We start from the raw sequence: 69139 nt of genomic DNA, 5'->3' as shown, positions 1-69139 counted from the left end.
AGCATAAATGTAGTACTGATAACAATTAAATATAAAATAAACATTTAAAAAAAAAAAAAACTCAAAGAATATTTTTCTTTTACTATTTGGTATGGTATTAAATAAACGAGTTGTTTAAAAAAATAAAAGACGTTTCACCAGTTCTCGGTTCACTTTCCTGCTCCTAATCATCTACTGAGTAGCCAATGAATCTTTTGGAACCATGCCCAGTTGAGGGCGAAGGTCTGATGAGCCATTTTATGCAGTGTGAAGAATCTCCACCCCAAAGTTTCTGGATGATGTGGCTCCGGTTACGCTGCAGAGGTCATACAAAGATGGTTAAATAAGTCATCTACATGCACCCTGCATAAAGCATAAAAAAATATGTGTGTTTGAAAAGTGCACCAAGTATGCTTACCCTGATATTGTCCTTGGCTTGCTGGCAGGATCTGAGAGTACCTCTCTTCACTGCTTTCCGCCCCTGAAATCATAGTAACACAAGGAATGAAAAGTCTATACATTGACCATGTAAGATTATGCGGAAAGGTGATGCTCAGAATACTTACTTCTTTGTCAATAAGTGCAGTGTAGATCTGGGCCTGATTCTGGTCACAGGCAATCGCGCGCTGAAGTGTGTAGATGACGTGGTCATATGAGTGATGTTCATCGTTGTAGAGCACACAGAAGTAGGTGTCTTCCTTCACTCTAAAAACAACATTAAACAACGTTAATCTATTTTGGACTTTCCAGCTGGCAGGTTTAGTAACTGCAGATCTCACTTTGGCTTCAGCTCCTCTGATAGTTCATTGGTATCTTCCCAAACCAGCATGTCTGTTGTGTACCGCAGCAGCAGGTGGAATAGCGTCTGAGCCCTTTCCCGAAGGCCTGGATCCATCACACACTCATCCTATGATACACACAACCAGCAAATGACACAGTCACAGAGTCACTTAGTTTTTAGCTGTTCACAGAATTTAACTTGAAAAAAAAAAAAATCAATTTATTAATTCACCCAAAAAGGAGATATTTAATGAAATTCAAGGCTGACGTTTCCATATAATGAAAGTAATGGGGACTGGAGCTGTTCAAGCACCGAAACTGATGGTGTAATAATAATAATAAAATAATAATAATTAATATTACTCTTAACTCTTAAATCCTAATAATAACACCAATACTACTATTTTTGTGCTCAAACGACGGATATATAGGCGATATTGCCATTTTCAAATTCGGCTTGGCCCCGATAAGTTTTTCTGCTTGGCTGATGTGTTGAGGCGGGACTTTTATTTGACGGCGTGCCAGTACTTTTATTTTGCGCGCCCGTGTTACTTCTCCTTGTTTGCTGTCGTTGTTAAAACAGTTTTGTTCTAATACAGGATCGAAGTCTGTCTCCTAATAATCAATAAATGTGGAAAATTGTAATGTCACATGATTATACTTTATATATATTTATATCCTTTATTTTTGTTATAGAGCTAGACAGCTCCAGTCCCCATTCACTTTCACTATATGGAAAAGAGCAGCTTGGATATTCTGCTAAACATCGCCTTTTGTGTTCCACAGAAGAAGAAAAAAATAATGTAACACTTTATTACAAGGGCACCTTAAAATAAAGTGTAACCAAAAATAAAAGTCAAAAGGGGCTGAAACAACAAATGATGTGAGGATTATAAAGGAGTAATTAATTCCCAAAATGAAAATTCTTTAAATGGCTTTTTTATTATTAGTATTATTTTAGGGATAGCAGGCTTGCATAGAGAAGATCACAAAAACACATGAACTCACTGCTGTTTATTCTCATACGTATATTTGCCTGTTATCTGGCAGGAATCAAGCCCCGCGCCTACTGCAGTAAATTTTTAAACATCCTCTCATCACCAGAAGATCATGATCTGTAACATCTCCTAAAATGCAGTCACGCCAAAAAATAGTAAATTAGCGCCCGAAAGAGCTCTCACAGCTCAGATAATTTTTGACTGAACAAGCACCAAACAACAACCAAAACAAAACACACAATTTATTGCAGGCCCTTGAGCAGGATATGATGCTTGCTGATTTGGTTTAAATGTCCATCTGTAGTGTTCATTTTTGTGTATGTTTAGATCTGCGCCAGAGGTGTCAAACACAAAAAGGCACCTGCTGTTTTCTCCAAACAAAGTGGCCATGAGTGAGTGTGGATCTGAGCCTGATCTTTATCGGCGGTGGATCTATTGAGTTATCGGCCACCATCTGCGCCGCGGAAGCCAAAATGTAGGCATACAGCAAGAAATCAGTCATGAATACATACAGTCGATAACATACATCCTTGCTTTTAAGTGAGACACTGGGATTTGTGGGATGATTTATTATGCCATTAAGCACAACAATTCTACAAGTGATAGTCTTTCACTTTCATTCTAGTTATTTAAATTCATTTCCTTGTACAATAAAACCCTCTAACTAGCGCTTTTTTACTTTCTTTGTCTACTCGCCGCTTTTATTCCAGCTGGTTTTTTGCATCACAAAGTCACTTTCCCACACACCCTGTTTTCCCACAGAGAAGGAGGGTTTGGGTTGAAGCAAACGCACGGACAGGAAACGGCTCCTCTGACCCCAAGGCAGGAAGTTAGTTCAACAATAGTGTTCATGGAAAAAAAAAAATCAACATCGATAAGATTCCAGAAAGAGCCGGCTATACCGCTTCCATAGTGAAATCAAGCGCAGAAGGGTCATGTTAGGGAGCAGCAGGGTCCAGTCTTCCAGGCTTCCAAGTCTCCACGGTCAGCAGAAACCTCCTCCTGCTGAGGCATGCATCTGCAGTACTTAATGGAGATAATTATAATTTCTAAATAACAATAATAATAAATAAATACTATATAATAATACAAATAATAAGCACTTGCGATGGAAGTAATTTAAAATAAATTTAATAATAAAAATATAGAAAAATAAGCCAAAACTTGTAGAGAAGAACAGGTTGAGATTTGGGGGAAAAATAGTAATTAAAATAATAATTATACTATTATTAAGTACTGAGTGCATTTACCTTGTAACGGCTGACTTTTTGTGCACACCCTCTTCTGGAAGCATTCTATGCAAAGTACACAGGTGGGATCTATTGCACAATCCTCTCTTGGAAATACATATAAAGACACATCAAAATTAAGCTTGACAGTGCCACAGGCAACCCATGTACCTACACCTATACAACTAACAGAGCTTCCTTATGAATTCAGCATGAGAGCTTCTCATAGAAGTATGGTTTTGAATGTGCTGGATATAGACTTGTAGTCAATAAAAAAAAATAACTAATAATAATAAAAAGATTACCTAAATAAATCAAATAAGATTTGGACACACCTACTCTTCTTTGTATTGCTATTTTCACACCAGATACATAATAATAGTTAAGTCATTAAAGTCCTTAGAAATTAAATTATATGATAAATAAAATTTTAAAAAAATAAATAAATAAATAAATAAATAAATAAATAAATATATATATATATATATATATATATATATATATATATATATATATATATATATATATATATATATATATATATATATATATATATATACTATATATATATATATAACCTAAATGATAAAACTTTACATTTTAATAATATTTATTTATTTGTTTATACATTCATTCATCATTTATTTATTTATTTGTTTGTTTTGACCATATGTTTTTAATATAAAATGTCGTCTCAACTGACAAGGCTGTCAATGAACAATGTGCAATGAAGTGCTGGCTTATCAATCAGCCACATTTGATGTGCTCTTTAGAAACTCTTCTGTATCAGAGTTGATTATGACTCTAGTTTATTATCAAAGGGGCTCAGGTCACAACCTGCAGAGGTAGATCATTTCGCCTCTCTCTTTTTTTTTTTTAGAGACCGATCACCACACTGCTTAACTCAGGCTGATGAGCTGCAGCTGTATTGCTGTAGCTTCTCCAGCCCAACAACACTGGGGGTCCTCCCAAAAAATGAAGCATTCCAGAGGATACAGGAGGCGTTCCTCAACCTTTTGCCTCCTCCCTCCCCTTGTTGGCGTCTCCATGCCTCAGGCGGCCCCAGTAAATAAGGGGGACCTGCTCCCCCAAATAGCTGAGTATGGCAGCCTCTATGTTTGAAGCCCCCTGCCATTTCTGGGGCAAAAAAGAAATTATATATAAATTATATAACACACTAACCAAATACATTAAAGGTTCATATGAAATATGGAATCATTTTTTGTACCTTTGCTTACTTTCAAGTGCTTTTTAAGGTGCTTTTTGTTTGTGTAAGAAAACTTTTAGTTCCCCGCTCATTGCAACTGCACTGAAATGATAAACTAGTAACCTAATCAAAATTGATTTTTTTTTTTGTTTGTTTTGTTTTCCATGAAGCTAAGCTATACAAATTAAATAATCATACACATTATTTGAACCTGCACTTCAGATCAAAAACCTGGCAACTACTCTGAAGATTTATTTATTTATTTATTTATTGGAAAACAATTGGAGCTCCTGCATTCCTGAGCCTGATCTTTTTGATGATCGCTACCCCTCCAATTCCTTTTATTTTGTGAAAATTTTGATTACTGTTAAGGGCGAGGGAAATATATATATATATATATATATATATATATATATATATATATATATATATATATATATATATATATATAAATTACTATTATTATTTTTTGTTATATTTTTTAAATCTTTTACATTCATAAATTTTAATATTAATATAAAGCATTTTAAGATATATTATATTATTATTTTTATTAAAAGGATTAATAAGTAGTGAGCAACTATTATGCATGCAAAATTCTTTTGGTGGTTAAACATTAATATACAAAAATGCCAAATCACTGTGAAAAACATGCTATGTCGGGTCAATATTCAGATTCTAAAGCATCTAAAAACATTTCAGAGCTCCTACTACTGAAGCTATTAGGAGTCTTTTTATGTTTTTGGCAGTGCACAAAATGAAATGCGTATACTAAGTGTGATATGCAATGATTTGCATAAATCAAAACAAAGAAATTTCAGAGCTTCTTAATGCACAGAGGGAAACCATCTAAATAAATGGCCTTTTTGACCCTATAGCTGCGGCATAACTGATACCATGGTACATACCTGTTCATGCTGTAAATAGATGGACATACATTTCCAATTATCACTATCAGATTTCACTTCAGAGAGGTGGAGAACTATTTTAAGGGTTGTGAAAAGTCATGAGGAATGTACATGCTTCATCCTGTTGATGTCTCTGAAAATTTTTAAAATCTAGCACTAATACTAATACTAGCGTTTCAAATCTTGCTCACCTTTCACAATCAAAAACTTTATAAAATTGTAAGATGTTAAAATGAAGAAAGAAAAAAAAGAAGCATAGGTAATAATTAATGGTCTTAAAAACAAAATTTGGTTATACAAGACTACCTTCTATAATAGTCATACTAAATATTACTGCCAATTCTGAATCATTACTTAAAACATGTACAAAAGAGGCTGCATTAAAAGGTGGAAAGAAAAAAAAAATGCATAAAGCGACATCTGGTGAATGTTGAGTCTCTCAAAGAGGCAATGAAAAAAGAAAAGAAAGATGGACGATTTTGCAGTTTCCGTAAACAAACCACAACTTTCAAAAGGCATCAGCTCGAAAAACATCCATTAAAAAATGGTTTTTATCTGCAGTAACTTTGTGAGAAAAACACAGCGTACTTACTTTAAAATGCTTAAAAAAAAAATTGGCGCGATTGATGTAGAAGTAAAATGCAGTTTAAAGCGGTGTTAAATCTCGCTCGTGTTTACATTTCCAGAGGTTAACAATCATGGAAAAATGTAGAAGCTTACCAATAATGTGTTCACAGTAAATCGTAGATTACAACCTATAAATTGAAAGGACTATACAACGCATGTTCTGCATAAAACCTTCACCTTCCCCTGCTTAATCATAATATATTGCAGTGCGCATATGTATGCGCCCGTCAGTGACCATGCGATGACCACGATGGAAGTTTATCTGTGAAGGGGTTTAAAAGCCAAATAATTACCGTGTCTGTACAATGTACACCACATTCTGCGACTCCAGCAATGTCCAAATGCAGAAGCGTTAACTACAGCAACACAACTAGGAGGATTTTGCAACAGTTTAAAAGTCTTGTTCGAGGATTGAAATAATGAAAATTACAGATTGTCGGGCCAAATTTGTAAAAGATTTGCATAGACATAAACATTTACATAACACAATAAGGTAACAGGCGATAACGAGGAGGCGTTATAGCCCAATTATATAAAACCAAATAAGTTTAAGTTACGAAGCGAGACTTTCATCATTTGAATCTTCTTTAATCAAAGGCCATTATTATTATTTTAATTCAGAACCGGTTTCATCCCACTGAGCAAAAGTACGTCCAATCAAAATCAAATCAACTACTAATCCCACTGAGCAAAAGTACGTCCAATCGACGTCTTTTCAACGTCTTTGTCGGACGTTGAAATTACGTCCCCTGAAGCGCCAGAATGAAAGTTTTTATGACGTATTTTTTCGACGTCTTTTGGACGTCCAATATCGATGTCTACAGGACGTCTATAGAAGGTTAAAATTGCGTTCAGATGTGGTCATTTCTGGACGTATTTTTCAGCATAAGAGCTTCATAGAAGTATGGTTTGGAATGTGGTGATATAGACGTGTAGTCGATTTAAAAAAAAAAAAAAAAAAAAAAAAAGGATGCCTAAATAAATAAATCAAATAGATTGGACCTAAATGATCAAACTTTAAATTTAATAAATTATTTATTTGTTTAACATTCATTCATGGCATTTATTATTTGTTTGTTTACCATATACTTTGAATAAACAAAATGGGCATTCTCAATGACAAGGCTTGTACAAGAACAATGTGCCAATTGAGATGCTGGCTTATCAATCAGCTAGTGTGTGCCTTTGAAACTTGTATAGGAGGTGATGGTGACTCATATATTATCAAAGGGGCTCAGGTATAACCTGCAGGAGTAGACCGTCCGCCCTCTTTAAAGACAGTCCACCGCTGAGCTGATGAGTGCCGCTGTATGCGTACCTCTCATGCCCAACACTGGGGTCCTCCCCAAAAATGAAGCCTTCCAGAGGATACATGGAGGCGTTCCTCAACCTTTTGCTCCTCCCCATCCCTTGATTGTGGCCTCCGCCTCCAGGCAGTAAAAAGGGGGACCTTGCTCCCCAAATAGTGAGTATGGCAAGCCTCTGCTGTTTGAAGCCTCCTGACTTATTTTTCCGGGCGGCAAAAAAGAAAGAAGCTCAGAATTATATAAAAAACAAAAAAATAAAAAAACACAATTTATTTTAAAAACCAAAAAAAAAAAAAAATTTTTTTTCCAAAAAAAAAATTTACAACACACTAACCAAATAACATTAAGGAGCGTCATATGCAAATATGGAATCCATTTTTGTAAATTTTGTTTACTTTTTTCAATGCTTTAAGGTGCCTTCTTTCGTTTGGCTCAAGAAAACTTTAGTTCCCCGTTCACCCCTCCTTGCACCTGCCCAGCAAATGCATAAACTAGATAACCTCCATCAAAAGTGACTTTTTTTTGTTGTTTGTTTTCCATGAAGCAGCCAATAAAAAATTAAAATAATCATAAACATTTTGAACCCTGCATTTCAAGATTCAAACCTTATGCGCAACTACTCTGAAGATTTATTTATTTATTGGAAACAATATAGAATCCTAGCGTGCTGAGCCCCTGATCTTTTCAGTGATTCGCTACCCCTCCCAAGTTCCTTTATTTTTCTTGCTGAAAATTTTGATTGCTACTGCTAACGCGGCGCGGTGGGGGAATGGGGAAATATATATATATATATATATCTATATATATATATATATATATATATAATTATATATTATCTATATATATAGATTATATATAAATACTATTATGCATGTTATATTTTTTAAACCTTACATTCATTAATTTAATACTAATATAGCCATGTCTTTACGATATATTTAATATATTATTATTATTAAAAGAAAATTAATAACGTGAGGCAACAATGCATGCATGTAAATTTTCGCGTGCCACGTTAAACATTAATATACACAAATGCACCAATCACTGTGCAAAAAAGGATATGCTTTGCACGTCACTATTCAGGATTTTCTAAGCAGTCTAAACCCATTTCACAAGCCTCCATACTAATGAAGATATTAGAGTACTTTTATGTTTGTCGATGCACAAACTCAATGTACACTAAGTGCCAATAGTAAATGATTTGCATTAATCTTTTCGACCAAGAAAATTTCAGGCGCTTCTTAATGCCACAGAGAAAACCATCCTAATAAAATAGGCCTTTTGTGACCCCTATAGCCAGGCATAACTGCCTACGCAGCGTGCATACCTGTTCATTGACCAATAAATCAGATGGACATACATTTCACCAGCACTATCAGATTTCACTCAGAGAGCAGGTCTTTTCTCTGTTGCTGGCGAACTATTTTAAGCGAATGAAAAGTATTGAGCGAAGTACATATTCATACCCTCGTGATGTACTTTATCTGTGAAAATGCTAAATCTAGCACTGAATACTAATACTAGCGTTTAAAACTTGCCCCTCATCTTTCCACAATCAAAACTTTTCAAAATTGTAAGATGTAAAATGAAGACACGCCACAAAAGAGGAAGCATAAATCATTAATGATTAACACACTAAATTTTAGGACTATATAAAAGACTACATTCTGTAATAGACGCATAAATAAATATATACTGCCTCTCTGAGTCTGTAGAATTAAAATATATGCTACAAAGAGGGGCCTGCATTAAATGTAGATGGAAAGAAAAAAAATGCCAATAAAGCGCAATCTGTGGTGAAATGGTGAGTCTCTCAAAGCAGGCAATGAAAAAAGAAAATGAACGATGGACGATTTTGGAGTCATTCCGTAAACAAACGCCAACTTTCAAAAGCATCAGCCCGCGAAAACATACCATTAAAAAATATGATGTTCTTATCTGCAGTCACTTTGAAGAGAAGAAACACAGCCGTACTTAATACTTTAAACTGCCTATTAAAATGCCGCGCTGAGCTAGACTTCTAAATCCACAAAGTTTAAAGCGCCGGTGTTTAAATACGGCTCGTGTTAACATCGTCATATGATTGACACAATCATTGTAAACATGTAGAAATCTTACCAATGTGTTTCATCATTCAATCGTAGTAGATTACATTAGCAATGAAAGGCAATACCCCCGCATGCTTCTCGCATAAACCTTCCCCTGCCTTAAATCATAATATATTGCCAGGCGCATATGTATTGCGACCGTCGACCTGCGCCCTGCACACACCGACTGAATTTATATGTGAAGTGGTTTTAAAGCCAAATAATATACAGTAGCTTAACTGCTACACACATTCTGGCGAATCGCCCATGATCCAAATAGCCGTAAAGCGCCAATACCGCAACACAACTAGGACGCGATTTTGCAAACAGTTGTTTAAAAGTCTTTTAAGATGGATTGAAACTTAATGAAATTACAGTATTGGCGGCCAAATTGTTGTAAAGCATTTCAATAATAGACATAAAAAAATTACATAACACCAATAAGTAAAAGGCTATAAGAGAGATCTGTGAGTTATAGCCAATTATATAAAACCAAATAAAGTTTATAAGTTAACTGCAATCGAGTGACCTTCATCATTTGAATCTTTCTTTAAATACCGTCAGCAGTTCGGGAATTTTTTATTCGGGAAGTAAATGGACAAAAGAGCAGCAATTACATCACTTCAACTACTAATACGGAAACAATATTAACTAAGATTAAATAAGTAATAGCGAATTGAGTGAGAAGAGAGAGAGAGAGAAGAGAGAGAGTGAGATGAGAGAGACCGAGATGGAGCTAGAGAGAGAGAGAGAGAGTCCTTAGCAACTTAGAATTAACTCTGATTAACTTTCAATTTATAAATAATTAATAATCACGTTTTAGGACAATGTGAGCATTTTTTCCCACTTCTTAAAATGAGCAAGTTAGTTCCTGAAGAGTAACAGTGACGAGCGGAAGCTGTGATTTATAATTTTATTTTTAAATCTAAAACAATTTTTTAGATTTATTTTTAGCCTGCAGCGCCCTCTGGAGGAAAAACCACTTTTTATTATTTATGGTTTAGCATGAGAGACTGTCTTGTCAGAACCCAGATGTGAAACGCCCACAGATACTGTAACATACGTGGTTCAATCCAAACGTCAGTGACAGGGTCAAAATAAATACGTAAATAAATAGCCTACATACTGCCACTCATAACAGTATTTACAGTAAGGGGAGATGTTTTCTACAACCCATGTAAATTAAAAAAAAAATAACGGCCGCAAATGAAGTCTCCCAAAGAAATGCTAAATCAAATTTTTATCCACTCTGTAAATAATTACATTTTACTCAAACGTAGCTACTCTTTCCCCTCTGTGTCCTATCAAAGCATGTCACACACACCGCGTGCATGATGAAACGCTTGTTCACCACTGTCACTTCCTTCACTGCAAGTGTGCAGACTGAGCGTGTGGTAGCCTTTTACTGAAGTCCTCTGGGATAAAAAAAAAAGAGAGTTTGGGCTGATTTGACAATATGAACGGAGACTGATGACATGAACTGTTACATTGAGTAAAGTTTCCGCAATCATCTGGGGAGTAAGAGGTAACTGTTTTTATTCGATTGATTATGTACAGCATGGAGGTAGAATCAGAACTCACCACTTGAAGAGAAACGAGATGTTGTTGAATGGAAATCAAACCGAAAACTGACCATGGTTTTATTATAGTAAAAGTGTAGTAACCATGTTTCTTTGGCAGAATGTCTACCATTTGTAACCACAGTGTTAGAGTAGCCTAGTAAAACCCATGGTTAATTTGTGGGTTACCATGGTTTAACTATAGCCTATTAACCTATTTACCCTTTTCTTTCGTAAGGGAAACCGGTATTTAAGCGCACAGCATTATTAAAATTCTTTGAAAAAGAAAGAAAGAAAAAAAAAACAACTAATATTAACTAGTAATATACTCTTGTTATAGTATGATGAACTAATCTTTGTTAAACGTTAGTTAGTTCCATTTACTAAGTGAACAGATACCACTTAAAAAATTTTGAAGTTAACAGATTACTTTTAAGATTAATAAATGCTTAGAAGTATTTTTCATTGTTAGTTCATGTTAAAAAAAATAAAAAAAAACAAAAGTTTAACAAATATTACACTAAATGTATATAACAGTGCAGAATGTTTTTTATGAATGTCCATGTTATGATTTTTGTGAAGAAATGGATAGACAAATGGAAAAGTTTACATTTTTGATTAAAATAAAATAAAAAATAAAATACACTCACAACCAGTTTCCAGTCACACTGGTAGCCTAATAAAAGCTGTTTTATTTACCCGGTGTGTGGGTGTGCCACATGGTGGTTGTCCTGTTTAGGTCAGGTGACTAGCTTATTCAGCTTAAACCTTATATTTAAAAATTAAAATCTAAAATTAATCCTGATGTGCTCTTAATTGTGATGTTATTTCCATCTAAAAATGGTGAGTTAATTTATCCAACATAGTAAGACTAGGCTGTATGATGTTCTGAATAGTAGAAAATACCCATACCGTTTTTTATAATATTTGACTTAGCTGTGGGAAGTAATCTGAGAGGAAATGAGAACAATATACAGTAGTGTTATAAAGTGTTGGCCCCCTTCCTGATTTCTTTTTTTTTTGTTTTTTTTTTTGCATGTTTGTCACAGTTTAATGTTACAGAAAATCAAACAAATGTAAATATTAGTCAAAGATAACACAAGTGAACACAACATGCAGGTTTTTAAATGAAGGTTTTTATTATTAAGGGAAAAAACAAAATCCAAAACTACAGTACATGGCCCTGTGCTGAAAAAAGTGTTTGCCCCCCCTGTTAAAACTGTGGTTTATCATACCGGAGTTCAATTTCTCTAGCCACACCCAGGCCTGATTACTGACACACCTGTTCACAATCAAGAAATCTCTTAAAGAGGACCTGCCTGACAAAGTCATGTAGACCAAAAGATCCTCAAAAGCTAGACATCATGCTGAGATCCAAGAAATTCAGAAACAAAATGAATGAAAAAAAGAGTATTTGAGATCTATCATCGTTTGGAAAAGGTTATAAAAAACAATTCTAAAGCTTTGGGACTCCAGCAAACCTCAGTGAGAGCCATTATTCACAAATGGTAAAAACATGGAACAGTGGAGAATCCTTCCCAGGAGTGGCCAGCCGACCAAACTTACCCCAAGTTCACAGTGAGGACTCATCCAAGAGGTCACAAAAGACCCACAACAACATCCAAAGAACTGCAGCATCACTTGCCTCAGTTAAGATCAGTGTTCATGACTCCACATATAAAGAGACGGGGCAAAAATGGTCTGCATGGCAAGAGTTCCAAGACGAAAACCGCTGCCTGAGCAAAAAGAAACAAAAAAAGGCTCATCTCAGTTTTGCCAGAAAACATCTTGATGATCCCCAAGAATTTTGGGAAAATACTCTGTGGACTGATGAGACAAAAGTTTAACTTTTTGGAATGTGTGTGTCCCATTACATCTGGCTGAAGCGTAACACTGCATTTCAGAAAAAGAACATCATACCAACAGTAAAATATGGTGGTGGCAGTGTGATGGTTTGGGGCTGTTTTTGCTGTTATAAATGGAACCATGAATTCTGCTGTTTTCCAAAAAATCCTGAAGGAGAATGTCCGGCCATCTGTTCGTGACCTCAAGCTGAAGCGAACTTGGGTTCTGTAGCAGGACAATGATCCAAAACACACCAGCAAGTCCACCTCTGAATGGCTGAAGAAAAACCAAAATGAAGACTTTGGAGTGGCCTAGTCGAAATCTTGACCTGAATCCTATTGAGATACTGTTGCATGACCTTAAAAGGCGGTTCATGCTCGAAAACCCTCCAATGTGGATGAATTACAACAATTCTGCATAGATGAGTGGACCAAAATTCCTCCACAGCGCTGTAAACGGGACTCACTGCAAGTTATCGCAAACGCTTGATTGCAGTTGTTGCTGCTAAGGGTCGCCCCAACCGGTTATTAGGTTTAGGGGGGCAAACACTTTTGTCACACAGGGCCATGTAGTTTTGGATTTTGTTTTCCCTTAATAACTAAAACCTTCATTTAAAAAACTTCATGTTGTGTTTCACTTGTGTTATCTTTGACTATTTTTACATTTTTGATGACTCTGAAACATTAACAGTGTGACAAACATGCAAAAAAAATAAGAAATCAGGAAGGGGGCCAACAAATTATCAAACAACTTAAACCATACAAATGTATTTAAAGTAGCACTTGAGGTTTTTGTGTTTCTAATGCCATTAGCTTGTTTTTGGTGTTTCCTTTCTTTTCTAATTTTTCATATGAACCCTATGCTTTTTTAAAATGAAACACCGGTTTAACTGAATTATGTTTTTTTTTTTTTCCAACATTTTGGGTCAACTTCCCAGTGACCATGAACATATCCAGTACAACAATCAGTCCCCCAAACCACACAAAGAGTTGTGAACCACCTTACGATGAAGAAAACCCACTCCCACTTGTGGTTCTCTACAGCACAGTCCTCACTTTAGGTCTGCCCACTAACCTGATCACAGTCTTCCTCACGTTCCTGGAAGTGTGTCAGAAGAACGTCCTAGGAATCTACCTCTTCAGCCTGTCAGTGTGTGACCTGATGTATCTTGGCACACTTCCACTCTGGGCCATTTACATCAACAGGGGTCACCGCTGGGAGTGCGGTCTCTGTCCTGTAAGCTCATGGGGTACGTGTTCTTCAACAACATGTACATCAGTATCTTCTTGATGTGCTGCGTTTTCGCACACGACCGTTTTGTCGCGGTGGTCTACGCCGTGGAGTCTCGAGGTCTGAGAAGGATGAGGCATGCCGTATCATCACCGTTGGGATTGTGGTGGGTCGTTGCTGTGGGACACGTGCCGTTTTTCACCATGACAGAGGGCGACTCTGAGAAAATGAAGGAGAAGCGGTGCTTTGAGCCAAGCGACCCCTCTGTCGTAGTGATGGGCCTCAACTATGCCAGCTTCTTAATAGGTTTCTTCATCCCACTGTGCATTTTAATAGTCACCAACTTGGCCATCATTGCTAAAGTTCAAGCTAGCACAGGTTTGAAGCCACAGGCCAAAATCAAAATACGTAACCTGGCCTTTGCAGTCATCTTGTTCTTTCTGGTCTGCTTCACGCCGTACCATGTGATCCTTTTGCTACGTGCCATCAATTTTCACTTTTCGAATGGGAAATGTGACTTTGAAAGAAGTATCTACACACCCTATACAATCGCTCTGGGTCTCTCTACCATCAACAGTGCCATTAACCCTGTGTTCTATGTGCTTAGCAGCAACAGTGTTCATAAGAGGATCCACAAAGGCCTGCAAAGGTTACGTAGCAGCTCGAGATCTTCTTTTGAATGATTTCTTTCGTTTTATCAACTGGGACTTATTTTCCTTTATCTGTAGCCTGTAAAACATTTAAATGTTTTGAATTTAAATAGAAAATGCTTCTGTTATACTGATTATTAAAATGAGTCTTCCAAACATTTGGAAAGCATTACTGGAACCTATTTTCTAAATGCATGTTATTGTGCTTATGTTTACTTTTTTTTTTTTTTTTTGCCCTTGGAATTTTTAATCGAAATGTCATAATCTTCTAGTGAAACGAATTTCCCCTGGTGACACATGGCGGAATTCTTCAATAATTCCAGCTGCATAAATCCCCCTTCTTACAGTAGACTATAAGCTCACATTCAGATCTGCCTACCATTCAATCAACAACCAGATCTATGAACTAATTCAAGACTGCATTTTAAAATCACATTAGCAGAATTTAGGCAAAAATTTCACTGGCCAAAAAGGTCCATTGTCTGTTGTCAGTACTGTAGATGTACTGTACGAAGCTCATCTCACACAGAGGCCACTCAAATCACGCAGCTTTCTGTTGCGAAATCTGCATTGAGAAATTTTTCACCCTTACACAAAACTCTAGATTGCATGGATTGCTTTTGAAATGACTGAATGATTTTGCATGCAAAAATTCATAGAACAACAGTAAATTTGCCTGAAACTTTACCTACAGTGAAATGAAAACCTTTTTTTTTTTTTATACATGAAACAGGAAATTATGTAACAGAAAAAGACCCTTATGATGCGTCAAGATCTCTTGAAATGTAAGTTAATTGGATCTTTTTATTGAAGTGTAAAAGTAATGTGGTGTGGTGCAACTTAAACATACTATTTATTACTTAATGGAATTAATGCATGAATTTCTCAATAAATTAATAATAAATATACTTTAAACTTTTTACCCCCCCCCCAGAGTACTATTTGCCCATTTTATATTATATCTTAGCAAACTCCATGTGTATAATCAGGAGACATTATTGAGTTTGGTGTGAAATGTTATGCAATAAGCCACAGACACGTATAGAGGAAATGGTTAGAGGTTTAAACAAGGTGCAGATGTGTGAAAAAAGGATGTCTTTCTGCTTGCAGTCTAGACATATTCATATTTTGTGCCTGCATTAAGACACGTAGTTACATACTAAGGATTTACATATATATATAATATATATATATATATATATATATATATATATATATTATCTATATATAGTTTAAGGGTAAGTTCACTGATTTTAAACCAGCTTTGTATTGTTACAATGTTGTTACACATAAATGAACAATGTGTTACCTTTCGCATTTTTGTATCTCTACTCACAGATAGTCTTAAGCCTGCAAGGCATTATGGGTGTTGAAGTTTTCCATTTTTGTCCACAGCAAATTTTTTCTGTTTTTCTCTAGTAATGCAACACTGATTTAAAAAAAAAAAACAAAAAAAAAACCCTACTACAGTACAGTAACCTTTTATAGATAACCCATGTAACCATTAAATATAACCTTATTATTAGAATTTTATGCAGTTGCCAGATAGTTTTATCCAAAGCATGTTACAGTGCATTTGCAATATATTTTATCAGTTCTTTATGTCCCTGAGAAATGAAACCATGACCTTGCCATTGCTAGCTCATACATATAAAAAAGTAAAGTATGAACATAAGCAGTTCTCTCTGAATACCGTAGGTCTTGGAACTTAAAATGTGTTGTTGTGGTGAGAACTTTGAGCATGAGAACGGATGCTGAAATGTGTGTTTTTAACTGTGTGAACTTCCTATTTGCTAGGTTGTAATAAAATGTAGAATAGTTCTGTTTTTTAGTTTGAACGCGATCACACTGAATTACAGGAAGTTTGACAGAATTAACTTTTGTTCACATAACCCAAGACTGACACACAAAGCTATATGTACCAATCTTTAATTTTTTTTTTGTCAAGCAGAAAGATTGTAATAGCAAACTAAATCAGGTAAAAGGCTTAAATGGATAAAATTACTAATTTGCTGACAAATTATGTTGATATTATAAATGACCTTGATATCAAATTGACCCTGAGATTATCTTAAAGGGATACTCCACCCCAAAATGAAAATGTTGTCATTAATCACGCAGATGGCGTACGCTCTTCTGTGTCAGCTGCACCACAAGGATACGTTTTTTACATGTATTTACGCTTTGGTTTGAAAGTAAACAGCTCATCGGCGCAGCGCAAATGATACAGAAGAGCATATGCTGTCTGCGTACTGCTCAGATTCTCTAAAATGGCGCAATGCTGATTTGGAGAGACACAGAGGAGAGGAATTGTTGAATAAAGTCGTTATTTTTGTTTCTTCGTGTACAAAAAGTATTCTCGTCGATTACATAACGTTACGGTTGAATCATTGATGGTAGATGGTGTATTCTGAAGATGCTTTTCATACTTTCCTGGACCTTGACACTGTTATTTATTTGGCAGTCTATGGGACAGTCACAAGCCTCCCAGTTTTCATCCAAAATATCTTAAATTGTGTTCTGAAGACAAACAAAGCTTTTACGGGTTAGAAACGACATGGGGGTAAGTGATTGACAAAATTATCATTTTGGGGTGGAGTATCCCTTTAAGGTTCTCTCTAAAGATCTCTTTACACTTTGTAATAAATAAATAAATAGTTCAATCTGTTTATTACTGATCCTGCTGATTTATTTATTTATTTTATTTTTTTGCAATTGCATTTACCCTAGAAGCCATAAGGGGCAAACAAACAAATAAAGCAACAGCGGTATGCTGTTGAAGAACTTTGAACTTCTCTTTTTTATTAACAAACTGCTCTAAAGTGCAGGACACAAACTTTTAGAACTATATATTCATATATCGTTTAAATATCTCGAACATAAATATACCAAATACAGTCACAGATTTCAGATGTCAGTTTACAATAAAAATAATGTAGCTTTAAGAACAGTAAGCCATGAGCTTAGGCAGCAGCAGCAGACAGTGGAATATATATAAGTATATGGCTGCATTAACTTCCTGTACTTAAGGTTAACAATGATTTTGTTCTTTTTAGGCACTTATTAGTTTTGTTCTGCTTATATTAAAATCCTTCTTTTAATGTTAGATCAGTGGCAAAGTGTGTACATCAAGTAAGTCAGGAATTCCATCCTGAGCTAGTGTGCATGCTAATACTTTTGTCAAGCATGCTTTGTAACAGGCTTGGATGTATTTGTGGAAGTGCTTGGAAAACCTTGCCTGTGCTTGTTTCCATAAACATTAATGAATGCAGGCAGTAGTATTCGGTCATCATTTTGGTTACTTCCAAACCTGTATGATTTTCTGAGATGTTTTGAAGAATGCACGAGTAGCTCATTTCAATGCATTTACACTAGGTTTAGAACAAGTGAGTAAATGACGAAAAATATCCATTTAGGAATAAAAGTTTTCCTTGCAGGTTTAGTTTTCTGAAGTAGTCAGTGCAACTGTAAGTGTGTGTGTGTGTGTGTGTGTGTGTGTGTGTGTGTGTGTGTGTGTGTGTACATGTGATGTTGATTATTGCAGAGGATCTTTCTTGTTTTGGTAGGGCAGCAGGTTCATGTTGTACTGGCTGAGCCACTGGCGTGAGATCTGATAAAAGAATCCTGGTGCATTCCGACACTGCGATGATGACATCAGCTGCCAAAAAAAAAAGCTTAAAAGGTCAGTGAACCCACTTAGGGTTAGGGTTAGTCATTCAGGGTTGGAAAAACATGGGGCTGAGTAAATAATGACAGTTTCATTTTGGGGTTGCCTGTCTTTAGGAGTGTATAAATCATCCTCGGTCTATATCCTGCTGTAAATCTTAAAAGTAAGATTAAGGCTTAATGGTTAGAGAGTCGGACTTGTAACCAGAAGGTTGTGGTTTAAGTCTCAGGGACTGTATATATGTTGAGTATACACACACACACACACACACACACAAAATGTTTGTTTACATACAATACACACACTATATAGTCAAACTTGGAATCGTACATGGACCACAGTTTGAGAACACACATACACAGACCTTGGTTTGAATAAGTGCTCCAGGATGATCTTCCAGATCTTCTGGTTCAAGATCTAAAAGAGTAGTGGTCTAAAAAAAAAAAAAAAAAGTTTCTTAATTTTCATAGCACATCAAAAGTCTGAATATATACAGTATGGCACACCTTTGACCCAAACAAGCCACATGAGGTAACAATGTCTGTAGCTCAAATGGTGTGTCAATGTGCCAAATGTTAATACTCAGTCTGTACTCACCTGCAAGTCAGCGCTTGCATCAGGATGTCTGAGCTGGAGGGTTTTGAGCAGTCCTTCATGGGAGTGTAGTTTGGGTTTGGGACCTGACAGTCTGAGAATTTTGGACCCAGACTGTAGATGACACCAGAAATTTGCAGCTTCACTAATGGGAAAGAGAGAGAAGGAGAGGAACTTTTGACAATGATGGACACTCCATTGACACTCCATCAATTAAAACAGAATTGTGCACAGTTTTTGAATAATAAACCACACAATTTTACTATGCAAAGTTATTTGAGCACACTGTAATCAGGGAAAATATTGACAGTGTACACATACTTAAGATTTCAGTCTTTCACTGTCCTGTTCAGAGTCAATCATGAATAAAAGTGACTAAGATAAAGAAAAAGGGAAAATCTACTAATCTAGTGTTTTTAGAAATGTACCCCAAGCATTCATGTTGTTCCCAATAAAAGTTTACATTTAAATAATAAAACATACATAAATAATGTAAGGCAACTATCTGAGGTTAGATTTCATTTTTTTATTTTCTGTTTTTACTTTGTTTAGCTGAATTTGTTGTGTTTTTGTAATTTTTTATTAGTTATTTTAAATGTCTGTATTTATTCATTTTTATTTCTTAGTTTTAGTTTAGTTATAAGATCTTTTTATATTTTATATGTTATTGTTAACTCTGATAATCACTTAAAAATACATATTTTTCCTACACAAATTTGAGAGTACAGCTGTATGAATACTACTACTACTAATAAATAACAATTAATAATCATTATTCCAGGGTTCCCACACCTTGATTTAACTCAAATTCAAGGACCTTTAAAGGACTTTCCAGGTCCAGTACCTTCAAACTCAAGGACTTGATGTGGGGACACATTTCAAGTGAGAGCGAGGTTACATCATGTTATCTTGTAAGATACATTGTTACAGTTTTCATGTCTCAAACACAACTATGCAAAAAAGCTTCTTTTTTTTTTTGCATTTATTTTTGGCCATGACAGAGATCTGATATGTATTTCTATTTCAATACATCCTATACTGTATTTTAAAAGTATCTAATATTAACTTTTGCATGGATTTTATTATAAAGAGTTCAGGCTCATGTAACCAGAGGTTTTAAGATATAAGAATATGCTCCAAAGTGTTTCTTACCTCATGGGTTTACATTATCTTAACAAGCAAAGCAATTCAACATTTTCACGGTGTGTCTGTGAAACGTTGAGGTGCCACTCTAGTAGTTTTGTGCATGCATGAACGTCATGTAGGGTGACCATATTTTAGTTTTCCAAAAAGGACACTGGGTGCGGGTGGGGCGGGGGGCTGGGGTGTGGTTGGTTGGTGGTTAAAGTAGTGTGAAAATATGTCATTTCCATACCTAAAATACATTTTTTACGAATTGATCATAACCACAGCTAAAAAGCTTACAACCAGTGGCCCTCCTTCACAAAACTGAACATCTAGCAGTTTTATCATGGGCAGAATGCAAAATGTTTCAATACAAGCATTTCAGTTAAATGTAATTTAAGCAACATTTCAAACCTTTAACCCACAGGACAAAATCAACCCATTAACAGTTTAAAAGTAGCCATAGGAAAAAAAAAAAGCAGCCTTGGCAACCCTGCATTCAACACGAGCTGCAGGAGTCAGATTTGACTGATCACGGGTTGAGGAGAGAGAGATGGCTGATAGACCGTGCTGGAGGATTTGCTGCTCAACAGATTCTGAGCTTATTGACAAATATCTGATCTTACTTAACACAGAGCGTGCATGATCGCATAAACAGAAGTGAAAGTGAACAGCGAGCGCTTATTTAAAAGAGATTTAAATACTTTGCGTATTGATAGATGCTCCCCAGATGCACGAAAATTATGCAATATTAGAATGTTTGCGGGAGCGGGTGGGACTGGACACAAAAAAATCACGGGAGTGGGCAATAATGGTCAGAAATTCAGTGGGAGCAGGATTAAGAAAACTGTCCCTTGTGGCTCTCTAATACAAAAACTCACACAATCATTGGGAAATGTAGAAAGCAAAAGCAGAATCCCCGACATTTTGGGCGGTTCAGAAATCCCTGCCGGAGGCATTTTTTAGATCCAAAAAGAGGACATGTCTGGGAAAACGAGGAAATATGGTCACTCTAACGTCATGGCAATGTACAACACAAAGTACCTCACGTGGGAAACACTTAATGTAACGCATAAATGCACGTAACTAATGTAAATCAAGCAAGCTAGTATGCACAGGCCACGAAGTGTTGGCGAAATAACGCATTAGCGGACCAGAGGGAATAATATGGAATTTTTTCCATATAAAACTTCTTGGACAAAATAAATTCAAGCATTTTCAAGAACCTGTGTCAATGTATGTTTATTTTCAAAAACTTTCCAGGGCCTTGAAATTTTTCCCCCTTAAGAATAAATTATAATAATAATTTATTAGGGCAAGTCAGAAAAGGAATAGGAATATTCAATATTTAATTGTATGTATGAATTGCATTCATATTTGATTTTATGAATAAAAATAATAGAATGAGCAAAGAAAGTCATTACCGATATGGCTGATCAATGAACCAGCTACTACAGTAAGAACTTGGATGACTATATGCAATGCATCTCACCACAACCAGATTCATTATTTCATGATGAACAGTAGAGAAGCCATAGACTATACCTTGATATCGCTGCAGACTGAGACGACTTGTCTAATGTGCTCTGCTGTAGCAGAGACAATGTAGGGATTTCCATCATGACAGGATCTTTCTCTTCCTCTTCAATTTGAAAGCAGTCATTAAAAATAAACCAGGGATTTCCCTTATCGCCATTTTCGGTCTGTGAAACAACAGCATTAAATAATACAATAACACTTAAGCACAGACATAACAGTTTGAAAGTAGGTCACTTTTAGAGCAATAAATGGATTCAGTAATGCAACCGCAAGAAAAAAATAAATATGCAAAACAACATAACATACGTTTTCAGGAAACTCAAAAGTTCCTGCTTCTGCCACAGGTGGGGTTGATGATTCCTCTTTTCTGGTTTTGTCCTGGAATGCACCCCAGTCTGAAAACCCATTGCCATCTTGCTGGGGTTCTGTCCAGTCCGCAGAACTGAATGTGGACCAATCGTCAAACTCTTCACAACTTTGAAAACAATCTTCACCATAACGGTCCAACATACACTCCCCCATTACACACAGTAACGTAATCCAATTACACCCGAGAGTCTACTACTGTCCTGTCTACTGTACATCTATTCGTTCTGTCAAGCTATAGCAGGATCAGCAGGGTTACCATGTCTTTATCCCAATTGACCTAAATTCTGTTGTTGTCTTTGTAGCTACACTTTTGGCAGTCAGCAGTTTGTTCTCTGGTGTCCCGCAGGAGGCAGGGAGTTTCCATTGTGTTTCAGAGGCAGGTTACATGACACACATACTTCCTTCCAAAGACATTTCCTCTGTTGCTTTACTTCGATTAACAGGAAGAGGACCAAGGAGTCTGAAGAGAGGGAGAAACATGTTCCTGGTGTAAAATATTACATTTTACATAAACATTAAATTTTATTTAGACTTTAAGCCCTATAGGAAAATGACACGAGATATTTACATACAGGAAGGAACAGGAGAAAATAATAGAAAAACAAATCTATTTAGATATGCAATTTGTAGTTTGAATTTATATTCTGTCATCTACACCTTCTAAAAAGCCCTACATCTATTTTTTTTTTATGTATTTTCTAACATTCCAATTTTACATAACAATCATTGACCTATATTCATAACAATATTTTATAGGAGCAATTACATTCAGTAAAATTGTTAAAAATGTATAAGATCATATATTACAAAAAAGTTGTCTCTTGACACACATATATTACACAAACATATAGGCCTATTTATTAATTTATTTATTAACGAACAGGCATCGCAGATCTAAAGAATTGTACGTTGCTTTGCCTTTTCAACAATGTACAGGTCATATTAACGGAAACCTGGATGTAAATAAAGCTTTTTACTTCATACTCTGAACATCAACAAACGTCGAGTTTAAACAATCTTGTAAGCCAATAAAACGGCAATATTCCACTTACCGTCATAAACAAACCTCGACAGGTGTGATGAAACGCTGATAACCTGAAACAGTTTTTCCACTTATTGCTTCCGCAGTTTTCTGTCGGAAATCTGACGTGTCACGAGCAGGCGGAGCGAGCGGTGACACCTGTGCGTTTGACAACACGCCCAGCACGTGTCTAGAAGGTTACCGTCAAAGTGCCATACTCTCGCGAGATTCACCGGGACTTGAGTCGCAGAATGAAACATTAAGAACAAATTTCAGATTCATAAATGCAATTTAAATCCCAACTTTGTTTACTGGAGTACGACTGCATATAGACAGTATTTATATTTGATATTCTTAATATAGAAAAGCTATAAGACTTTTAAAGTTTGTAAGCTTCACAAAATTATATTTTTATACCCGATTGTCCCCTTTTTCTGATTTTATATTATTATTACCTCCTAGCACTTTTTATTTTAGTACTTGTTTTTCTCTTCTTGTTCACGTTTAGTTTTATTTTTGCATGCATAATTGTATGATCAATATGTACAATAACGCAGGCAAGGCAGGCAATTGCATGCGGGGCCCCCGACAGCTGACAAATCGAAAATGTCTGGCGGTTTGAATTTCACATTTAAAGTACCTTTTTATTATTTAAATAATTTCAAATATCAGTATTCAAGAATTAGATAATTTCAGAAAAAATCTTCATCTCTGATCCCTATGAACACATACTTTGTAAAGTTAAATTAAAATATGCATATATTAGAATATTAATGTTTCACATAAAATATGACAAAAATATGATAGAAATTAAGAATCCATTTATTACAGATTAGATAATTTCAGAAAAAATCTTCATCTCTGATCCCTATGAACACATAAAATATGACAAAAATATGATAGAAATTAAGAATCCATTTAATACATATATTTAGGACAAAGATGTGCAAAGGTTAAGTATGGTGGCATAGAACATCTAATTTCAGCCTAAAACGCTCTGCCTGTCTGCTAGTAAACCTGTGACCAGAAAAATAGATGAGATTCCTCTAAAATATATTAAAACACAGTATCTTGAGTGGTTAGAGGAGATGACAGATGTCTTAGAGTTATTCTGCAAGTGCATTTGACAAGAAGGGGAGTCATTATTTTAGGCATAACTGTCTCAGTAGCTGCGACCAAACAGTGTGTAGAACTGCGCAGGCTCTTTGCCGCTGACGCACATCTGACCGGCCTGCAGTTTCTTCAAGGGCTCGAAGGGGATGCACAGACTCTTGGCTCCCATTGAAGGTGCACCAGGCTCCAGGTCTTGATCCCTGAGGACACAGAAAAGAACAGTGTTGATGGTAATCACATCTAGTTAATCCTAGGAATATCTGTGTGTGAGGGCATTTTTGTTTTTAATCTTCACAGCATTTAATATTATTGTTTCTATTGTTACATATTCTTTTTTTTTTTCTGTTCAGATATTGTGAGATCAATGACAATTGTTATTCCATTAACAGCTATACTTTTTACACTAAGTGATATAAAATAAAACAGCGCATAGAAAAAAAAAAAAAAGGATATAGTGCCAACTTAGAAAGCAAATATTTTTCAAATTAGTTTTGCTTTTAGTAGTGGCAATATAAGAGCTTTAAAAGAAAAGAAAATATTTAATAATTAAAAAAAAAACATTTATAAAATATTTGCATTCATTTAATTTAATTTTTATTTTTAATGGTTAAAACAAATTACATTATCAATAATTTAATATACAATAATAATAATAATAATAATAATAATAATAATAATAAAAAGTTGTCGCTATAATATCATGCTTAACATTTCTTCCCCTCACACAGTATAATTGGCTCAATATACATACAAATACATAGGAAGAGGGCCCCATAGCAGGGATCTTCATATTTTTGGGTCCTTTGGCATTGAAATATTTTTTAATATTTCAATGCCAAGGTAATGGAATACTCGTTATCTAGGAACATCAACCCAAAAGTATGGAGAAATGGACTGGTCTCTTACTTGGCTGTTGTCTTTTTAATCCAGTCCTCACACTCAATGCCTCCACAGAAGGGAATCTGCACAATCTGTAAGAATTATGTGAATTAGGCAAATGTCTGGTTTTGATGGAAATAAAGTTACCAAAGAACTCTGGATCCACATTGGTTACTTACTCTTCCCTGGTCCAGATCTTTCTGGAATTGCTCCATTGTATCAGCCACAACCATGTGTTTGTGCAAATCATCAGAGGCCCTGGGACAAAAAAAATAAAATAAAAATTCACAAGTCATCCTGCATCTGATGGAAATGAGAGAGCTCTAATGTGGTGATACCAGGTCAGGAACTAGAAAGCAGGTGTTTGTACCGTTTAAAGAGGTTGTTCTGGATCTCTTCCAGAAGGTTTAGGATTTTCTTCTCAGCGTCAGCCTCTGGCACAGTGAGCTTTTCTCCCGTGTCTCTTCTTACTGCTACAAACTGGCCCTGTTTTAAGTCCTTTGGCCCAACCTCCAACCTTATCGGCACACCCTGCATTCAGAAAACGGAAAGAAAGAAAATGAAGTCAGACATAAAGCCTTTGTACATTATTGTGATTATGCTATGAGAGAACCTCCATACCTTTAGCTCCCAATGATTGAATTTCCAGCCAGGTGAGTAATTATCACGCAGGTCTGTCTTGACTCTGATGTCGGCCTTCTGTAGTCTAGAAAGATATTTGGAGCACTGGGCAAACAGAAGCTCCTTCTCTGCTTCCGGGAGAGTGGCTGTGATGCCACAAGGAATGATGATGACCTGCGAATCACAGTGTAAGTTTGGATACAATGCTATGATCCACTGTAACCAAATAGGAATAAATGACGGATCTCCAGCGCACCTGTAGACATGCTACTCTGGGTGGCAGCACCAGTCCCATGTTGTCTCCATGAACCATCGTCAGGACTCCGATGGTCCGCGTGGTGATGCCCCATGAGTTCTGGTAGGCCAGCTGCTTCTCACCTGGTTTCTTAGGGTCCTCAAAAACAATCTCAAACATCTTTGAGAAGTTCTGGCCCAGGTGATGAGATGTGGCACCCTGCGAGAGTGAGTGGAGTGTTTCAGATCTTACTGCTCTACTTTGATGGTGCACAATACTTAAATTTTCTGAATGAATGACTTATCCTGCAGCTATATTTTTACATTTTCTGAATGTTTATGGTGCTGCGGGTGGGTTCCAGGACATTTGTGTTGTGTTCTGATCTTTGGCACATCCCAAACACCAAACAATAAATATTTAAAATAAAAATAGAAAATCTCCCCATAAAAAAAAAAAAAAAAAAAAATAAAATCCAAAAAAAAAAATAAAAAAATAATTAAATATGATAAAAAGCAACCATTTTTCTGCAGCAGTAGAGGTATATCTGACACAGCTGTAAGTTAAGCTTCTTTTTCATTGTATGGAAGACTTTGACCACTGCATTTAGGTCTCATGTGGTTTGCAGCGCCCAAATTCTTGTATGATGTGCAACATATGTAAACATTATGTTCTGTCTTAAGGGTTTAGTAAATATATGGGAATATATATATATATATATATATATATATATATATATATATATATATATATATATATATATATATATATATACACAAGCATTTTTATATAGTCAAGCATTTTTCAAATTAGTTAAAAAAATAGCAAATAATATATATATATATATTTTATTATTAGCTATTTTTTTAACTAATTTAAAAAATGCTTGACTATACAACACCTATTTAAATTATTATACATTTTATAAATTATTTTTATTATTATTTTAAACAGTACTTTTATACTTACATTTTTATTTTATTATATATTTTATTTTATTGGTAAACATTTAGGAAATCAATAGCCAAAATGTATAAATAATGCTTAATGCATTAAAATAATTGAAAAATTCATATCTGAATACATATTATAATGGCAGCTAAGTTTAATTATAATATCAAATTGGAAGGTTTATGGCAATACCCAGCTCTACTCTATTTCTTATTTTAAAGTGATCTCGTATAATTAAATTTGTTTCATTATATTTTTTAAGCAGTTAAACAGACCAAACAAAGACTGTAAAATAAGACTATCTGGATGTTTTGCAAACCAAAGGCTAACCTGAATAGCTCTGCCGCTTGCTGAGATGTAAGCCTCCACAGTGGTGGTGTAGTCTCCTCCTGCAAACTTCTCCTTCTCTGTTTTCTTGCCCTTGACCACAGGGATGGCCATCAGCTCCTGGTACACCCGAGCATACAGGTCCAGAATCTGCAGAACCTGCACACATGACAGATAAGAGCGGGAGGGTCAGAAACATGGTATAAATTACTTCTGGATCTGCATGTAAATCGTAAGTTGTGAATGAGGTGTGATAGATCATATCTGACCTCCTCTACAGCTTCCTCTTTAGTGGCAAACGCTGTGTGTCCCTCCTGCCACAGGAACTCTCTGGTCCTCAGGAAGGGCTGGGGGTGTTTGAACTCCCAACGCTAAGAAAAGCAAAAAGCAGAATGGAAGACATAGGCCCTTAATTTAGATGTGTTTGCAAAAGTGTAGTACTGAGGCTAAAACTGACCACAACGTTGCACCACTGGTTGAGTTTGATTGGCAGGTCTCTGTGTGACTGAACCCACTTGGCATAGGCAGGATACATCACTGCATCAATGAAAAAAGAAATTGAATCCGTTAAATAGATAATAAAAAGATGATAATCCAGTCCATTTAAGATACAGCTGCAGCTGCACACCTGTCTCACTAGTGGGACGCACAGCGATGGGCTCCGCCAGCTCTGTCTTTCCTGATCTTGTCACCCAAGCAACAAAGACGTTTGCAGATAGCTGTAGTTCTCTTTTCCACACATTGATAAGTCCAAATATTACATTATATGATCTCATTCCAATTATCCACAATAAAAAGTATGCATTTATTTAATCAAAAATTCTGTAAAAAGAATAATATTGTGAAATAGATCAAAAGCCATTACTCCAGTCTTTAAAAATCACAAGAACCTTTAGAAATAATTCTAATATGCTGATTTGGTATTCAAACTAAATATTTTTCTTATTTTTTAATCAATGCTGAAAACAGTTGTGCAGCTTATTTTTTCTGAAAATGTGATGCATTTACATTATAAATGTCTTCGCTGTCATTTTTAATCAATCTATTGCTGAATAATATTGATGACCCTCATATCCTTTAATATATATATATATATATATATATATATATATATATATATTTTAATTTCTCCTCACCTCTGGAGCAAAATCTGCAATGTGGGTCTTCTCTTTCTCCAGGGCATCCTATATATCCCTCATATCCTTTCATTCCTCCTCACCTCTGGAGCAAAATCTGCAATGTGGGTCTTCTCTTTCTCCAGGGCAGCCTGAGAGACAAACATGGGGAAGTAGCAGTTCTCCACACCCAGCTTCTTGATCTCCCGGTCAAAGAATTCTTTGATGGCATCCCAGATAGAGTAAGACCAGGGCCTCAACACGTAACAGCCACTGACGTCGTAATACTCGATCATCTCAGCCTTGGTGATCACCTGAAAACAGCAAAAAACAATGATTTTTACACAGCTGAAAAACAAAAACATTTACAAAATCATGTGAACAAAGTGTACCTGCGAGTACCAGTCAGCCAGGTTTTCCTCTTTCTTTGCCTCCAGTCCCAGCCTACATTTGATAAACACAGTAAGTTTGTGAACCTACTGTCCCTGCTCTCAAACCCCACATTTCCTTAATGCAAAACTTAATATCTTTCAGTGAAGTGTTCATAAACACTGCATACAGTCTGAAAAAGACATTCAGACACAACAGTGTGTTTGGAGTTTAGTATTAGAGGACAAAACCAGTTGTGGCAGTATTTAAACAACTGCAAAACTTTCTCAAGTCTCCATTCAAACATCTTGTGGAACCACAAAGGGCATTTGACAGCTCAGCGCTGCGATTTTGCCACTCACCGAGTCTGTTTCTTTGGCCCCTGGCCGTCTCCTGCTCCACCTGCTCCAGAGTCTTGGACTTGTTGAGGTTTCTCTCCTCCTTTCTGTTGCTTGCGTCCTCCCTGCTTCTCAGACTTGTTCTCCCACTCCTTGCGGCTCTTGTCTTCTCCTCCCGTGTTCCCCGAGGATCCTGGAGTGGTCACAGGCTTGTACTCCTCCCCAGTGAGGGCTTTATACTGACCCTTCAGTTCAAGCAGAGTCTTCACTGCTTTATCAACTTGTTCCTAGATACAGATTAGAATCACATGAGTTAAAAAATAAAGCCAAATTAATAATTAATTTTTGCACATTAACGCAAACCAACCTTAGGAGCTTTCTCTGCTTTAAGCCGTCTCACTTGCTCCCCCTGCTGGGCTATGTCTGCAAACAGTGCTTGAGCCTGAGGGGAGGAGCTGGATTGAGGCTGGGAGGAGCTGGATTGGGGTGGGGCAGGGCTAGAGTGTACAGGGGCAGGGCCTGAAGATGGAGGCACACCTGCTTTGTATTCCTGTCCAGTTTGCTGCTTGTACTCGGCTTTAAGACTAAGCAACTCCTTCACAGCAGCATCTATCTGATCCTGTAAAAATATGAGCAATTGTTGAATACTGCTACTCACAATCATTTTAAAATCAGATACTTAAAAATTCGGAGCAAAACTGAAATAAGTCAAAACCTTGGGTGCCTTTTCTGTTTTCAATTTCCTCACAAGTTCACCCTGTTGAGAGACGCGATCATAAATAGCCTTAAGAGAGTTGTCAGAGGAGCCAGACACTGCAGAAGGCTGATCTGGAGTTGATGGAGAAGCACCAGCAGGGGGAACACCGAGTTTGTAGTCCTGCCCTATCACCTGCGTATATTCTGCCTTTAGAGTCAAAAGCTGCTTCACCGCAGCATCAACCTGGTCCTGGGGAGGGAAAAAATATGCTGCTTTATTTTGAAGTAAATTGCAAATTACACACCATGATTCCTGAAGTCACCATAGCGATAAAGAAATTAAATGCAATAATAGTAATAATAATAATAAATTATTTAAAATAAATTAAGTATTATACAATAAAAATGATACACACACACACATACATACAGTATATATATATATATATATACATATATACACACACACACACATGTATATGGATGCCATTTCTTTTAATGTATATATAGTATAATATTTAAAAATGTAGGGGGAAAAATGTATACTGAAGAAAAAATTACTCTATAGAAAATAGATTTAACTATGATCTCACTTTTGGTGCTTTCTCTGCTTTCAGTTTTCTGGCCACCTCCCCCTGTTCAGACACACGGCCATATATGGCAGCAGGGGAGGAGTCAGGTGAAGGGGCGGGTTGTGGGGCAGATGTTGTGGGAGGAGCCATGCCTGGTTTGTATTCTTGACTAGTGAGCTGTTTAAACTCAGCTTTAAGAGCCAAGAGCTGTTTCACTGCAGCATCTACTTCCTCCTGTAAAATGAAGAAGACAACGGTCAACAATGAATTCAATATTCACCACAGTTATAGAAACTTCTAAACTACTAACAGACACGATGTCTGATCACATTGTCCCCCTCTATATAACAAAAACCTCCTAAAAATTTGTCCACACATACAACACTTCTCCACAAAATTTTGTCACATCAATAGAAAACTGTATAATCAAAAGTTTTGTGTGAGGGCAAAAAAGTTCCCCACACAGATTTCACTTGTGTTCAAGTTTGTCAAACAAATTCCTGATCAAGAGAGACTTCTTTGTGACACTACACAGAAGATGCTAGACTATTAAAGGGATAGTTCCACCAAAATTAAATTCTGAAAAATGAAAATTCAGTTGTTCCAGACCTGTATGAATTGCATTCTTCTGCTGAACACAAAATAAAATATAAAAAATTTAAAAAACAAGATAACAACACAAACCCACTCACTCAGGGCCAACAACTTTTCCTCCATACTATGGAAGTCAATGAGGGCCAACAACTGTTTGGTTACCAACATTCTTCAAAATCATTTATGTTCAACATAAGAAAGAAACTCATTCATGATGACAGAATTGTCATTTTTGGGTGAACTATTCATTTTACAATAGACCCTATTTTTACCAGCATAATTTTGAGAATGTGACCACACCTTCAGGCAGGATCCCAATGAAGCAGACACTTATCAGCAACTGAAAATGCTTAGAATGCAGAAGTGTGGCTAGAAAATGCTGTCTAGGTAGGCAGCTTGCTAGGTTATGCAACAGTGACTGAAACAGACCTTGGGTGCTTTTTCAGCCTTCAGTTTTCTGACCACCTCGCCCTGCTCAGCAACACGAGTGTATGGACAACCGCTGGAGGCAAGGCTTGGACTTTCTGCTGCAGCAGTGGGGGCAGAGCTCTTCGGTGCTGGAGCAGATGTAGGTGGAGCCATGCCAGGTTTGTACTCCTGTCCGGTCAGTTGTTTAAACTCAGATTTCAAGGCCAAGAGCTGCTTTACAGCAGCGTCGACTTTCTCTTTAGGGGCCTTGTCTGTCTTGAGCTGCCTGACCAGGTCTCCCTGAGCCACAATGCTGGAGTACAGGACGGACGAGTCTCCTGGTGCGGCTGGCGCTGGACTGGAAACAGGACACTGCTTGGCTTTGCTCAGAGGAACAGACTCTGCCTTCACCTGAAGGAAGAACAATATGAATAGAGCGATCATTTTCTTCAACATTTGAAATCAAACTAATAAAGAGAGCGAACAGATGATTCAATTTTGTGCTCACAGGTTTGGCAGCTGTCTGGCTCTTGCTCTTGTCCTTGGAGCCAGCAGTGGGCATCTCTTTTGTGTGTCCATCTGGGATGTAGAACAGGACACAGGGACTCTCCTTGCAGCTGTGGGGACTGAACAAAGAGGTCAAATTACAAACCGAGCATAGATGCAGAAAATGTATTATTCATAAGACACTGTGTTGAACGGATTAGAGGTGAAACCTGATTGGCTCATAAGGCTGATCACAGATATAGAAACCTCGTCTCTGCAGCTGTATGATGTCACCTTTCTTCAAGTCCTTCAGGCAAGGGTCTCCTAGCATCTTCTCCTCTATCTGGAAACAAAATACTCATTTTAATGGAAATCAACATTAAAACAATATACACACAAGCTTTCAAGTGTTTTTGTTAAGAAATTAATACTTTTATTCAGCAAGGATGCATTGATTAAATGTGACAGTAGAGACAAATTATTTTACAAAGTATTTCTATTTTAAATAAATGCTGTTCTTTTAAACTTTCTACTCAAAAGATCCTAAAATGTATTATGGTTCCCACAAAAATATCAAGTGTCACAACTGTTTCTAACATTGATAATAATAATACATTTTCTTGAGCACCAACTCATTACATTAGAAAGATTTCTGAAGGATATATTAAAAGACTTCTGAATGTTTTCATATTTTTGCACTTTCTCGTGTAATGTAGTACCATTTATAAATGTTATGCAAATTAAGTGTGTAATTATGATGACCATACAGTAAGACTAAAATAATTCTGTCTTGACTATTTGTCACATTGCAAAAAGGCATTTATGTATTATGCATTTATGTATTATAAATTTATTTTCACAAATTAAAGTAGCCAAGAACAGAACAGAACATACTACTCAGACAACACCCCAACAGACTTGAGTACAACACCTTGCTGTTCTTGTTGATGTAATCCTTGAAATTGTCATCCTTGCCCAAAACCGGCTTGGTAATGAGGTGCTGGTAGTTGACGCAGACCGTGGGCACGAGTGGAGCGTGGCTAGATTCAGCGAGCCAGGTGATCTTAGTGGTCTTTTTATAGTCAGTGTTCTCCAGGTTCAGACGACCATCTAGAGATGTGATTGCTCCACTGGCATCCCTGCAGACAGCATGACAGAAACTACATGTAACTGCACATATACTTCCACACACACATATCACATCTTTTTAAAAAGAAACACCTTTTTACAGCAATGACACAAAATTGAGTTTAATGACAGTAAAGACATTGTGATGCCTTTAAAAAAATATATACAGTTTTTGTGTATCATTTTAGTATTTTATTTTAAACATTGCGAATAATTTTGGGACTTTTATTTTGAAGTCATAAATAATAGTTTTTTTTTTGTTTGGTTTTTTTACAGTAAAGAATAATAACCAAGAAAAGTTACGCCTTGGGATTTTATTCCAAAATGTTCACTATTCATCTAATGGAGTACAGTCAAGTTCTGTGAGGGCAGAACACACATTTATAATGTTACAAAATATTTATTTGTCAAACAAATGTTTTTTTTTTTCTCTCTCTCTTAATGGCTGCTGAAATTTCATCTTTGCCATCACAGAAATAAATTAAATTTTAAAATAGGGTTGTGACAGAGCACAAAATGTGAGAGGGCATGTATATTTTTGTTTCGTTCACATTATTAATTTTAAATATTTGTAAAGAGCACTTCTAATTTCTTGAGGAATTAAACCTTAAGTTGTGTTGCACCTTTAAGGCAGTGCTAGTCTGATTTTAACATTTTTGTTCTGAGAGTTTTACCTGTGGATTTTGGTGATTATGATGTTTCCCCAGTTGATGAAGGTGACGGTCTCACCCTCTGTGAAAGTTTCTGCATCAGCTCCCTCAATAAGGACCTTTGGCCCGTAAAAAACCTGCTTCATTCCCACATCTGCATTCTGCAAATCCCCACAAGATAGGATGTCACTTCACTTAACATGTCTCTCAATGACTGTGACAGTTGCTAAAAATATTTTGTATGGCACTGACAAGTTATTTAGGTGTGTGTGCTTGCCAACTTTATTACCTTGGGATGTTTAGCAACCTCTTTCATCTCCTCCTTGGCCTCAGAAATGCAGACTGGAACAAACTGTGAGCTTAGTAGGGCAGTGTATCTTGGGGCTATTGGGTCAATGACCTATACAGGAAGTGAAAGAGAGGGGTACGACTATTTCTTTAGATAATAGTTACAAAAACACGAAACTAAAGCTTCTTTACTCTCACACTGCTCAGTATGGATCGACAGATGAAACCGGATGAGTGAGGACAGGTAGAGAAGAGTGAAATGAACAGCAGGGAAAGCCAAACACTGTACTGAACAGACTGTAACAGCCACAGAGGTGCATACTGACTGCCCATAACAGCTTACAGCCTTTATTTCAGTAGGTTTAAAACATGAACAGTGTTTTTTTTTTTTGACTGGGACATGAGGAAGTTGACCACCATTACCAGGTTTTCAGAGAGAAATCAAGAGCAAAAGGTTTGAAATATGTCACTGGGGCGTGCTAAAGCTAAATAAGTTTGACTGAACAACATGAATTGTTCTGTATTAATGGATTTTCACTTTCTAGAGAATCTGCCAGAAGCTGTATGAGGGGAGGAAATGAGCAATAACACAAACACAGACTCGAGCTGCATATTGGAAGAAGTCAAAGATATACTGTACCAAAACAATTATACCCATAAAAATTTCAAGGTGCATGATTACAGATCTACACTATCTAAAATAAGTGATTTCAAGCTATTCTGTGCTTTATCCATAAATGTCATTTCACTGTCTACTGTATGGAAAATTAGTGCAACCTGGTTTTTATTTAATGAATGATGATTCTCAGTGTAGACAGACCTACCACACTAGTGAGTGTACTTTTTTATGTAAGGTCAAACTTTTGACATCCAGGAAACAACAATATATTTGTGTTCCACAGAATAAAGAAAATCATAAGGTTTAGAATGACTAAATGATGAGAGATTTTTCATTTTTGAGTGAAGAATCCACGGCAGAATAAATATTCTGTCAGATGAATAATCTGGACTTTTGTGAAAGCCAAAGGCCAGAAAATAGAACGTTAGAGGGAAAGAAGGAACATACAATGCAGGGGATCAGAGGAAACTTGAGAAAGAGGAACAAGAGGAAGGAGGAAGAGGAGTAGGAGTACCTTTTTACAGCTAACTGGCAGCTTGTAAACAGAAGAGTGAGATGCACTTTAATGTAGAGCAGGGGACACAGAGCTCAGAGACAGACAGAACGCAAAGTGTTTCAGTGTGATATCACAATCACCTAAATCAGGCCATTTTGACCATAAAGCTAGCTCCATTAGAAGAAACTAAAACCATTTGGCTAAACGGTCTCTGAATAAATTAAGAGGGTTTAGAGATCCTGGCTACAAAAAACAACAACATTTCTGCTCTTAGACATATCAGAACCAAGGGTTGATGGTGTTAAATGAATGGTTCAACCAAAACAAAAAAATGTCATTATTTATTAACCCTCATGTCATTCCAAACCCCAAAAGACTTGTTTTCTATACCTCCATTGAAAGTACATTTTACCAAAACATTTAAGCTTCAAAGAGTACATAAAGTAATTGTCAAAGAAATCAGATCATCAAATATGGTCAATGGAAGGTCTACCGTACTTGCGCGACACATGAGTAAAAACTTGCATGAAAAACTTGGTTCTTGCATGTCAAACAAGCATGCCTGCATTTCTGTTTATCATATTTCACGTGACCTGTTTTTGCGTGTTGATCATTGTCTACGTTTGTGAATAAAAGCCTCAAATCTATTTATGACAAAGTGATTGCGTCTCTATTAAACTGCTTGATTCCTATGGATTATTTTTACAATATCTTCATTAACTTTTTAAAACATAAAAGTGGAATGGACTTTCATTGGAGGGGCAGAAATCTCTCAGGTTTCTTTAAAAATATCTCCATCTGTGTTTCGAAGATGAAACAAAGTCTTGGGGTTGGGAATAGAACAACACTTTTTCTGTTTGGAAATCATTTTTGTGTGAACTATCCCTTTAAAGGAATCACTCAGCCAAAAATTCTAATGAATGTAGATGATGACAGAATTATACTTTTCTGAAAAACTATTTTATTAAAGAAAAGCATGAGAAAATGAATGGTGCCAAACCAAGAAAAGAAGAGAAGGCTGAAGCTTAAGTAATGAGCAAAGTGTTAAAGCGCGCCAGACATGCTTGATGCAAGTAATAGTAGTAAGAGTAGATGATCAGTGTCAGATGCAGAATTACAAACATGAGTGCAGCTTTAAAAGATGATGGTTTTATGACTTGAATAAACGTGAAAGCACAATTAAAAGCAACACAAAAGCAGTGGTTCCTGTTAAATAAAATTAATTTTAAGAAAATAATATGCATTTTTTCTGACCTAAAAAACAACAATTAAATGCCAGTGCATTTAGGTAAGTTAGGAACAGAGAATGAGAAAAGTGGGAGAGAGGGAGACGTGCAAATGTTAAAGGGCAAGACTAATTAGAGCACTAAAGGTGAATGCACTGAGGGTCTGGTGAGCTTAGTGGCTAAAGTCTTGAAAATTAGTATAAAATATAAAGTTTTGCTTGACAGAATATCACTGGGAAAGTGCAGAGATGCTAGCCAGCTGTTCAGTTTAAGGTTTTTAAACTAGTGAATGAATGGGATGACAAGGACCAACTGGAGATCAGGTGCAGCCATGATGAACCCTGGCAAGATTTTAATATTTACCTTCTTGTTGAATGCCCAGATCTTGTCCCACTCCATATTGACTACAGATCTCGAGCCTCCCTGTAACAGAACAGAAAATACAAAAAATAAAAACATTAAAATGAAACTATATTAAAAAATATAAATAACTATAATTTTTTAAATAATTTAAAGAATAACTAATTTATAAATTTTTTAAATATAATAATGAATTCATTAATTAAAACAGTTAATCATTACTCTTTATGAAGACATAAAATTACTGTCAGTACTGTTTTATAAAATGTAATTTACAGTGATTTTATTAGTGCCATGCCAAAGAACAGCCCCTACTATGGTAACAATCAGTGTAACACACAACCTTGTGGCTTAATGCGTTTAAATTCATACCCAAAATTGATTCTAATTGTGAGAAAAACACATACCTGAGCAGCAATAAATTGTTTGAGTCCCTCGACAGTCATTCCTCTACGCAGCACACCTCTGACTGTGGGGAAACGAGGGTCATCCCTGCAGGAAGGAAAGATAAGGAGAGAAAAGTTTAACCATGCAATCCAAAAGAGCTCTTTTCTATAAAGTCCAGAAAGTGAGGGTGATGCAGACCAGCCATCCACGTAGCCCTGATCGACAAACCAGGTGAGCTTCCTCTTGGAGAGCACAGTGTTATTAAGATTGAGTCTGGCGTATTCCCAGATGTACGGTTTACGCAAACCAAGGGCATCTATTACCCAGCAGAACTGCTCGTCTCTGTCGTGGTACTCAGTGGTACGTAAGGCATGTGTCACCCCCTCAACGCTGTCCACAATGGGGCACGCAAAATCATATGTGGGGTACACTCTGGGTGAAGGGAGTGAAAAAAGAAGAGGAACATCAGTAAGCGGAAGCCATCATTTGGCACTATTCAGTAAAATCCTGCATGTGTGATGTCCACTCACTTGTAAGTATTGCCGGTACGAGGATGAGGAGTGTTCTTGCAGCGGAACAGTGTGGGGTCACGCAGGCAGCCATTGTTGGAATTCATGTCGATCTTGGCTCTCATGCAGCAAGTCTGGCCAAACTCTGTGCCCTTCTTCATCTCCTCCCACATCTGCATGTTCTTCTCCACAGCTATGTAGATAGACCACATGTTCACTACAACAGCTCAAATCACCTTTCCTTTGGAGACGACAAATATTAAGACCGGCACTGGTGATGCTCACAGTTGCTGCGGTTGTGAGACTCGACCCTTTGCTCTCTTTCTTGTTTCATGGCGTCTGGAGGGGTGTCGTCTATATAGGCCTTGGCCTCCTGTAGAAGCTTCTCTCCCATGCGCAGGATGGTGGGAAAGTGATCACTTGTGTAGGTGAACTGGTCCGGTTTGATCTGTAGCATGGCCACGTCCTCCAAGATGACCTGTAGCAAAAAGGTGTTATCATATTGTAGGTGTTTTGGATATTGTACATGCTGTAGACATGCATTGAGCCTTAGTGCTCATCCCAGACATGCTGGTTTAAATATGGTTTTCTCACACAATTCATGTAGCGAAACTCCTTGCTTTTGTTTGTTTTTTGGAGGTAATTGAGGATATGGGCCATTTATAGAGGACAAAGACCATAATTCTGTATGAAAAGGGGCAAAATGTCATACCTTTTCAAAGTCCTCTTTCTCTTTCTCAGGATTGGTGTCATCAAAGCGCATGATGAGCTTGCCCTTGAAATTGACCTGGTAGTGCTGATTGAGTAGAGCTGCCTTGGCATGACCTATGTGCAGGTATCTGAGGAGTTGGAATACTTTAAATTATCTTGGTGAGCATAAGGACTATGTATATTGTGACTGAAGTTCATTGTATAGACAATGCTACTTACCCACTAGCCTCAGGGGGGAAACGCACCACTACTTTGCCCATCTCAGCACCAGGGAGCTCCACAAACTTTCCCAAATCCTGCTTTTTTTCCTTCCCCACAGGCTAAAAACATAGTTTGGGACAAATTAACAACTTAATTAATATGAGGTCCATGTTAATATAAGGTTCATTAATATAAGGTTCCATGTTCAATGTTTTGCCAGGCTGACTTCAATTTTAATCATGTATTGTCATAAATGTCATTTAAAACTAAAAAAAAATTTCCCCCTCAACAGAACACATAAAACTGCAAAACCTGCAATCGCACATTTCCCTGGGATTGCACAGTGGGTGATATACTCACAGTGGCTTTGATGGCAGAGATCTTGCTGGCCCATTTGCTGCCCACTGAACTGAATGGCACCTGAGAGCTCAGGAATGAAAACCAGCGGCACAGATGAGGGTAAGAGTTTGGCTTGGCCTGTGACTCACCATTTCCTGTGGATGAAGCACCAAACTGACTTTTGAGAACTATTTATAAATAAATAATGTTCTAATCTGACTTATAGCTAAATGACTGACCTTTGAGAGCAGCCCAGATGCAGAGGTCAGCCAGGGTCACACTGTGACCCACCAGGAAGGTTCTCAGTGCCAGAGCTTTATCCAGATCACCCAGAGCAGAAGAGAGATCTGACTGACCACAGAGACGACGGGCACTGAACTCCAACCAGTGATCAACCTGCAAATGGCAGAACAAGATCATCAACATTAACTAATGAAATCTTTGGAATTTATTATAGAGTGCCAGTGAAACAATAGTATATGAATCTTAAATCTAACCTCAGTTTGCTCCATCATGTTAGAACCATAGAGTCCCAACGCCGGAGCCACTCGGGCAAGATAACGCGTGATGGAGTTCACGTCACTGAACTGCACCTTACTGAAGGAGAAATAAGGAAATAAGACAGAATGATGAACATATACAAGTACACATGAAAAATACATTTCCTTTTGTCCCTAAAAGGCTTTAACTATAATAGATAAATCTTGCTCATACAGGCCCTATACTCACTCAGAGACATGGAGCATGGTGTCTTTGCCCTCCTTCACAGAGAGATTGACGCTGCCCTTCACATGCTCAGCAGTCAACAGCGCCCCTACAGGCAGAGAAAACCGTCAATGCAAATCTTATACTGTGCCTGCTGTTTGCAAAGTCATGCGTACAACTCTAAAATTAAAATGGCACGTTCCTGCATTCGGTCATTTATTTCCAAATCCCAAATCTTTTTTTTCCCCCCAATGTTATTGAGCACATACATACAAATACACTACTAATACAAAAAACAAACAAACAAACAAAAAAACATTTCCTGTCATTGATTTGTGTACAACATATTTATGCCAACAATATTTTGCTTAAACGGATGTAACCGAACTGTCACAATAGCATGCACTTTTTTAAAATCGTGAACATGGGGTGTGGTTGAGTGAGCAGAAAACATAAAAGAGTACAACCTCAAGTGAAACAAAAACAGACGTGCTTTCATTATAAGGTTACATTATGAGATGATATTAAAACAACACAAACTGATCAAACAGGTCCATCTAGATTCTGTGCTTACTTACTTTGAAAAGCATTTATGTGGTTTATCTAGTTCATTGCCAAGAAACCTTCATTAAAAACATTTATTTTAGTTTTAGTCAACTAGATGCACAAGTCAATTATAAAAATTTTATATTTTCTGCACTTGCCAAAAAATATGTGGTGCATTGTCCCTTGTAGAGATATATGTACATAATAGTTTTAATGAGAGTCAACCATTCTCGTCATAAGTTTTAAGTTTATTCAATAATAAGCTTTTATTGGGTTTTATTCATTTATTTTTCAATTTAATTTTATTTTATCAATAGTATCCCATAATACAGTCAAATAGAAAACACTTTACAATAGAATTTTATTAATTTACTGCACTGGATACAATTTATATCAATAAGCACTATTTACAGCATTTAGTTAATGAAAGGTAGACTGATAATTTTAGAAATGCCACGATGGCAGGAGGATACTCAACGTTACATGTCAGTCTATTGAGCCGCATCCCGAGCTCAGTTGCAAAATACATTGTAGTTTAGAGTATTTGCAACACCTCGCATGTGTACTTACCTAGAGGTGGGTTGCTACTGTTGATAGTCAAGTTTAGTGCCATGTCGTTCCTCCTGGTCTGCTCCTAATGGCCCTGTCACACTTCCAGCATCAAACTATTTCGCTGCCACAAGCTGCTCAGCGCCGCCTGCTGTGAGTGAGAGCACAGCACTAGAATGAGCCGAGAAACCTGAACCCTGAAACAATGGTTCCGAATATTTACGAACGCTGTGTTATTGTGTGCCCCCTGCATGCTTCTTTTGAAATTGCCAATCATAATGTTGACAAATAATAATGTGCTATAGCTTAATTATACGGTAAAGTTTCCAGTCATACATTGCAAAAGAGACATGTACTGTAAATCACTATGCTTCCTAAGGGAGGTGCTGTAAGCCTTCAAAATGCATTGATCGATTTTAGTTCAGGTGTCAATAAACTGAAAGTAGAAGAAATATATCTGTATGTAAAGATGTTTTGGAATAAAGTAAATATTTTAGCTGTAAGGTCTTGATAAATGTATGCAGCCTAATTCTACTGACAATCACACTGTTGTAGAGTACCGTAGAAATGTCAACTGAACTAGCCTATATTAATAATTTGATTTCACTTTCACTTTTTAGGCACTGGATTTAGCTTTATTTAACCTTTTAGCAAATGTAATATACCTTGAAACGGGATTATAATTTGAATCTCTCACACTCTTTTTTGACTTGGGAAATAAATCATTAAAATACAAACGAAAAAACAACCTACTCAGCCTATGGTACAGGCCTATTGCTAATACATCATCATATATATTATTGGCAATAATGACCACATTTTGCTATAAGTTTGATTGCATAATTGCTGTTAATAGTGTTAATCGTCTGTTTGTTTACATCATATCTACCACATTTTGCTATAAGTTTGATTGCATAATTGCTGTTAATAGTGTTAATCGTCTGTTTGTTTACATCTTTTATTGATTTTTCTGAACATTTCTGCCATATGCACATGAACTGACAGTCACCACTGATAAGCTACAACTAAATATTGTAGAAACTTATTTTCTGTAAAGTTGCTTTGCAATGATTTGTATCGTAAAAAGCGCAATACAAATAAATTTGATTTGAATTGAATTGAATATCTGCTTACCCCCAGGGCATCCAAGATGTAGGTGACTTTGTTTCTTCAGTAGAACACAAACCAATATTTTTAGCTCAAACGTTGCAGTCTATCAGTCTCCTGAGCGCATCCTCAGCAGCAGGCACGTGAGGTGTCTTCTTCTTCTTGCTTTATGGTGGATCGCAGACTTATAAGTGCATTACCGACGCCAATCTCTCAAATAGACCATTACACTCTATCTACAGTCTCAATTAGGAGTGTCAATGGTCCACTTGAGAGATAGGTGGCGGTAATGCACTTATAAGTCTGCGATCTGCCATAAAGCAAGAAGAAGAACAAGACGCCTCATGCGCCTGCTTCTGAGAACACGCATTCACAGGAGTTCTTACAGTTCGGACATTGCGTGAATCAAAGGTAAAAAACAATACTGTTCAGTTTCTTGCACAGACCAATCGTTTTGTGTCTTTACACATCAATGTATCGTCACAAGCTGCAGGGTTTAATTTGGTTTTGTTTGTGTTTGTTTTTTTTTTTTGTTTTTTTTTCAGTTTTATCGTATGTTTTAGCCGTGATTCCTATCCACTTACATTATAAGACTGATAGACTGCAACGGTTTGAGCTAAAAATCTAGGTTTGTGTTCTACTGAAGAAACAAAGTCACATACATCTTGGATGCCCTGGGGATAAGCAGATAAACATTAAATTATCCTTTTTTTGGTGAACTATCCCTTTAAGTAAACCTAAGTTGCTTCGGTTACGTAGTTATTTATTTACTATATTCATAGAATTAAGGCACTTAATTTGCTGAAAAAATACTATTAGAACTATCAGTCAGATGACTGTGTACAACAGGTTTTTTGTACCATGTTTTGACCATGATGTTGATAATTTAGAGGCTTTGAAATATGGTCTGATTCTTTTCGTTTTTTGTTCATAAATAATGTTCAAAGTAACAAATAGCATTCAAAACTAACCATCTCCACACGTTTTTTCTAGCTAGTTTTTTTTTTTTTTTTTTTCTTAGTTACTTTTGTTTTCAGCCTCTATTGATTTTGCCTTAATAACTATGAAGACATAATGACCCTGAGCTTAGCTTAGGTACAGCTGACAGAAAACAGCACACCGTGACGCTGAACCTCTATCCAGCTGATACCACAGCTACCTGATTTGTTTTCATCCACGGTCATTAATCTATCTGGCAGTGCAATAACTCCTCGGACCAGCTCTCATACTTCTCTCCTCCATCATGGCGGATTTGTCTGAGTATATATGTGGTAAATTGTCATAATTTTCCCATTTTTTTTGGTTAAAGATTAATGAGATAAAGATAATAAAGTGCCATTCATGCAGTCAATGAAAGTGTTTCTCCTACGCCGTACTTCATTAGAGCCCATCCAACTCCCACCAACAAAGCTCTAACATGTTGGAAGCGCATTTGCATTCACTCCTAATGAGACTCTGGCAGTGATATGTGGCATCAGATTAATTTTTTTTTTTTTTTTTTTTTTCAAAAGCCAGAGACATAAAATCCCAATAATGCCTGATGCCAAGGCAGGTATAGGCTACACCACAGACTGATGAAATATGGAAATGTGACTTGTTTGTTCAGTCAGGTCTGCAGTAGCAGCTGACATTTTCACACATAAAGCCAGTGTATGCGTATTTCCACCATGTTAACTCGAATGATATCATATGTGAAATCACAGAAGCAGTAGAGAGGAAAAAGAAAATCCCCTCTGAATTACGCATGACTGCTGCGTAGTGAATGCGAAGCTAATAGCTGCAAGACAGAAGCTTCTTATTCATTGACATTGACAACAAATGTACTTTTTGTACTGTACTTTTTATTCTTAATCAGCATCGATGGTTTCATGAAGAACCTTTGACATTCATGAAACCTTTTCGCTGCACAAAAGATTCAATAGAAAATGGTTCTGTAGATTACACTAGGGGAAAAAAAAGGTTATTTTAAAGGGATAGTTCATCCTAAAATGAAAATGCTATCATCATTTACTCACTCTCCACTTGATCCAAACCTTTATAAGCTTCTCTCTTCTGTTGAACATAAAAGAAGTTAATTATAAGATGTCTCTGAAAGACGTTATATGCTCTTATACACAGAAGCAAGGAATATGTTCATATGGAATGCAAACTTTTAGATTCTGTATGGGGAATACTATTCACACAATAATTTGCCATATTTATACCTACCAAAATGTAACTTATTTCAGTCCTTAATGATTATTATTCATAATAATAATAATAATAATAATAATAATATTTTAAGTTATTTTCAGTGTTATGCTCTTACTGTATAATCCACAAATATTACATTTTTTCTTTCCTTTTTCTTTTTCAAAAAATTATTAATTATTCTATTAATATATATTGTTAATATTGTCTTTAAAGTAATCTTTCTTTCAATCTGTTGTATTGCTTCCTCCTTAATAAAAAATAATTAAAAGACAGCAGCATTTTAGAAGTGAGACAGGAAAAGAAATTGTGAGTTTCTTTCTTTCTTTTTTTTTTTTTTCTCGCCATGTTAACTACATTGCAAACTTGACAACACCTTCATTAGACCTCATATCAAGTATGTAATTACCGAAGAAGTGAAGAGCCTTTTGAAAGATCAATCTTGGTGCCATAATTGTCTTGTCATCTCATTCAGATGGGAGGTCCGTGTTAGAGGAGAGAGAAATTGCTTTGTCAGCTACACTTTGTCATTTTCTCATCTGGTAATAATAGAGTCACTCGAAGACACTAATGCACTTGTTCACTCTCAGAATTTTTTTTTTTTTTTTTTTGGAAAGATTTAGCACAAGGTTTCAGTCTTGCTGTATTAGACCTACCTGAAGTACTAAAACATGAACAGCAGATGGTGGTGTGTGACTTTTGGTTTATGGCTGTTGGCTTTTGCTGTACAATTCCACACTGGAACAACAGCTTGAATAAAGGCATGTGTACACAAAACAACCCAGCCATGCACGCTTTCCTAAAAACTATATTGAGAGTGCTAAATATTACTCCTAAAACATCACTACACACTAAAAAAAAAAAAAAACATTTTGTGTTCTTCTTCAAAGGTTTTATCTGTTTGAACTGCAGTAGCTAATCCCATTTCAAATACAGTAACATTGACTTTACAGGTTACATGAACTTTATTTGGCTGGGATACAGCTTTAAACTTAAATTCTGTCTCACGGCCAGGTGTTAGAGACTGGCACTGAGTTTTTGTATGGTCGCTTACAGCAGGGTTTAACACAAAAATGCAGCACCAGCACTGGCAATATCACTTGAGCCTTGGATTTCAGAAGTCAGCTTCTAAAGAGATCTCTCCACTTTTCTTGGTACGGAGAGAGAAATTCTCCTGTTTGCTGGGGTTAAATCTGCTGTTTGAGGAGATTGAAATTTAAAATCATGATATAACATTTCAGTATTCATTCATAGGCTAGATTTAGATGGTTAGCATAGACCAGTCAGCCTGTGCTGAAAAATAAACCATTATGGGGACAGAAGAATCTATTGATGGCCATTCTGACCAAAAAAAAAAAAAAAAAAAGAGAGAAACGTCTTGTATGCATTACACATATTTTATTACAATATTTATTTTACTAGTGCCAGACTGATTCTTTCTAATTGAATTCATCATGAAGTCTACATGTACTGTATTAGAAATCCTTTGTCTCAAACTCTGTACATTACGTTTTGTTGGGAACTGTTAACGCAGTAGTGTTTATTGGCATTTTTTGCATTTTTCCACTGTTTTGCACTATTGTAAACCAGCAGAAGACAGTCATGCTTGACCATTGTGTTCGCATCTTGCATGACACTGTGTTCTTATAATGTGGCATACAAGTTAAAAGAATATAAAGAAATGTGTTTAAAAAACACCACAAAAATATGTTTTATGAATGACTCCTTATATGCATTTCGGTGTGCTGTAGGTAGAGGAAAATGGTCCATGGACTTACAATTGCACAATTGACAGATATACAAAATATTCTCTCATTTTAAATGATTCAGTAAGCTGAACCCTAAGGGAAGAAAAATGACCAATGAAATATCTTATATCTCTATTGCACCAGCAGTAAGATTAAATAGAGAACAAGTGGAAGTGGAACAAATGATTTATGTAAATCTGCCTCTCATACTTTTCTCCTGAGAAAAAGACTCACCTTTAGAGTTAGAGAGAAGATTAATATTGCCTCACATTGAGCTCAGATTTGCCAAGATACTGAAACTGCTATCAAAAGGTACTACGCTTCTCATCAGATTCATCTAATGCATAATCAGCTCTATAGTCTTACTGTATGTCAACAATTGTCTTATTTGAGTCTATTTTTATTTCTCCAAAGGCATTTTAACAAAAACATCTCAGACAAAGTCGATACTATAAAGACACGTAACTGGAATTGTATTAATTCTCCTGAGCTACATCAAAGCAAATGTTTAAGAAATACCATTTTCCTTTGGGTAGTTCAAAATTAGTCAGAGCTGAAGATCCCCAGGCAGAGAACTGTGCAGTTGTCTGTAAAACATTATTTCCGTAGCACTGCTGTTTGATAAATTCAGAAGATGCATGATGAATTTACCACATTGTTAGATTAAAAACTCCAGATATCTGTTTTGTTCTTTTTTACTGTCATTAGCCTTGACAGAATATTTTTCAGCATATGCAAGACAGATCTGTGTCACTTTGAATGTCTCTGTGTTGAGCATGAAAAATACAACTTAATTAAACTGTCTGTCACCTTTGCTTGTGCAACTATTCAGTTGGCACAGTGTGTAATGTCTCGAGTATTTTAGGTTTATGTGATCTGTATATGTCTGTGATGTTCACACAAGGTAACCATAAATATGAACAACTCTGCAGGGTCTCATTTCTAAATGTTATACTACTGTGTAAATCATTAAATGACTCGGCTGTTGGCACGCATAATTCCCACATTAATGGTGTTTGGTTGTATATTTCTCCAGTGTGATAGCAGCAGACATGCAGCCGCATGTTCATCAGTGACTCTGCAGCAATAATTTGCCATTTTCTTCTTCCGCTGTCTAACTTTATCTTCATCATGCTCCAGAAAGGGTAGAAAGACGTGGGAAACATCCACAAAGAAAACTGGAGCAGCTTATGTTTGCAAAGTTCTTTTTAATCAAAGCCGGATCCAAGTGCTGTTCTGAGACTAGACTTTCTGCCGCATTTATAGTTTGTTGCTGCCGCATTTATAGTTTGTTGGTATACTGGTTAGTCAGTATATAACAATGAACCTTGATATGTTTTACTTGCCATTGTGAAAATAGCAACATTTCAACTTTTAATGGATCACTAAATTAAATACTTTAATAATATTTTTTATTATTAAATTATGCCTGGGATACCTGACCTCGAGCCATAACATAAACAAACAAACAAACAGATGTGGGAGGGAAGACGGGGGCTTTGGAAGTGGATGTGGAGATGGTGAAGGGATGGCAAGAGGAACAGGCAAAGGGATGGTGACAGGAGGACGACAAAACCCCCAGTGTCGATGAGGATACCTGCCTGCTGACACAAACCCAGAGCAGAGCAGGGATGACAGCCCACCTTGGCTGCAGCCCTCCCCTTGAAAGAGGGAGCAGCCATTGTGTAGTCACTGTGGCTGACGGCATCCTGGAGATGACCGACAGAGAAGGAGCCGATGGATCCCAGGGTGCAGACAGAGAGCCAATGGTACAGAGCGACACCGCTGGCACTGGAGACCGAGGCGGTGTCACTGCGATAAGCTTCTGAGTTGGAGTTAGAGTGCCCGAGGACTGAGGTGGAGCCGGTGTGACCCAGGACACAGGTGGAGCTGAAGGGAAGGAAGAGTGATGACTGACCAAGCAGGAGCCGTTGAGACAAGGTGGAGTGGAGCCGCAAGGGTCCCTGGTGGAGCCAAGGGTGGGAGGAGCCAAGAGGGAGCCGACAGGTCGACGATTCTCTCGCTCAGACGAGGATGGTGGTTGCAGGACCTGAGGCTTCACATCATAGCAAGTCGTTCCCAGGGAAGATGAAGAGCTGCAAGCATCCAGAAGCGGCAGGGGTGGTTGAACACTGCAGTAAGGGTGACAGAGGGAAGTCTAATGTGACCCATAATGGTAATTCCAACTGCCAACTGCCCAGTGAAGCAGGTTCATTGATGTCTAGAAACAGGGATGATGATGAACAGACAGATAATTGCAGGTGGGATAGGGTGTGAGGTAGTACTTTATTACGTGTCCAGATCTATCAGCCAGTCCTCTGTGTCCATTTCCACCCAGATTCCCTCTGCTGCTGATGTCGCTGGCTCACACCCTCGGTCAGACTCACTCTGGGGCTCTGATTCTGGGGCAATGGCCGGCACTGTCCTCTTCTCCTCGGGATCTGGCTCACTCAGCATGGAGGATGGTCACTCTCTGTCTGTGGGGGGCTCTAGCAAAGTCTCCGCGGTCGAGGGTGTTGATGGGGTAGGCTTTGGGTCTGGCTGTGTTTTGGACTGGGCCTAGATGCTTTCCAGACACCTGATGACAGTTTCCCTCCAGTCAAGTCCTGTGGTGTCTGGTAGGTCAATGGGATGGTGATAGTTTGCCCTGATCAAGAACAATGATTTCAGGATCTCATCGTCGTAGGGGCAGGTGACAGCGAGACGGCAAAAGTACTCCATATAGTCCAGTAAATTGTGGCTGATTTGAGCCACAGCAGCAAACTTAACTGCATATTCCATTTATGGTCCGGGTCTTTTGTCACATGTGTGTGCACAGACTGAAGTCAAGGCAGACAAATGACGTTCCAATGCAAGTGTTTAATAAGAATCCACATAGAACAAGCACAGAAGATAGCAGCAAACCAGACTGTCCTCTAACAAAAAAAAAAAAAAAAAAAAAAAAAAATTGTAGCATATGCCCTGATGGGTCGTATTTCAGGGATTTTGACAAACAACCTATGCGGGCGTATTGGTTGAAGGACATGTTGCAGCAAACACATGCAACTCAAATGTAGACCGGTCGGACCTTGAACTAATGAACAGGAAAGACTTAAGTACTGAAGCAAATAATGTAATTAATGAAACACAGCTGAACCAAACAAACTAATAATAACAGTAACCACAGAAACACAAGGACAAGCGGGAAAATCAAACAAAGGAATACAAGAGTTACATATACAACATTAAAGTCCATTAAAACATAACTGAGCATAATCTAATTGTGGCTTGTAAGTACATTCTCTCTTTTTATGTAGGTTCTATTAGTAGTTAGTAACATCTGGAAAAAAAAAAAAATAGCTTCGGCATTTAATATATACGTGTTATGCAAAATATTATTTTATATATAATGTTATTTTAACAGTACCATCAGATTTTCTTCAGTAGATGGAGCAATTGTGAACCCGTTGTGTATTCTCAATTCATTCTTCATCAAGGTTTCAATTTGTCAATATCTTTTGATACACTAATGTGTAGTTATTGTTCTATTTCTGGCTATGTTGACACAGAAAGAGAATAGGTGATGAGAAAATGAAAGAAGCAGAAGACAGTAGTCTGTTTTGTTGAATGTCTCCAATATCAGTTCTAACCAAATAGAAGATAGATTACCATTATCTTTTACTTTAATCACTTTAGATACAGAATAATTTATTTTCGTATCTACCATGCATTCAGCTAATTGGTATTTAAGCATATGCTGTTAATTAATCCAATGAAAATGGCAGTATACTGATTGCACTGACAGTCTTCTTGGAGTAACCTGGGGTTAAATGAGTGCGAAGGGCACAGTGGTGATGGAGAAGGATTGTGATCTCATTAACTTCATTCCTGGGTTCACACCAATTTGGGACTGAACTCATAACCTCTATGTTAAAGCCAGAACAATTGGCATGACAACATCATTAGACTAATATCACTCTTTCAGGTAGCATTTCTCCTTTCAGCATTATCAGTCACAGTCTGCAGACAGCTCTGGGACTTATCGTTATTTGTATCACTCTTCTTGACTGCTCGTTCCAGACAGACTATATTAGTGGTGGGGATTTCTCTGCAGGTAACATTAATATGGCAGTAGGTGACTACAAGTAACTATCCTTCTAAGTGAACCATTAATTCAAATGACTCATAAAACAGTAAACCATTCATCACTGAAACAAGCTACAGTTTTTTTTATGAGCGAGTCATTGAATTACTTACTCAATCGATTATTTCAAAAACACTGATTCCTTCATCAATGAAACAAACTACTGTGTTTATAAGTGAGTCATTGAATTAACTGCTCAACTGATTTGTTCAAAACACTGATTTATTCACAAAACACCAATTATATGTTTTGCAGACACATTGACCCATCCATCATGCTTGGATTTTGTCTTCGTTGGCATCGTAAAAATGTAATATACTGGCAATATTGGGTCTAAAATGCAAGTTATTCAGTGTTGACTTCTTGTTTACCGAATTGTGAGTGTAAGATTTCTTAAATTAATGGCTATTTAGTAATTATTCACACCCACGAATTTACAAAACACATTTAGAAAAAGAAGAAAGAAAGAAAGATAAAAAGAAATAATGGAAAATATATGTAGTAATTTGTGTCCATCTAAAAGTAATACTGATTGTCTCACAGGCAACACAAAAAAGTGGAATAAACAGCTCTTTTAATCTATGTATTTACGTGCTACAAATGGTTGTAATGAAACTCTAATTCAGAGATTTGATATCTGTAACCTGGCAAGCAAAGTTCAGTCACAATGCCAATTAGTAGTGTTTGTGAGCAATGGAAGAGGTGTGACAATTAACGCTATGACATGTGAGTTTTCAAAACCATATGAAGGAACAGAGGTAAAAAGGTGTTGCTAAAATTATACAGTAGGTGCATCAGTTACAAAACAACACATGAAATAATTAAAGCACATGCAAAAAATGAATAAATTAAGTGAAAAGGAAGGAATGCAGGTCTCAAGTTGAAGCTTGCATACATAAACAACACACACACATCACAGGATTGATGTTGTATTTCCACAGAAGTTTTCAGATACTTTCAAATTCACAGAACCAGCTGTTTTGTGATCCTACAAATCCAAATCTCAAACTGTCATTGTCAACTTCTTGGAATTGGGGAATTTGTGGCAGTGCTAACATTCAGCAAATTGCTTACATTCAAATCCAAAGCGCAAAATCACATTGCCCAATATGGTGTGATGTGTCATCTTTTCTCCACCATGAAGGGTTTATGTCTGAGGAAAGCCAAAGTACACTGTTGGTCCACATCTGTTGCCAACTGCAGAAACTGCTGGGAGATCCATAATGGCACATGCAGGTTTCTCAGAGGAATAATTTAGTTTGAAGATTGTTGTCCATTGTAGAAGAATATTTAGGGAGATGAAGTCATTTTAGTGAAGCAGGGCCATATAATGCAAAAAATGTTCCCTTGTGAGTTTTTTAGGATTCTAGGATGAACGTGAATAGTCTTTTTCTTCTTCTTCTTCTTAAAAAAAAAAAAAGTCAATACTGCACTGCATTTCAGGACTATCATAAAGATGTAGATATAACCTTGTATGACGATCTTGGAGAAAAAAAATGCACATTCTTGACACAATGGAGTTTTTTTTTTTATGAATAAAATAACATTAAACAACAACAAAAATCTGTAATTTCATTCATGTATGCACATTTTAACCTTGGTGTGCCACATCATGTTCATTTAGGTGTCATTTAGAAAACATGCTATCATGGCATTTGTCATTTTCACCACATGAGAGAAAAGTCATGCTTGCTAAATCATAATTATGACACAGATGGTCATAACTATGACATTAAAAGTCTAAATTATGAGATAATCATAATTAATAAAAATTCAAAATTATGTCATTCTAAAGGCTTGTGCTCACCAAGCTGTAGCTCTATAGTTCTCGATAAATATCAAATCGTTCTCAGTATTAAAAAATAGCAGGTTCCACACCACAGCTATAAAGATAAAGTCACAGTAAAATGATATTGTTGGAATCACTTTCAGAATGAATTTTTCCAGCTAATGAACGATAAAAACATTGACAGCTAATCAGAATCAATCTTGCTATAACGAGCTTGAGAATGTAAAGCGGCAAACGAGTGCTGGTGTGGACACTAATACAGTTATCTGTATAGTTATTGTTTTTGGTGTGAACAAGCCTTAAGTCATAATTATGTGATAAAAAGTTGAAATTATGATAGTAACAGTAAATGATATGACATGAGGTGAAATTATGAGATAAGTCATAATTGTGACACAAAGAAAGTCATAATTATGGCAAAAAACTTGAAATTATGTACTAAAGTAATAATTATGACAAATATGTTAATTATGACATTAAACAATTGACATAATAATTATGACATAAGTTGAGATGATATAAAAAGGCATAATTATTACAATTCACAACTGTCAAAATTTGACTTTATATTAATTATTTTATTTGAATATTTACCTTTAAATGCCATAATTTATATTATAATAATGACTTAGTATCGCATAATTTTAAGTTTGAATACCAGAATTCTGATTTGCCAAAGCATGACACACTGTCAAAAATAAAAACCTCTCCAACTCAATATTTTCTAATGACTAGTCACATCTAAATTTTTCGTTTAGCCTAATTAAATTTATGAAATTCAATTCACACAAATTCAATTTGGCCAACTGAAACATTTAGATGTGATCAGTCAATAGAAAATTTTGAGTTGGAGAGGTCAGAATTTTTTTTTACAGTGCATTGATTGATTGATTTGATTGATTGATTGATTGATTTTGGCAAAAATGGACTTTCATACATTTCAGTCTGTTCTTCACACAAAGTTATCGGAAAAACAGTTGGGAAAACGCCATGCATAAATATGCAATTTCATTAGACATCATCATGTGTGGTGACATTAGTTAATTAAAATTTTTAATAAGCTATTTACAAAATATTCACAAAACTTTCTCAAAATTTTTCATTATTAATCAGACTAAACCACAAAAACCGAATAACACAGAACCATTAAAAACTACAACAAATTACACGTTGAAAAAAGAAGAAAAAATGATGATACAGAAAGAGAGTCATGTGAGTCATTTTTCAGTTATGTCCGATTCAAAACAAACCCAAGAACTGTTACTGTGATGTTTATTTTAGGTTTGTGAGATTTCAGTCTATTTACTGACTCATATGACAGAAAGTAGTCATACAGAATGATTAGATACAGGAAAGGCGTCATGCGAGTCATTTTTCAGTTATGTCCAATACAAAATGAACCAGGAATTGTTACATTTATGTATATTTTATGTTTGTGTGATTTAAGTCTATTTACTCACTGACGTCAGCGTGTAATTACCATTTGTTCAAAACTGCATGATTTGTGTCTCACATATAAAATTAGTCAAAACGATGACATACAGGAAAGGAGTCACAAAGAATCATGTTTTGAATAACACAAGGGAGAGTAAATTACAGGGTTTTCTCTTTTTCTTTCTTTCTTTCTTTCTTTCTTTTTGTGAACAAGCCATTTACAGTAATTTCTGCCCTTTATATCAGTTATTTTCTTCAGTACCACTTAGCTTTAGGTAAAAAAAAACAAAAAAAAAAACACATGCATTAAATCTCTTAAATTAAGAGATTATTCTATGGCTCTCCTGTTGTCTTCATTGCAGATCCTCAAGGTCTCCTGAACGCTCTATCCTCAAACAATCTTTTGTAAATCCACTTTTTTGGGTTCAGGGTAAATGAAGCAGACAGTTTCACTGACATTTGCACTTTTTCTCTACTGTTCCAGCTCAACCCACATAATCAGCATCCCCACTCTCCACCCCCAGAACTGGCTTTGATAAGCAGCTATTTTCTCTTCAGCCTTTTGCGAATTTCTACAATTGATTTTATGATTCAGTCATAAAACCTGAAAATACTTTTAATTAACCTGCTTAATGAAACAACTCTCATCAAGTTAATTTAAACAATACATGAGAAATCTAATCTTCCTTGATCTTTTGAGATAAGAGAACTTAACATGCTATGAAAACATTGTAACTTTCAGAGCTCAAAGTGTCCTTCAGGGCTCTCTCAACAAGTTAATTGAAACTAAGCTCCAAATTACTTACTCAGTCTTCTGCCTTTTTGTGATATCACAAATTCATGTTTATAAGTTGGTGATACTTACAGGGTGATCAGAAACTTGCCCGTCAAGTCACGGATAGCAAATAAAAATAAATGTGTAAATACTATTATAGTCTCAAGGGCTCATATGTAGAGGCGCAGAGGAAGGGCTGGAACACAATTATCACAAAGGACAACTGACAGCCTCAGCGCTTAAGGAATGCTACCACCAAAAAAACCAAGGTGCACTGGTATTGTATTCGTCAATTGTATTCATCTTGTTAATTTGAAAATGCCATTTCAACAATGAAAGAAAGAGTGAGAGTGTCTTTAACTTGGAGACTGGAAAAGTTGAGTTAGGTGGAATTCTCATTTCCACCTTGAAGGTTTCTCTACCATAAACCATCAGGGTTGCAAAATATGTAATTTTCGACAGGAATGTTAACAAGGCTTCGATAGGCAGAAACGAAAGCTTAAGCATAAATTCTACCAGACAGACTCAAATGCCACATGACCTATTTTCAATTATCTTAACTAATTACATCCTGACTTAAATATAAAGACTGACCTCTCTCATTTCGCTGTCTGTTGGTTTCATAGCCAAAGTTCCCCTCCATCCTCCCCTCCACCACCAGGTTTGGTCCCTATCCTTTTGTCAAGGGCAGGGGTCGGCAACCTACGGCATGTGTGCCAACACTGGCACGCAGAGGGATAAGCGCTGGCACGCGAGCAATAGTGAAAACTACATACTGGCGTACATTTTGAGGTAATAATTTATCATAGTCACACAGCCTGTTAGGAGCTTTAAATACTATTAAAGTGTAAGAATGAACTTGCGCTTGTCTACGGATCTGCGTGTGACCGCTGTACATACTAGGCGCCTCAGATCAAAGCCTCAGCGTTAGCGGTCTAACAGCGCTCGTCAGTGTCAAAATGACTGAGATGGCCAATCAAATCAAAGAAGGTGGGGTTTACTGTTGACAGAAGCAGAGCGTGAAGCTTTCAGTTTAACGTTAAAGAGAGCGAGGTAAGATGAAGGTGCAAATCATTTAATAGTAGTCAACTAATATTAAATGGCGATGTTGGCACAGTGGTTAACCATAAAAATTAAAAATGGCACGTCATGCCGAAAAGGTTGCCGACCCCTGGTCTAGGCTCCAGCCCCTGCCTGCATCACCAGGCAGGACCTGCCAGAAAGTCTTAGACGAAGGATGGGGGCCTACGCCGAAGAATCGTGAGAACCCTAATCGAGGATCTTCATTTAATTATTTAAATCATCATACAATCCTTGCAAACATTTGCTGCCTTCTGAGTTGCTACTAACCAGATAAAGAAACCATTTTTCAGTTTGATCACAGAAATAAATAACAAATTGTAGCTATTTTAAATTGTAATAAATATTCTTACAAGTCTTACAAGAAAACATTTTGTCCTAAAATCAACATGTTTTTAATACCGTGTATAATAATAATAATAATAATACTTTTATCCACCAGTGAATCATTAAAATGATCAAAAGTGACAGTTAATACTTAGACTTTGTAACATAATATATATATATATATATATATATATTTCATTGACAATAATAAGAAACTTCTAAAAAAAACAAAACCATCAAAAAAAAAAATAAAACAGCTATTTTAAATTGTAATAATATTTCACATCATTACTGTTTTTACCGTGTATTGATAAAATAAATTAATACAAAATAACAAAAAAAAATACATTAAATAATAAATTTACAAATCTACATACCCCAAACTTGTAAACTGATAATATAATATAATATAATATAATATAATATAATATAATACAATACAATACATTATATATTGACTTTTTGCATCATGACACAATTCTGATTTCAACTGAATTGTGACTGCGTTACAGAAAAAAAATATATAATACAGTTATTTTATTCTATTCAAAACAGCATATGGCAATACAAAAAATTATACCATTATACATATTAAATAATATGTCATTCTTTTTTTTTTTTTTTTTTTTTTTTTTACATTTCAGTAAATATAATGTATTTTTTTAATTGTATTATTATTATTATTATTATTATTATTATTATTATTATTATTATTATTATTATTTTGCTTTATGGTAATGAAAACCGAGATGGAAATGTACTTAATGTTGCATGAGATACTCCCTGAAAGGTTTCACTTATCCGAGATCAGTCATAATTCTGTGATAATTGAAAGCGGAAAACAGAGACAAATGTTCTCCACCTATTGAGGGTCTGTTTTGGTAATGGCAGTGGAGGACTTCTAGATGTGTGTTGTGAGAGAAGCACATGCCAGGGATAGCAAACAGCTCTGCCACAGTGGGGTTTCTCTCTGGATACACGCCTGCAGGGATGGTTGAGCTTTTAATATCAAGTTGGCTGAGGAAGCGTGTCATTCCCTCAGAGACAATCTAAAAGCTCTGTCTAAAATCAGGAGAGGCTGAGCAGATGATTCAGAGGGGGTGAGATTCAGTGTGTTTGTGTATGTATCAATGTGAGTGACTGGGAAGGATGTGTGCACTTAAATAGATGTAAAGTAGAACTTTCTGGTTGCATCTTAAGCAACCTTACATTAATTTCATTATAATTAAAATTCATACAATTAAAATGCCGCTTAAAATTCAGTTTTAACATTACATGAGGAAATTAAAATTTGAAATATATTTAAATAGAAAATAATTCTTTGAAATTGTAATGTAGATTGGCATTTGCCAGAGAATACCAGATCTGGTAGGTCTGCCGTTGGTGTCCTGTTCTCTTCACAGATGAGTCTGGAGATGCCGGGGGGAACATTATTTTGCATGCAACATCATCCAGCATGACTGGTTTGGCGTTGGGTCAGTAATGGTCTAGGGAGGAATATCCGTGGAGGATTGCACAGACCTCCAGCCAATGGTTCGCTTACTGCTGTTAGGGACCGGGATGAAATCCTCAGAGCCACTGTCAGACCTTACGCTGGTGCAGTGGGTCCTGGGTTCCTCCTGGTGCATGATAATGCCCGGCCTCAGTGGCTAGAGTGTGCAGTTTTTAGATGACAATAGCATTGATGGCATTGACTTGCCCACACGTTCCCCAGACTTGAATCCAATTGAGAACCTCTTGGATATTATGTCTCGGCGCATCCAATGCTGCTGTGATGAACTTCATGCTAGTTAGATCAGCCTGTAACTTTAGTTTTTTACATTGATTTTTGATTTGATTTTGAATCCAGTCCTCAGTGTGTTGATGCTTTTGGTTTCCATTGGACTGTTGTCACATGTAGACTTTTTGGTTTCTGTTGGACTGTTGTCACATATAGACTGTATATACATAAAGATTTTTACATTAGCTATTTTATTAATTGAGATCCAATGTGTGATTTAAGTGTTCCCCTTGATTTTTTTTGAGCAGTATATTTGCAGACACAAATACATAAATGTGAACATGTTCAACATGCTTCTGAACACTAAATATTTCTCAGATTTCCAGTCGCTCCCATTTATTTTCAATGGATGGTCATTGGACCAATAAAGCTAAGATCGATAAATACAAATAAATAAATACAAAACCAGTCCTAATTGAAAGAAAACTAGTCTAGAAAAAGATGAATCCCATTTTTGGTGATAATATAGCACAACAACAGATTTATAAGCAATTTTTTGTAGGATGGTCATTTTTGACCGGGAACACCACAGGTGTTCTTTTGTGTTGTTCTTTTGTGTGGCTAGAGTGTGCAGTTTTTAGATGACAATAGCATTGATGGCATTGACTTGCCCACACGTTCCCCAGACTTGAATCCAATTGAGAACCTCTTGGATATTATGTCTCGGCGCATCCAATGCTGCTGTGATGAACTTCATGCTAGTTAGATCAGCCTGTAACTTTAGTTTTTTACATTGATTTTTGATTTGATTTTGAATCCAGCCCTCAGTGTGTTGATGCTTTTGGTTTCCATTGGACTGTTGTCACATATAGACTTTTTGGTTTCTGTTGGACTGTTGTCACATATAGACTGTATATACATAAAGATTTTTACATTGGCTATTTTATTAATTGAGATCCAATGTGTGATTTAAGTGTTCCTTGATTTTTTTTTTGAGCAGTATATTTGCAGACACAAATACATAAATGTGAACATGTTCAACATGCTTTCTGAACACTAAATATTTCTCAGATTTTCCATTCGCTCCCATTTATTTTCAATGGATGGTCATTTGGACCAATAAAGCTAAGATCGATAAATACAAATAAATAAATACAAAAACCAGTCCTAAATTGAAAGAAAAACTAGTCTAGAAAAAGAGATGAATCCCATTTTTGGTGATAATATAGCACAACAACAGATTTATAAGCAATTTTTTGTAGGATGGTCATTTTTGACCGGGAACACCACAGGTGTTCTTTTTGTGTTTTTTCTTGTGTGTGTGGCTAGAGTGTGCAGTTTTTAGATGACAATAGCATTGATGGCATTGACTTGCCCACACGTTCCCCCAGACTTGAATCCAATTGAGAACCTCTTGGATATTATGTCTCGGCGCATCCAATGCTGCTGTGATGAACTTCATGCTAGTTAGATCAGCCTGTAACTTTAGTTTTTTACATTGATTTTTGATTTGATTTTGAATCCAGCCCTCAGTGTGTTGATGCTTTTGGTTTCCATTGGACTGTTGTCACATATAGACTTTTTTGGTTTCTGTTGGACTGTTGTCACATATAGACTGTATATACATAAAGATTTTTACATTGGCTATTTTATTAATTGAGATCCAATGTGTGATTTAAGTGTTCCCTTGATTTTTTTTGAGCAGTATATTTGCAGACACAAATACATAAATGTGAACATGTTCAACATGCTTCTGAACACTAAATATTTCTCAGATTTCCAGTCGCTCCCATTTATTTTCAATGGATGGTCATTGGACCAATAAAGCTAAGATCGATAAATACAAATAAATAATACAAAACCATTCCTAATTGAAAGAAAACTAGTCTAGAAAAAAGATGAATCCCATTTTTGGGTGATAATATAGCACAACAACAGATTTATAAGCAATTTTTTGTAGGATGGTCATTTTTGACCGGGAACACCACAGGTGTTCTTTTGTGTTGTTTTTTTATAAGATATAAACACATTTGTTGGTTAAACATTAGAGCATGTTAGTGTGAAAAAGAGTACAAATTGTTTTCATATATATATATATTAAATATTGACAAAATTATCCTCAAATAATGTTTTGTTTTTTTTTCACTCAAAAACTGAAGTACATAAACTCAGATTAATGAGGCCTACAAAAAATCGTTGCCAAAAATAAGCACACAACCAGTCCTAATTGAAAGAAAACAGGCTGACAAAAAGATTGATACCAATATTAGGTGATAATATTGTATAACAAGAGATTTATAAGCAATTTTTTGAAGGCTGGACATTTTTGACTGGGAACACAACAAGTGTAACAAGGCTGAATAGCATAAAAAGTGTTTAACGGAAATTAACAGTTTTTGTGGTGGAAGTATTTATGCCCTGTGTGAACAAAGTCAGTAAATCTTAGTCCAGTGTGATAACATAAAGTAACATCTTCGGGAGAAAGAAAATTCTCTCTGGGTCAAAATGACCCGAACACAACCTGAGGGGTAATCTATAGTTACTCTGACACTTGTGTGAACTGGAGGGGAACTGACATCCTCTAAAAATCACATTGAAATCAATAGTGATTGGTATACGCACAGTGGTTTCCAACATGCGGTTAAATACACAGGCACAGCTGGGTCAGTGTGTTTTTAGCAGGGTTCAGATTAGAGGGACAAACTGTAAAATCCTGAACTGCATTGAAACAGGCCAAAGTCTATTTTGCATGGAAAGCTAGGAGATTAGTGTCAAGGGGAACGATCTTCACCCTCATGATGGGACGGCTTTGCATATTTCCCTGTCATCCCTTCAGGGTCAGTTCCATATTACTCATTTCAGTCCAACTGACACCATTCTAGCATCCCGCAGACACATAACGCACACATTTTCAGGGGCTTTACTATATCCACCCTGCACAATTGGCAATGGTCCATTCTAACAGAGCCCCTTTTCTGTAAAGCCCAAAGACTTGTGAAGTAAAGAGGTTAAATGTGCCGACCACTCACAACTTGTAGCTACGCATTTTACTAGTGGGGCTTTTCCTATCTTGCCAAACTGAAATGTGTGAAAGAGAGTAAAATATTCTGAAATATGATATGCATTCATATAAACAGTAAATAAACAACTTATACATATAGGCTAAATGTCGTACAAAACGAGAATGTAAATATTTTGCTATTATATAATAAAAATATACATTTTTATGTATATAATGTGCTAAGCAATAAGAATTTAGTTTATAAAATATCAGAATGTTGTGTGTAGTTTTAAGAGCTACAGTTCGGTTTCTCTTCTTCCTTTCATTGCAAAAACACTTGAATGAGCTGTGTTCAAAGTCTCTGCCTTTCTCACAGCACAACCTCCTTGACAGCAACCAATCTGGTTTTAGAAGTGGACATTCAACCGAGACTGCCTTGCTCTCAGTTGTTGAAGCCCTAAGACTCGCAAGAGCGGATTCCAAATCTTCAATACTTATCTTGCTGGATCTGTCCGCTTCTTTTGACACTGTTAACCACCAGATCCTCCTGTCAACCCTATTGGTCAAGGGCATCTCAGTAACCGCACTTCAGTGGTTTGAGTCTTACCTATCAGATAGGTCCTTCAAAGTGTTTTGGAGAGGTGAGGTGTCCAAGTCGCAACATCTAACTACTGGGGTGGCTCAAGGCTCAGTTCTTGGACCATTTCTCTTCTCTGTCTACATGGCATCATTAGGTTCTGTCATTCAGAAACATGTCTTTTTTTATCACAGCTATGCTGATGACACTCAACTCTACCTATCATTCCATCCTGATGATCCGATGATAGCTGCTCACATCTCAGCTTGTCTAACAGACACTTCTTGCTTGATGAAGGACTATCACCTTCAACTCAACCTTGCCAAGACAGAACTGCTTGTGGTTCCAGCAAACACATAATTTCATCTGTGTCACTGTCACACAAGGGACATGTTTTTACTGCTCTATTTATTACATTGATTTTATGTATTATAGAGTTTTAATTGGTTTTCATGTTTCTTACGTCCATTTTATGCCTTTTAACCATTTTAGTGTGTGTGTGTGTCTTTTAAGAACTGTATGGTTAGTCTGTCAGGTGATCAGTCACCTGACAGGAAGCAGGAGCACTATAAGAAGAGCAGCATGGCAAACAAACAAGGAGGCCATTCACAGCTTCCACTGACACCTGGACTGTGGAGTTTCTTTTCCATTGGACTTACCTTTCCAGGTCACTTGCAGCAACTTGGATTGTATATACACAGGTGGACACTCACATTGGGACTCAAAGACACACTGGGATTCTTGGAATGTTTTTAGGGTATGGACAAAATACCTGTATTCTTTTAACAGACTGAGTTTAACTGGTTTTATGGTGTTGTTTTAAAGTCTTTTAATGTGACCTTGTAAATACAACATTCTTATTAACCATATTTTGAGTTTGTCATTCTTTTAACACATTTTAACTCTCACACAGAAAAGTCAGACCCCATTTCAATTTTAGTAACCCATCAAATTTGAGTTTTACACATCACAATTTCACCATCCACTCACACACAAAAAACAAAACCCCCAAAAAAACACACAAAAACCTTAGATATAACACATAATAACATCACACTCTCACACAACACATCTAAAAAAGTCCATCCATTCATACATACTTTATTTATTCAACATCAAGAAGATTAGGCCCTTTCTTTTGGAAAGTTTGTTCAAGCTCTTGTTCTGTTCAGGCTGGACTATTGCAGTGCTCTCTTGGCATGTCTTCCAGCCAGTTCTATCAAACCTTTACAATTAATCCAGAATGCAGCAGCAAGATAAATTTTTAATGAGCCAAAAAGAATGCATGCCACCCCTCTGTTTATCAATTTGCACTGGTTACCAATATCTGCCCGCATAAAATTCAAGGCATTGATGTTTGCCTACAAAACCACCACCGGCTCTGCTGCACCCCTTTACTTCAGACTTCAATCTTGCGTACTGCAAGTGAACGTCGCTTGATTGTGCCATCCCAAAGAAGCACAAAATCACTTTTACGCACTTTTAAATTAAATGTTCCCTCCTGGTGGAATGACCTGCCCAACTCAATCCGAGCAGCTGAGTCCTTAGCCATCTTCAAGAATTGGCAAAAAATCGATCTCTTCCATCTTTATTTGACACTCTAACTTTAGCACTCCCTATTCTTATTCTATTCTTAAAAAAAAAAAAACTTGTCCCTTTTAGACTTGCACTCTATTCATTTGCTGCTTGTTTTCTTAAAATAAAAACTAACACTAAGTTTCTAATATTTTTGTATTCTATCTGTTTCTTTTTTTATTCATTATATTATTTAAAAAAAAAAAAAAAAAAACCTTGCTACGTGTACTGCGTTAAGCTAGCTGAAACTCTTTTATTGATTATTATTATTTTTTTTTTTTTTTGTCCATTGTCCTTAATTGTAAGTCGCTTTGGATAAAAGCATCTGCTAAATGACTTAATGTAAATGTAAATATATTTCTGAGCTGTTTTAACTGAAAGAAACTTGCACTGACATACCTTAAAATAAGTCAGTTCTATTGTTTTACCTCAAGATGCACCAGTAATGTTTTCTTATGGCACATTTATAATAGCTACTTAAAACTTTATTTTTCTTAAAGGGTTAGTTCACCCAAAAATTTAAATTAGGCTGTGATTTACTTACCCCCGAGGCATCCTAGGTGTATATGATTTTCTTTTTTCAGACGAATCCATTTGGAGTTATATTAAAAATTGTCTTTGATCTTTCAAGCTCTGTCATTGCAGTCAGCGGGTGTTGCATTGCTTCAGTCCAAAATACGTCAAATAAAAGGCGCCCTTCCATAAAAAAAAGTATCTCACATGGCTCCGGGAGGTGAACAAAGGCTTTCTATAGCAAATTGATGCATTTTTGTAAGAAAAATATCCATATTCAAAATGTAATAATCACTTGAATCTAGCTTGCGATTACTGTTGTAAACGGAAGCAGTTCTGGGGGAATTACGTATAAACTCTCAGTTCACGAGATGCAATTACGAGTTCTACGAGGAAGTGAATGTTTTTTACAAGTTGGAGTCTCGTAATTAAAGTAATTACGATATGGCATGAACACACCTCAATATTAGTAACTGTCTTTATGCATTGGTCATTGAAAGGTTCACTTAACTGATTCAAAAATAGGCAATGCTGACAATACTGTGTCTAAAATGTCACCTAAATAACCTCTTGTTTATGGAACTGTTGTATAAAAATAAAATCGCATATGCAATTGTGTTGATATGGGCTATTTGTTTTACCCCATTATTTTTGAATTTTTATTACCTTAGGTAGCATTTTTGTCATTACATTTATTTGTTTAGATGTTATTATTCAAACTGACTTATAAATGAGGAACAAACAGCATATATGCGCAATATTTTACCAGTTTTCCACTCATCATCTTCCAAATAATAAGGTTCAGAACTGCAGGATGTTTGCAGATATCTTTCTCCAAATATTAGACTTTGGGGTAACTTTGGGCCTTAATTTAGCCAGATAAAGTGAGCTTGACTTTTATAAACCTCACAGAACACTGACTTACGCCCCCCTTTTTTATTTATTTATTTTTTTTATTTTTTTTTTAAACAAAGGAGTTTGCAGACCATTTCCTTTAATGCAATTTTATCAAGGAGGGATTTCTGACACCCAATTGATTGAGCTTCTGGCTTAATGGAGTTAAGTGTAGTATCTTTATCTTTTAACGTAGATCTGTCATCAGCATGATCAATGTTAGCACACTGGAAACGACAGGAGACGGGTCTCTAACCACTTCAGTACTGCCGTAATTTTCACATAACAGATGAAAGTGGAAGATGCATTTGAAATAATCTGCAGGTATCTTTTGTGAATGCGAGTGTGAGAGTGTGTTTGAGAACAATAGTTGCAGCCACACAAATGGGTTTCTTTCTGTCACTATGTATAAAAGGCTAATGATTTCATGGGACTGTAGAAGGCATGTGACTTCGGGTGATAGCGGTGCACCATGCCAACTGATTAGGCCAACTTCCAGCTCCACTCTGCAGGAGCTCCCGCAGGGACTCCGCTCTTTTACTGCACCATTACATGAGGACACATGAAGAACACACCCAGCATCGAGACAAGCCAACCAACTCTACCAGATCTCTCCTAAATCCCTAAATAATACATTACAAATGCTAGGACATGAGTTTGCTGTGCCCTAATGATCTCAGCTATAATGTCTCTGTAATGATTTTCACTAGATGATTTTCAAATCTTAACCGATTTTAAAACCATGAGAGACCACAGACATGAAGACAGTTTCACCTGATTTTTAGCCTTATAATCCTCTGAACTCGCACACTAGATGATTCGACCAGACCGCAAGACCACACTTGTTGATTGTAGGAACGATTTCACAGTGACACGAGATCTCACAGAGACTTTTTTTATTTTTTATTTTTTATAATAATTGCATTGACATTAGAATTTCTGGTGAAAAAATAAAAACCCACTAAAGTGTGGTTTAGCACCCCTCCACTTCCATGAGGCACTGTCTCCCAACTAATTAAATACAAAGCTCTGATATGAAACTCTAGATGGCACAGACTAATAGGTTAACTCAATCTGGTATTACATACATACAGTAAACTGTATCTTTGAGTCCATTTTGAGTCCAGCTAATTATGGTTAAGAACTATAACTCAGGAAAGGTCTGTTTGATAGACATATAAAGTGACAAATTATAGTTAATTTTGCTTTTAGGCACCATTCATCAGAAATTCATATCTGATACTAGAATAAGATTTTCATTTGTCATGCAACTTGAGTGATTGTTGGCAATGCATCACAGTTGAGTAGAATTTAATTAATGCAAATTAACAGTATTATGACGTTCACACAATTCAACTCATGATAAGGCTGAATACTGTATGTAAAGACAGAATTTATAACAGCACTAATCCTATAAAGCCTATAAAATCTACATATTAGTGTCTTTATCAGTGTACCTTTTAAAAATGTACATCTCCAGTGACAGCTTTTGTAGCTGTTTCTCTGAGAGTGTAGTCTGCTATACTGTTAGAAAGATCTTGTTGATTTACATTACAAGCAATCAGAATTTTATAATTTCTTATTTTACTCAGTTTGGGCCTCTGAATAAAATTTTGGTGTTTTTTCTCCTCAAGTGTAAGTTGCATATTATGACTATATCATACAATTTGGGCCATAAAAGCCCAATTTAATATGATACTCAACACAGAACACATGCAGCTTTAAATTTAAATTAAACAATAAATACTAAAAAAACCCTATCATTTCATATTTCAGGCTTTGCAGGGTTAAATATGTCAAATGTGATTTCAAATGAGCTTTATTCATAACTACATTTCTATAATATGTTGCCATTGGCAGAATACTAACTCTGTGGTCCGAACAAATTTACCATGTATGTGTCATGCTGAGAGGAAATAACCTTTATAGGTGTATATTAGACCCAGTGTCTGTCCTTTTAATTTTCACGGGAAGGTTTTCAGTGCCATCAACACAAAACTGCTTTGCTTTACATGCATGCTTGCCTTTAATTCACTTTCCCTTTCAGTCTCAAACAATTTCTTTGCATGCTTGCCTTGTCCCTCCGGTCATGTAAATGCTTTTGCTTTGTGGAAAAAGGTGTTGGAAAAGTCCTGCCATTGTTTGAGGAGCGGATTGCCACCTATAATCTTTTGAAAAGTGTTTTCCTTCACAATGTTCCACAAAGTGCCCTTTTATCCACAGAGCTCATACACACGGCTTACTCGTGAAGATGTTAAACGGCACGTCGAGTAAGGCTTTACTTTCGGGTGAATAGCTCCATTGCTGCTTTACCTGAAATAATCCTGTTGGTTGTGGCAGAAGTTAACACGTGTCTCCCTGAGGATGTGATGTCAAAGAAACTGTAGCTGTGCTTCAGAGAGCTGACATAGGTTTGAGTGGCGTGATTCTTGACGTATCCCACTAAGTGAGATGTGAAAAATAGTGAATGCACTGGGTAAGTGACTTAGACATCCGCTATGGTAATACTTGACAGCGTAAACAGATGTCACCTTATGAAGGGTTTGAATCTTGAGCTCTACCTCAGAACCATTTCTGCCTTTTTTTTTCTCCCACTGAGGCATCAGTTTTCCCCTGAGGAAGGGGAAGATCCTGTGAAACACTTGATCTTCTGGCTCTCTTTTAAGTTTTAAGATTTTCCAGCTTGACAAGTCCAACAGCCAGATGTGTGCATCACTAATAGTAGGCTAGTATTAGTAGGCTAAAACTACTGTAACTACTAATTTGATAATCAGTTTATCTGCAGTTATGTCTTTAATTAATCAGATACTCCATGTCTCCACCAATGTTTGTTTCAAAGCATTTCAATGAGCACACTGAAGTTTATGTAATGTATGCTATGTATCAGTGTTTCTCAACTTTCCATCAATAGGGCTTAAAAAAGTGATTAAACTTTAGAAATGGTTTATCGTAAATGATAAAATAAATGTTTTCTTTTTCTTTTAAAGTTTGCAGCTTTTTTAAAGCTGTTCCCAAAGTTTGTCAGTTGCCTACAGAAAATACTTTTTAAAAACCCTGTTGTGTAATTTAGCAGTTTTGTAGAAATACACATTAAAATGAAATAGACACTATATATATATATATATATATATATATATATATATATATATATATATATATATATATATATATATATGTCTATTTAATTATAATGTCTATTTAATGTGTTGTTATTATTAAAGAAATTATTATTATTATTAAAAATGAATAAACATCACAATTTATTTGACAAAATGTTTAGATAAATAGACTATTTCAGATGGGTGATAGCGCTGAAACCTCATGAGCCTCATTTATTCATCACTATAACTAGTTGTGACCAAATGTTGGATTGTAGTTACTGATATACTAATATAAAAAAGAATGATTTCACGTAAACTTTAACTCATATTTTCATTTTATCCTTTAAATAGACAAAATATATAACAATTAAAATGGTAACACTTTACAATATGGTTAATTAGTTATCATTATTTTACTACTTAAGTAAACATGAAGAATGAACAATACTTCTACAGCATTTATTAATCTTAGTTAATGTTAATTTCAACATTTACAAATGTATTATTAAAATCAACAGTGCTTGTTAGCAGTAGTTAATGCACTGTGAATTAACATGAACTAACAATGAATGACTGATGTTAATGTTAATGTTGCCATTGGCTAAGTTAGGTTTAAAACACAATTAATATTCAGTAAAATTATTGATTTTACTTCACTGACACTGGTTAGATGAGAGCAAAATTTAAACTGCAGTGATGTGAATAACGACACTATCTTTGCACCATCAGCACTGTTATTGGATAATGAATGTAATTGAATAATGGCACTATTATCTTCTTCAGTGCTGCTTTACAGCTGAAATGTAATCTGTTTCATGACTGATGAATTTTACACCATTAACACTGTTATTCCTGTTTATTAATGTGAAGCTGCTTTGAACAAATCTTTATTGCATTTAGTGCTATATAAATAATGTGACTTGACTTGATTGACTTTAAAAATGTCAGTGTGACATAATAAATATGCTCTTCACAGTACTTCTGCTCATTTGCTTTAGTCTGCAAAATAAATTAAATCTTCACAGTATAATAATGTAACAGAAAATATGAAAAAAAAATGTCACTACTTTAAAGTTCACAGATGGTGGATCTTTGTGCACATCACAACAATAGACTAATCAATGATAAAATCCAATGCTCATTATTTTCATTATTGATTATTTGTTTTAACTCTAATGTAAGCACACAAATAGAAAATAAAGTGAGTGAGATATTGTGAAAGACAGAGATGGAGTGCTTTCAGACTCATCTCAGTCCCGTGTGTCTCTTTCTTCCTGCTGGCTGAGGTCATAAGAGAGTGTATGTTGCTCAAAGCTCTCTGCATGATGTATTTTAAAGAAGAGTACTGAAGTGTAAAAGTGTGTGCGTTCAGTATATGTATATGTGTGTATATCTCCAGCAGGGCCAGGCAGACGGTGCAGTCAGAGGGATGCAGTGAACCCTGACTGAGTGCGTTGGTGACGCTGCCCCGAGGGAGTGTGTGCGTGCATGTGAAGGTATGGTGGACGGGGAATAGACAGGGGGCATTGGCCTAGTAGGTGAAGCTGCAGGAGATGTACAGGAGGATGGAGGTGCCTGAATCTAGTGATACAAGGGATGGGTGTCTCGTCAATCCATAAGCCATTGTGTCTTTCCATCACTCACTGCCTCTCTGGAGCTGAAAATGTTTGCAAATGAATGTATTTTGAATCTCTTTATCCATCTTTACAATTTGCATTGTAGTCATGCCATTTCATAGGTTGAATACAGCTCTTACAGCTTGTAAGGTGAGAAAATGCAGAGATGGAAGATCATTTGAAGTGGAAAATGCCTTTTCTTTTTCCCGTCTCACTGTTGCAGAATGTAGCTTTCTTCTCGGGTTGTCGGTTTTCCTATTAAAACAGCCACCTAACAAAACAGAGACACTAAGTCACAAATTGATGTTACAGATATCTCGATAAACATCTACCCAATTCAGTGTTTCCTGGAACCGTATCATTCCGCGAAACACTCCAGGAAAATTGTTGCACAATTCAGTGTTTCCCGGAACCATATGATGTGTTCAAGTCATGAAAAGATTGTGTGGTTTTAAAAACCCGGAACTCAAAACCGCATGGTAAGACTGTGTTCCAAGTCATGAAAAGCGAGGGGTAACACAGAAAGGATTGTATTTATAGGCAGATGAATGATAAGGAAACATAACCACAAAGATTGTGGAGTGACCGATTCAAAAAACATAGATTGGAGTAGAAACAGCCATCTGCACAGGCGTGTGCTTTTGAACCAGAAACTAAATGGACTTTGTCAGTGAAATCAAAGAGTCTGGAGAAGGCTGGGGAGAAAATGCCAAAATGCCTGAAGTCCAGTGTCAATCATATGGGTCTGGGGTGCCATTGCCCACTTTTTTTTATCAATAAAACTTTGGGACTAAGCTTCATGTATGTACAAAATACAGTAAACAGTAAATGTTAAATTCCTGACCACAGTATATACCAGAGAAAGCTACGCAAGATATGAGCTGTCCGCTATCGAGTGGGCCTTAACACCTCAGCAGTGCCATGTTGCCTCACGCCATGCACACAATTGAAGCAGTCATTTCTGCAAAGTAAAGTATTGAGTGCAAATGAACCTATTTGAAGGGGTGACTTTTTTTGTTTATCACTTTTCTTTTTGTCTGAAATATGCTGTTTTTTGGGATTTTGGGGTTTCATGAGCTGTATGCCAAAATCAGCTAAAAACAATAAAAGACCTCTGGTGTGCATTGGTTGGATTTTTTTATCTTATGTGATGAACCCAATTTGTTTTTGAGAAGGATATATATATATAAATATATATATATATATATATAGATATATATATATATATATATATTATATATATATATATATATATAATATAGCCCTCAAGTTTTATTGTCCATTGTCCAGCTTTGTTGGTGTAACCCACTATTGGTGACTTGTGTTCATGTTCAAGTCTAAGCCAAGCCAAGCCAAGTCATGTCTTTGTTTATTGTTTATCTGCTTATTCTTGGATTTTGATAAACTGCACTTGGGTTCTCACTACACTC

General features: G+C 36.3%; 2 protein-coding genes and 2 pseudogenes across 3 annotated transcripts; 1 reads left to right on the top strand and 3 right to left on the bottom strand.

Annotated features, from left to right (window-relative positions):
* LOC109052347 overlaps positions 1–893 on the bottom strand; it is a 26711-nt pseudogene extending 25818 nt beyond the window's left edge.
* Positions 894–13360: 12467 nt separating this feature from the next.
* LOC109107102 lies at positions 13361–14511 on the top strand (annotated as a pseudogene).
* A 2670-nt stretch (positions 14512–17181) lies between these two features.
* LOC122148189 lies at positions 17182–22911 on the bottom strand. The gene is made up of 6 exons (XM_042774320.1): positions 22756–22911; positions 21641–22163; positions 21341–21498; positions 18674–18815; positions 18441–18509; positions 17182–18067 (listed from the first exon to the last, which is right to left on the bottom strand). Exons 2-6 carry the CDS (start codon positions 21854–21856, stop codon positions 17945–17947), a joined length of 708 nt encoding a protein of 235 aa, XP_042630254.1. The 5' UTR covers positions 21857–22163; positions 22756–22911; the 3' UTR covers positions 17182–17944.
* A 737-nt stretch (positions 22912–23648) lies between these two features.
* On the bottom strand, positions 23649–40325 carry LOC109102693 (bifunctional glutamate/proline--tRNA ligase-like). 2 transcript variants are annotated; one of them, XM_042774318.1, is made up of 35 exons: positions 40161–40325; positions 39069–39153; positions 38837–38936; positions 38579–38735; positions 38361–38494; positions 38019–38119; positions 37801–37927; positions 37374–37566; positions 37110–37281; positions 36778–37011; positions 36600–36684; positions 36196–36255; positions 34625–34645; positions 33493–33603; positions 33228–33364; positions 32357–32564; positions 31656–31768; positions 31448–31565; positions 30961–31350; positions 29959–30171; positions 29385–29615; positions 29037–29288; positions 28694–28956; positions 28355–28406; positions 28067–28276; positions 27476–27548; positions 27305–27384; positions 27117–27218; positions 26851–27006; positions 25594–25791; positions 25338–25511; positions 25087–25247; positions 24896–24974; positions 24744–24808; positions 23649–24037 (listed from the first exon to the last, which is right to left on the bottom strand). In XM_042774318.1, the coding sequence occupies exons 1-35, from the start codon at positions 40201–40203 to the stop codon at positions 23887–23889; spliced, it is 5049 nt and encodes a 1682-aa protein (XP_042630252.1). In that variant the 5' UTR covers positions 40204–40325; the 3' UTR covers positions 23649–23886. The 2 variants fall into 2 exon arrangements, with proteins under 2 accessions (XP_042630252.1, XP_042630253.1); XM_042774319.1 differs by lacking the exon at positions 34625–34645 and having other exon boundaries at positions 40161–40324.
* Between the last annotated feature and the right edge of the window lie 28814 nt (positions 40326–69139).

The sequence above is a fragment of the Cyprinus carpio genome, chromosome A17 (genome assembly GCF_018340385.1).
Source record: "Cyprinus carpio isolate SPL01 chromosome A17, ASM1834038v1, whole genome shotgun sequence".
In the NCBI taxonomy this organism is placed as follows: Eukaryota; Metazoa; Chordata; class Actinopteri; order Cypriniformes; family Cyprinidae; genus Cyprinus; species Cyprinus carpio.
This window is presented reverse-complemented; position numbering and strand designations above follow the sequence as displayed.

What these genes read in the sequence shown, in the direction of transcription:
- LOC122148189 (XM_042774320.1), bottom strand. Translation starts at nt 21,856, where the DNA reads ATGGGGGAGTGTATGTTGGACCGTTATGGTGAAGATTGTTTTCAAAGT. An exon ending in CTTTTGAGTTTCCTGAAAAC is followed by an intron (nt 21,499 to 21,640) that starts GTATGTTATGTT and finishes GTTGTTTCACAG; the next exon opens with ACCGAAAATGGCGATAAGGG. An exon ending in ATGCAAGCGCTGACTTGCAG is followed by an intron (nt 18,510 to 18,673) that starts GTGAGTACAGAC and finishes TTTTTTTTTTAG; the next exon opens with ACCACTACTCTTTTAGATCT.
- LOC109102693 (XM_042774318.1), bottom strand. Translation starts at nt 40,203, where the DNA reads ATGGCACTAAACTTGACTATCAACAGTAGCAACCCACCTCTAG. An exon ending in AGAAAGAGGACTTTGAAAAG is followed by an intron (nt 37,567 to 37,800) that starts GTATGACATTTT and finishes TTTTTGCTACAG; the next exon opens with GTCATCTTGGAGGACGTGGC. An exon ending in GCGTCCCACTAGTGAGACAG is followed by an intron (nt 27,385 to 27,475) that starts GTGTGCAGCTGC and finishes TCATTGATGCAG; the next exon opens with TGATGTATCCTGCCTATGCC.